The sequence below is a fragment of the Sorex araneus genome, chromosome 4, assembly GCF_027595985.1.
Source record: "Sorex araneus isolate mSorAra2 chromosome 4, mSorAra2.pri, whole genome shotgun sequence".
Classification (NCBI taxonomy): Eukaryota; Metazoa; Chordata; class Mammalia; order Eulipotyphla; family Soricidae; genus Sorex; species Sorex araneus.
Window position 1 is genome coordinate 85,341,778 of NC_073305.1, and position 72,089 is coordinate 85,413,866.

General features: G+C 42.3%; 1 protein-coding gene across 7 annotated transcripts; it reads left to right on the forward strand.

Moving 5' to 3' along the window:
- The first annotated feature begins 15,094 nt into the window (after positions 1-15,094).
- Positions 15,095-45,550, forward strand: TFAP2B (transcription factor AP-2 beta). Of its 7 annotated transcripts, none has more exons than XR_008629879.1 (9): positions 15,095-15,369; positions 18,152-18,178; positions 19,743-20,201; positions 25,302-25,362; positions 32,935-33,154; positions 35,466-35,584; positions 37,889-38,030; positions 40,898-42,281; positions 43,581-45,550. XR_008629879.1 is itself a non-coding variant. In XM_055137196.1 (9 exons), the coding sequence occupies exons 1-9, from the start codon at positions 15,289-15,291 to the stop codon at positions 43,601-43,603; spliced, it is 1,392 nt and encodes a 463-aa protein (XP_054993171.1). In that variant the 5' UTR covers positions 15,095-15,288; the 3' UTR covers positions 43,604-45,550. The 7 variants fall into 7 exon arrangements, 6 of the variants coding, with proteins under 6 accessions (XP_054993171.1, XP_054993170.1, XP_012787604.1 ...); XM_055137196.1 differs by having other exon boundaries at positions 40,898-41,157; XM_055137195.1 differs by having other exon boundaries at positions 40,898-45,550.
- The last annotated feature ends 26,539 nt before the right edge of the window (positions 45,551-72,089 follow it).

A 72,089-nucleotide genomic window follows, 5' to 3' on the forward strand; every position in this document is an offset into this window, starting at 1 on the left:
AGGAAAACTATCAACTCACCAAACTGACATATCCTGGAAATTGCTAGTTGCACTTGAGAGGGGATTTCACTATAGTTTTGTAATATCTAATACCAATTCCTTCATGTCTCTGTGTTTTTTCTTCTTTGCTTCTTTAAAGCATTAGTTGTAACTTCTAGAAATCCTCTCTGATTAAAAGCATGTTCCAACTAATACTAGTTTTTCTTCCCATGTAGTTCTCTTTTAGACTGGAGCAGATATTTCCATACATAAGTGAGTTTCAGTCTCATATGCATTGCTTCTCTAATTAAATACACATTCCCAAAGGCCAAAGGAATCTCGCTCTAATTTCTTCTCCTCCCTAGGTCATAGGGTGGTTTTGTACAATATGAGATGATGCCTTTATACAAAATCCTTAGAAAATTGCCTCGTACAAAGAAGCACCTATTATGTATTAGCCTCATTTATTATTATCGAGAAGTTAAATGCAAATAATTGCCACCAAAATTATGTATACTGATGCAGAGTTCACTCATGCATTTAATTTTAATTGTTGAACTCCATCCTCCTAAAGTTATACAGATAAGGAAGTTATATAAATTTGATAACTACATTAAATGAAAAGAATCAGTAAATGAGTAGGGTTTCCCACCAGTAACTATGAGTTGTAAAAGTTCACAAATTACTGTCATGATAAAATTATCTATTCAATGCAATATTGTATTTTAACGATATTATTATAATATCATTGTTATGGTTAGATTTTCTTCTCAGAAATAAAGAGTATTTTATCAGTCATCACAAAACCTAAGTGATGGGGCTGAAGAGATAGTACAGGTAGTAAGGCACTTACCTTGCACACAGTTGACCTGGGTTCGATTGCCCTCATTCTGTGTTTTCCCCAAGTACCACCAAGAGTGATTTCTGAGTGCAGACCCAGAAGTAATCCCTGAGAATTACCCTGTGTTGCTCAAAAAGAAAAAACATTTTTTTAAATTTTAAAACAAAAAAAATCCCTAAGAGATGTGTCCTTGGGCTGGAGCAATAGCCCAGCGGGTAGGGCATTTGCCTTGCATGAGGCCAACCCAGGTTCAATTCCTAGCATCCCATATGGTCCCCTGAGCACCACCAGGGGTAATTCCTTAGTGGAGAGCCAGGAGTAACCCTGTTCATCACCAGGTGTGACCCAGAATGGGAAAAAGAGAGAGAGAGAGATGTGTCCTTGGGTGGTATATTTGTTTATATTTATTTTTACTGTTCTGGGGATTAAACTCAGGACTTCACACATGCAAGGCATACACTTTACACTGAGCGACACCATGGGTCCTTATCAGTAATAGACTCAAGAAATTAGGGAAAGAGCTTTAAGTTATTTTTTTTTTTTGCTTTTTGGGTCACACCTGGCTCTGCACAGGGGTTACTCCTGGCTCTACACTCAGGAATTACCCCTGGCGGTGCTCAGGGGACCATATGGGATGCTGGGATTCGAACTCGGGTCGGCCGAGTGCAAGGCAAACGCCCTACCCGCTGTGCTATGGCTCCAGCCCTGGTTTAAGTTATTTTTTATAGTGAAAATTAGTAGTCAACTGCAAATACAGATTTGACTCTGGGAAAGAACTAACACTAAAAGGGTAGAAGAAATGAAATTTTATCCCAGCTCCATTAGTTATGATGCTAGGCAAGTCACTCAACCTTTCTGAGCCGAATTTCCTCCACTGTAAAGATATGGACCTTTGCATAATGGTTCTTAATGTTTCTGTTGGTTCTATCACTGTTTTTTATTTTTCATGTCCTCATTCAAAATAGTTTCAACTATTATTCAAGGTTATTCAGTCTTGTTTTGTTTCCTTAAATTTGTTTAAGCATAGTTAAATTTTAATTTATATTGATGAATATTTAATCTATCTGGGGTTGGGGAGGTAAGACTCTTGGAGTAAGACAGTGGAATAAGACTCTTGCCTTGCAGCCCCCTGACATGGAACAAGTCCCCCCCACACCACATATGACCCCAAACACTGCCAGAGTCACTCCTGAGTGCAGAGTCAGGAATAGCCACTCAGTACTCCTGGATATGGTCCAGCCCCACTCCCAACCCACCACCAAAATTAATATATCTAACTTAAACTCCAGTCCAGGACTGGAGACATAGCACAGTGGGTAGGGCGTTTACCTTGCATATGGCAGACACAGGTTCAATTTCTTTGTCCCTCTCGGAGAGCCCGGCAAGCTATCCAGAGTATCCTGCCCCCATGGCAGAGCCTGGCAAGCTCCCCATGGCGTATTCGATATGCCAAAAACAGTAATAACAAGTCTCACAATGGAGATGTTACTGGTGCCCGCTTGAGCAAATCAATGAGCAATGGGATGACAGTGACAACTTATACTCAAATTTCAAACAGACTTCTAAAACTATATAAACTTTTTTCTCTCACAGACTTTTCAGGGAAAAAGAGATCTTAATAGTACCAAGTTTTCTCTCATGTTCTTGTGTAACCTAGATGTGTCTGAGGATTACAAGATCTCTGAGAAAGGTGCAAGTTTCACTCCCTCAATTCTCCCAATCCCACCAAAAGAAAGAGAGAGAGAGAACATAAATTCTAGAAAAGTATAAATTAATGATGGCTATCCTTTGAGTCTGTCTATTTAGCCAAATCAAAAATTACTAATTGCATGTTAGTAATTGCGATTATTTCACATAGGAACAACTGAATTTATTCTAAAACGTAAGTTGGTGGGACGCTGTATTAACATAATAATCATTTTAAAAGTAATAAATACTTTTATTGAAGAAAATGTTAATGTTGACTAAAAGTTAATTTAATTTCCCAAGGGTGTTTTGAGAAAATGTTTGAGACATTCTCATTTTCAGATCGATGTGCTATTTCCCATTCCATCCCAATAATCCAATAGGTCAATCAGGCCTTAGACTTGGTTTCTTTTAGTGACCAAAGTAATTTTTTATGTTTCTGTTTTTTATTAGAACATCACTATGCACCAACATGACCTCATTTTCTAAAGTTTTCACTGATTAAAAAATTAAAGAAAGGAAACAAAGGGTCACTATCCCCAAAAACATCAGATTTAAAATAAACATGATCTTGTGATATCAGACAATTTTTTACCAGAAAAAATTCTGTGAGTGCTGGGATAGATTTTTTTTCTTTTTCATTTCCTTAGTAAGGGCTGAAGCAATAGCACAGAGGGTAGGGTGTTTGCCTTGCGTGTGGCCAACCCAGGTTTGATTCCTCCATCCCTCTCGGAGAGCCCAGCAAGCTACTGAGAGTATCCTGCCCGCATGGCAGAGCCTGGCAAGCTACCCGTGGTGTATTCACTATGCCCCAAACCATAACAACAAGTCTCACAATGGAGACATTACTGGTGCCCGCTCGAGCAAATCGATGAGCAACAGGATGACAGTGCAATAGTGCTATAGTAAGGGACAAGTTGCTCTCAGACCTAGTTCTCTCCCCAGGTTCTCTCTCCAGTTCTCTTTTCACAGAAGAACATAGAAGCACTGTTATCAACTCAAGGGAGCACTCAGTTGTAGAGTTCTACTCCAGGATTTGGAAAACAATGGAGATAAAAATGACTGGCCAAGGTTAGATAGCACACCGTTAGCAGGCAAACACGAGTCTCTTCATCTGTTCATAGTCCATTGCTCTTTGCTTTTCTTGGGACAAGAAAGCCCATAGCTAAGCAGATAATAAGCTATATTATCCTGAAGATGAAGCTTCCACTTGATGAGCTTTTATTTTTTTCCCTTATTTTGAGTCACACCCAGCGATCCTCAGGGGTTACTCCTACCTGTGCACTCAGGAATTACTCCTGGCGGTGCTGGGGGAACCATATGGAATGCCGGGGGATCGAAACCAAGAATGCTTCGTGCAAGGCAAATGCCCTACCCAATGTACTATTGCTCGCCCCTGCCCCCACTTGATAAGCTTTTCAATCAAAGCTAAGGACATTCACTCAAGGTTAGATTTGATAAGATAAAGTCAACAGCAGCAGACAGTTTCTCCTTTGAACAAATGAACAGGGACTGAACAGATAGTACAATGGGTAGGACACTTGCCTTGCATATGGCCAGTTCAGGTTCTATCCTCAGCATGACATGTGGTTCCCTGAGCACAGAACCAGGAGTAAGCCTTCATCACCAAAACAAAACAAAAAATAGAAACAAGCAAAGAAAGAAAAGAAACAAACAGAGCAGGATCTTGGACTCTGCTATGAAACACAGACTGCATGCCCGCCCCTTCACACACACATATGCATTTATTAACTAATCACTAGTCATGATTTATATTTAAAATAAAATAAAACTTCTAGGTAAAAATAAATTATTAGAACTAGTGCATCTAAACACTACATAGATTGTGTTAAGTTAGTAATGGTTCTAACTTAGAAAAGATAAATTTTATTTTAATTTCATAGTGACCGTCACAATTTATTCTCACCTTATAATGTTTTATTTCCTTTAGCAAGGTATTCTTTTGCTCTTGTTTATCTTTGTATTTGTATAATGCCTTAGAAAAGAGGCAGTTAACTATTTATAGAATGAAAGGACCCCACAAAAGCATCAAGATATCATCAGAAGCTGCAAATATAACAAAATTGAAGTTTTCATTTCAATTTCCTGTATGGTCTCAGATAATTCTTTATTCTGGAAATCCCATACTTTTAATCTAGTGATCAAAAAAATCTAAATGAAAGTGATGAGAGAGGGAAAGAGTTGAAAATTGAGGATTTAAAAGAAATACACCGTAAACTTAAGGGCTGGAGTGATAGCATAGAGTATAGGGCACTTCCTTGCATGAAGCTGACCTGGGTTCAACACTCAGCACCCCACATGGTGCCCTCATTCACCAGGAGTGACCCCTGAGCCCTGAGGACAGAACCTGGAGTAAGCCCTAAATACTGCCAGGTGTAGCACCAAAACAATAACAAACCCAGGTTAGTTGGATCTCAAATATTTTTCACTTTTTTTTCACTTCCTAATGGTAGAGTGCATGAAGATACTTTACATCAGAGTAAAAGAATACTTCATCATTTCTTAAGTAATAGAAACAGTTTTATAATAAATCTTGACACACTCCAGACATTAAAGAAAGATTTGGGAAATGTTTCTATTCATTGTATTCGTATTGTTACCTAAAATGTTTATTGTTTTACTTTTGTTTAATATATTTTTTGGTGAATTAAGAAGATACACTGTTATTGTGGAATAGAGAGAAAAATAATTCTTTTGGTGGGGGTGTGTCTGAGACAGTCCTCCTGGCAATTCTCAAAACAGCCTGAGTGGTGCCAGGAATTACCCTGGACTCCTGAGGGCCCTTCTTCAGGGATACCCCTGGCAGTATTCTGGGGACCATGTGGTGTCTGGGACTGAAACATGATTTTTTAAAAATTTTTTATTAGTGAATCACCATGAGGTACAGTTACAAACTTATGAGCTTTCGTGTTTGCATTTCAGTCATACAGTGATCATTTACCATCCCTCCACCAGTGCTCATTCTCCACCAATGTTCAGGTAGATGAAGGCATGTGCATGTATTCTATCTGTCCAACCCCAGAAAAACACTTTATGCAAAACACCTCAGCAATAAATGTTACTGTTCATTGTTTAGAGCAACAAACATAATAGTGCAAAGAGTTTTGAAACTTGTTAATAAGGAGTCTGCCTATGAATGCAATTATTGAATAAATCCTCAGGAAATAATTATTATCTTTTAGCTATCAACATATATTCCTTAAAAAGTGTAAATAAAAGTCCCAAAAGGCCCCTTATTCATACCCTAAAATATTAATTTATATTTTTATTCCCAGAAGCCACCCATAGAAATTCTATTTAACATGAAAGAAAAAGTGATAATGACATAAGCAACATTATCAGTTTGACAAACTAATGAGGCTATCAAGTATAATTATGGTGATGTTATTTCTGCTAATAGAAATAAGATAACACGTGCTGTACATGGAAACATGTGCTCAGTAACATGTACAATTCCCCAATCAGATCATACTCAGACAGATACAGAAATAATGGGATCTTGCACATATCTCTCTCAATGCCAGAACTTTGCAATTACTAATTGGTTAAATTCATGATGCAATGGCAAAACATCACAGTAGAACCACAATATCCTGACATTGTAAGGGACTTTCCTGTTCAGAATGATATAAGCAACCACCTATATGACTTAGCATTGTAAGGGACCCATCCTCAATAGGTAACAGGTCTTGTTTGTATCCTACAGGAACTAAAGAGCTCACCATAATCAAAGTTGTCTTGTCCGGTGTTTAAAATATTTAGAAAAAAGTTCTCTCACACTGAATTTAACTGGCCTCCTGGTAACAACTGTCTGTTGAATCTAATTCTATATCTTTTAACAAAAAGTTAGTATTTTCACTTAAATGTTTTGTGCCCATTTGGACCAACCATTTTGCTAGCTGCTAGCAAAATATCAGCAAACAAGAAAAATGCTATGCCTTTTTCCAACTTCTTTTTCCCTAGAAAGACCCAAAAAGGCTGGTCATCAGAGTTCACATCCCTAAGTTTTTTTTCTGTTTTAGGATAATTTTGTCAACGTGTCTCCAATGAAGTGGTTTATGGGATTTTTTTCATCTAGTTCCTTTGTATTGTAATATTTTTTGGTTTATTGGTGGTAATCTTAAAGCAATCCACCCCAATTGAGCACTGTATTTGAAATACAGTTTGACTAGCACGTAGAGGACCATAGAATTGCGGCTCCTCTGAACCTAAAAACATAGTCTTTATTAAGACAACCTGAGATTGCACACACTATCTGTGTTTATCACAGAAATTCTTGGGCATGATGTTGACAAGGGTATGATGTGGTTATTTTGTTTCAGACACCATAGGACCTTGAACAATGGGAACTGGAACCAGTGGGTCTCTTTTTGTTTATTTTTGTTTGGGGACCACACCCGGTGATACTCAGGGTTTCTTCCTACTTCTGTACTAGGGATATTCCTGGAGGAGTTCGGGGGACCAAATTAGTGCCAGTGATCAAACGGGGTCAACAGAGTGCAAAGCTAGTGCTCTGCCCACTGTACTAGCCCCAAGCATTGAGTCTTTTTTTAAATTAATTATTTTTAATTTTTTTATTTGTATAAGGTTGTTCACAATAATTTATTACATTCAATATTTAATAGTGGGCCCTATGAAAACAAGATGAGAACGCTATTCGGGTATCCCAAAGAGGAATCGAAAGAGCTATGTTTGAAGTATCACGTTTCACTCAAGTGAGAGAAGGAATCTGGAGTTCCGACCTCCATCAACAATCAAGAATTAGGGACACTGTCTCGTTTGCCAAGGCATCAAAAATCAGATGGGCTGGACACATAATGTGATTTAGATATGACTGCTGGACTAGAGCTGTTACCGACTGGATTCCATGGGACGTCAAAAGATTGAGTGGCTGCCCACCTACGAGATGGTCAGGATTCTTCATTAAAACCCTGAACGAACGGTTTGAGGCTCTTCCTGTTCCTGGAGTAAGCAGATACCATTGGGCTACACTAGCACAGGACAGGGATGAATAGAGACGTTACTGGCTCCCACTCTAGCAAATCAAAAATCAAAGGGATGACAAAGTGAGTGATACAAGTGATAATAACACAAGTTGTTGGTTTTTTCATGTCTCCTTCTTTCAGTCATCCTCCCCTTCACACTTATGCTTTTGTTCCTTCTATTTTTGCTAAGCTATTGCTTTGGGGATTTTTCCCAAAGTTTCTATTTTGTTCCACTTGTTGTTTAATTTTCTTCTTATAATGCAACATACTGACTAATCTCCCCAATGTTTGGTATCTAAAAACCAATGAACTCATATTCTAATTCTTCTTCTGAAACACCATACTTTAAGAATGTATTAGAATGAATAAATATGCAATAACAAAGGCCCAAGGGAGATTAATGAAGTAGGTCAGAGATAGCTCAATGGATTGAGTGCATGCATTGCCTGCAGGAGGCCCAGATTCGAACCTTCGAACCAACACCTATGTGATATGCCCTTCTCTACCTCTGGGACTAGTCACCAGGTGGGGCACCGCCCCCCAAAAAAAATAAAGAAAACTATTGAAGCAATAGTTTTAATCCAATTTTCATTAATCAACCACCTCCGAAGACAAATATTCAAAATGTGTAAATTTGTGATGGTAACAGTAACTAAACTATACTAAGTGTTTTCCTTATGCTGGAGGCCCAAAAAATAATTCTACGTGTATTATCTCATTTATTCATCTTTCCCAACACCATGCAACAGTTACTGCTATATGGACGTGTTTCATGCGATAAGTGTCTCATATGAAAATATGCTTGAAATGTTTCAGATGAAGAACACTGGGGTTCAGAAAGGTCCAGAACTGATCCTAAGTGTCCAGGGAGGAAGTGAAAGATCTGTATTCACACCCAATGTCTTTTATTCCAAAGCTCAAGTCCTTAGTTAAAAGTCACATTGTCTCCAAATACCATGGCATCAGCGAACCCAGACAGGAAATCCAAGGAGAAATACTTGAAATATCTCCGTGACCTCTAGGTACGTCATGTTCCCAGTACAGAATTTAGTAAATCTATAACAAAAGGAAAAGAGAACATCTGAAGTGACCTGCTCTTTCTGAATCTGGACTGTGTGCTAGAACTCTCCTCTGCCAACCTAGAGGGCATGACCATTGCACCTTGACAAATTACACTACCACTTTTTAGAAGGAAATAGGGGCTTGATTCCACATCTTTGACTTCTAGTTCCCATCTTTTATTCTCTTTCTGAAAAAAGAAGGGCTGGTGGGGGGGGGTAGTATCTTCCAGTCTTTGCTTTTCTCGAAATTGCTTCCCTTTTACATATTTTATCAAAGGTTACTTATCATAATTTCAAGATCAAAACCACAAACTCTTTTAGTACATTAGGGTGTGATTCTTTTAGATTTAGAAGCTTGAACTCTTTCAAAGTGCCTATTAGGTACTATTAAAATGATATCCTCTTCCCTTAAGCTGTATTCTTATCCTTTTTTTGTTTGCTATTTTCTTAGATGATATTCCTAAAAACTGTGTGCATGCGTGATTATCATTTAATCAAAAGATTAGGGTCAGTTCTCTTAAACTCTTCCCCCAGAGGGTCTCAGAGAGTTGAGATTTTGCTGAAACATGTTCAGAAAAGAATACTTTGATTAAAAAAATTTCTTTAATAGCTACTTGATGCTTTCAAAAATTTCATAAAGTTCATTTCTCTGAAAGAAATTTGGGTGTCTCCCAGTAAATTCTCCTCATTTTATAGATTTTTCTCGATAGTTTTGAGGAAAAAAAGTGAGATCTGGAAAGGTCAACAGACTTACCCAAGGTGACATAACTGGTAAGTGAAAGAGTCATCTTATTAAAGAACCAAAAAGTCATAAAATGAATGACTCTTGTCCATTTTTGTAAAAAAAAAACAATAAAGTGAATTTTAGGAAGTTGTTCCAATGCAATGTTAATTTCTTTCAAATGTCCCTTAGACTTAAGAGACACTTCAGTTCTGAGGTTATATATTGTATGTGTTTATTCATGCTTTAAAGGTTATATTTCTGCTCTACATCTTTCCATGTCTTTATTTGCAAATTTTTCCTCACAGATATGTATTGGTCTATTGGTTGCATTTTGACACCAAATTGTTTAGTGTTCTCATTTTTTGAGATTGCTCCTTCTTAAGGCAATAATATGGAACATGTCCACAATGATGGAAATACCTGTCTTCCCGCATTAGTCACACCAGGAAAGGCACCTCTCACATTGTGTATGGGGAAATATCCATTGGTTTAGGAAACGAGTGTTCTGTAGCTGTTTGCATCATTTACTTCACCACCACCCCCATCTCCCACTTATTTAATCTCTTTGTCTTCAGGAGATAGAAATGTGAAAACTGTTGCCTTGGCAACTTCATACCCTCACAATTAAATGGAAAAGCCAAAGGAGTTCAGAACAGCTAAAATACATAATAAAATTACTACGGCTTCTCAAAAGTTTGAAAGAAAGGAGTTTCCATGGTCATCATTTTCCCCCAAAATGATTTCAATAAATATCACTCTACCAATTCACAAACACACATTTGACTATTTATTATGGTTAAAGTAAGAAATCCTTCCCCCCTCCCCCATAGGTCAGAATGATAATAGTGTGGCTAAGGCACTTGTCTTGCAAGTGGCCAATCCCTGTTTGATCTCCAGCGAACATGGTCCCTAGCGCCCTCTGTAGCCCCTCGAGCTCACCAGGAATCATCCCTGAGTGCTGAGTCAGCAGCAAAACCTGAGCACAAGCAGGTTTGTCCCCCAAACAAACAAACAACATCCTATTCTTCCAATGTTTTCCCCAATCTCTACAATCATGAGATAATTTCACCCTCAAAAGAAAAAAAAAGTGAGTTTTTGGTGGCAGGAGGGGGCGGGGAAGGACACCGGGCATTGCTGAAGGAATCATATGACATACCAGGCTGCAAACACATGAAATGCTTTAACCTCTGTATTATCTCTCGAGCCCTCCTCATTACATTCTTAAAACATTTTTAATAACACGTATGCAAATATTAGTCTCTCCTGCTTTGTTTCTTCAAACTCAGTCACATAAACGATTGGTATTAGAGCCACCACATAAATCCCAGGGCAGGAGCTAAAACTATAGTTTCGCCTATTTGACAATAATTCTTAACAAATTCTTGTGAAAATACATAAACAAGATTCAAAGACAATTATGATCATGAGAAAGTTTCAGAGCATAATCGTGGTTGAAACATACTGTAACAATAGAAAGAGCAGCTGTCAAGTCTTACTAATCAAGTAGGTGAACAACAATGCTTCTGAGAGGAAGGGGCAGGGAAGCATGGGACAGGCCAGAGCTAGTCAACAGTGGCTTCTCTCTCTTCTTTGCCCAGGAAAACAAGAAAAACCTCTGGAAAAACATAATTCAAAAATACGATTTTCCTAATTTGAGAAAGAAGGAAGAAAGGAAAGCTGAAGACTGCTTCTTTTTAATTTAATTTTATTTTTATTTTGGGGTCAAACCCGGTGATGCTCCAGGTTTACTCCTGGCTCTGCACTCAGGAATCACTCCTGGGGACCATATGGGATGCTGGGATTCGAACCCAGGTCCTCCCGTGCAAGGCAAATGTCCTACCCGCTGTGCTATCGCTCCAGCCCCTGTTTGTATGTCTTAGGGGGATGATGTTACCACACCTCAACCACCATCAAAGTGCCAATATCCCTTCAACACCATCCACAGGATTCTTTCAGTCAACCCCCTCCCCTCCAAACACTAACATGCCCACATCGTGATAACCTCAATTCCATGGCAGTTTAAACCCTTCGTTTTTCTTGATTATTGTCTGTTTCCTTGCTTTCTTTTGTATTTATTTTGTATTTTTTCTTGCCTCTCTAGATTATTTTGCTAAGCATGACCCTGTAAATTTCATTCATGTTGTGGCAAAAGGAAAGATCTCATCTTTCTTATTGCTGACTAACAGTCTATTGTGTTTTTATATCACACCTCCTTAGTTCACGCAACTGTAATTTGTTACTTGGGTGGTTTCCAGCTCACAGGATTTATTTTGATGAATTTTACAATCCCATTTCATTGTGAAGTATGCCAAAGTGCAGACTATTTTATAATTTGCCCAACAAGCCAGAATGAGAAGAGACAATTTTGATAAAATTATTCTAACTCTAATACTTTGCTTTTCCCTCATACTATTATTTTTATGTTTGGGGAAGGTGAACAAGAAAAACTGAGGCAGGCCATATCACATGTAAAATCTATCCCCTTCCCCCAGGGTGTATAATTTGCACTAAGTTAGGTGCCAAGACGAGGAATAGGAAAGCCTGAGAAATTCAGAAAAATTATTATTTTAATTTTAAAGGAGAGAAGAAATGAGGTGGCTAGCAATTGACTTTGACCGAAGGTAATTAAAAGAAAAAACAGTATTTGTTATTAAAAAAAAAAAAAAAGTTTTAAGTCAACTTCGAAAATCGCCAGCAGAGGGCTCCAACTTGGGTACGTTCGTTTTGGACTAGCGGCTCCTCAGCCTAAGGAAAACACTTTCTCCAACAAGAGATTCAGAAAAGGAGATTACTCACCCGACTCTCGCTCTCCCTCCTCCCCCTGCTGTTGTCAACGGAAATAAATATAAGTGAACGGGTGGGAAATAAATATAACGAGCTGGGATGTCTGCAGCGCGCTGCCTTGGCGATTCTGTGCCCAGATGAAGAAATATGGGCGCAGGGCAAGAAGAAATACAAAACGAAACGATGATGAAAATGCATTTTCACTTGCTAAGCTTCCCTTCGCAGTCGGTTGGTTTTGCTTTCGCGTGCGTTGACTGAGACCTTGCGGGAAGCTTTTTCTGCATCACGAGATGAACATGCAAAGTCACAGAACGTGAAGAGCAAAAGGAAGCCTCACTAGAGACTGAACTTTTTACTTGTACATTTTCTGACTGTTAGAATGCTTTGACTTCTGGAACAGTTTGGAAAGTTAGTAGATGTAGAAAATAACTAAACTTTTAGAAAGCTCTCAAAGTTAACAGGTTCCCCAGAACCCAAAGAAATCGCTGGAAAAGAAATCGAGCAACTGTTCTGGATTTGCTTATACAAAAGCTCGACAGAGGGCGCTGTTGCCCGCTCAATGACTTAGGGACGGTTTCCCTAGGAAAATTCCCCTTACAATTTCTAGGATTTGTTGAATAACGCCCACATTGAAAAATTGACTCGGGTTTTAATTGTCGCTGTGTATTTCTATAGGTATCTCTTTACCTAGCTGTATGTGTGTTTTTAAATTTATGTTTTGTCAGTTTTCCTAAAGAATTTATACTAATGATCACCATTTAAAGATGTTTATGATTTTTTAAATTCCTAATACTCGCTTCAAATAAAAATTGAAAAATGAAGTCTATGTATAAAAGACTATAATGTAGCTACATTAACAAAGTAATACATATATATATATTTAAGTTTTCTACAGAAAAATATTCCTCTATCAGTTTTTTGTTCTGTCAAGCTTTAGAATTTCTTTGAGACTAATCAATGATATATTTTTAAAAGAGGCTTTAAAAGGTGTTCAAAGCGTTTGGAGAAAAAAAGCTTACAATTTTTCCAAATTGTTTTTTATTTGGATTGAAATGCCCCATATATTTTTAAAAAGATAATGAGGTTATTGATTTGAAAGGGGAAAGACAATTATTCCCACTAATAAATCTGTGTCAACAGAACCTCAATTTTTGAAATCTTTAATACTTATGTTGTAAAGTTTTGTGGGACTGATTTTAGTTCTGAAAGTGGTGGAATGGAGGATGAAACCTATTTCCAATTCCACCTCACATTAAAATTAGGGCTAATGTTTTCTGATATCCAAAGCCAAATCTGGAGACAGAAAGATCTTTGCTCATTCTCCTGACAGGAAAATCTAACATAGGTTTTTTTTGTGATTTAGGGGGTTAGTATTTGGGGGGAAAGTCGAGAAAAAGAAAGAAGGAAGGAAAGAAGGAAGAGGGAAGGACGGAGTGAAGAAAGGAGAGTGGGAGAAAGGGGAAGGTAAAACCCAAAATGAACCTAGAAATTAAAGAGATTTATTTCTGAAGTTCTTCTGAAGCAGCTTCTGTGTGATTCTTTGAGTTACCATTTTCAAATGAAATCAAAAGTCGGCATGATTATTCATTCTGCAAGATATGAAACTTGTCGGTTTGGTTTTGATCCAGTCGATATGTGCTGTGATTGTCCGGAGCCCTCTGTTCCAAGTGCTGGGTCCCTGACCGCGCTCTCGCCGGCGCTCTTGCAGCGGTGAGAGTTAAAGACAATCGCCCTTTGCAGATTCACTCTTATCAGGTTTAATAACTTCCACCCAAATTGCCCCGGTTCCTCCTCATTCCCTCTTGTCATTTATTTTCTGCCCCTGGGGCAAAGATCTTCCGCTGGACTTTTCCTTCTGGCTGTGGGGATCCTTCCACACCCTCCAAGGGACTAGAAAATGCGAAGGGGTGGGGAAAGGGGGAAGCATGAGGTGACTGACTGTGCGCTTGGTGGTGAAATTCAGAAACGCTCTGCCTTTAATGAGTGCCCATTTTCCAGGTTTGGTTAACTTCGCTCTGGTCTTGTACCGTTTTTCGTAAGAAAAGAAAGATGCACATAGTCTTGCTAAGGAAAAAAATCCCCTGGAAACACCCCACTAGTCTCACCACCACCAAATCCCCACAGTTCTAAAATACTTTTCCCCATTTCTGGAAAGAATTCTGCTTAAATCTTCCAGCGGGTTCAGGGGACTAATTGTTGATTAAAGCCACCTAAAAGTTATAAATAAAGATGCAAATGTAAAATGGTCAGTGCCTTTGTTTAAAAAAAAAATAGCTCAAAAAACTAACATTGGGTAAATGTGTGCATATGTTGTTCCCTGCATAAGAGAAAAAAGGTTAAAAAAAAAACTTCTTGAAATGGAGACTCTAGCCAAAATAATGGCACAGGGAAATCCGTTGAAAATACACACACACACAGTTCCTTTAAATGACAAGTACTACAAACTAAAGTGTGCAGATGAACATTTAAGTTTCCAAATGTGTTGAGCAAAATGACTAAAAAGTGTTAGAAAAGGTCTAGAAGTGATGGGCTGGATATTTTTTGTTCAAGAGTGACAGAGGTACGGTTAAAAGAGAGAGGGAGAAAAAAAAGTTGATAGTCAACAACGCTGAGAGATAATCCTCAAATGTCCTCAAATCCAGCTTTCAAAATACCTTGCTGCTGAACACGTAAGAATAGGAGCTTTTGTGTTAAAAGAAAAAAAAATCTCCGTATAATGGTCTCCCTTTTAAAATATACATAGAAAATAGGGGACTCTTGGCCCCCAGGTTTCTCATTATGGATTGTAAAGACTCTTGTCAGTGGCCACAATGATTCATCATTTTCAATACAGAGGCATTAAAATGTGTATATTTCTATTAATCCCACAGAACAAGTCTCTCTCTCGTTTAAATGCCTGTTTAGAGTCCGGTAGACTGTGCCGGACCCAAGGGTGCTTATATAAGTGAATGTGGGAGTCTGGGTGTAAATACGTATTTATGATTTTTTATAATATATATGTGTGTGGGTTGCATCTAACTCCTGTGTGTGTAATAATGTTTTCCTCTCTGCTGAGGCTCACTTCTCCAGCCTATTGTTTGAGACAACAGATATAAGTTGCGATGGGAGAGGAGCGTCGGATTTGGTGTGTATCCCCCATTTCCAATTATAGATGGATCATTACAGACAGCGGAGTCCTGAGAAGCCAGACATCTGCTCCTCACATGAATGCACTCACCTCCTAGAGATCAGGCTGCCATCATGCTCTGGAAGCTCGTGGAGAATGTCAAGTACGAAGATATCTATGAGGTGAGCCGACACCCCCAGATGCATCTTAGAGCTTTGCAGATAGAGAATTTGAGCTTCTTGACACCCCAACTGCGTTATATTTTTAAGCTGTTTACTCGTAGGTTTCCGGGCGGTTTTCTCAGCTTTCTCTAACTTTTCAGAAGAGCTGCTTTGAGAGACTTCGCTATTCTGAAACAGGACTGGAAGGTTGAAATCTGACTACTTTAACTTAGGAGATTTCTCTTTCTCTCTCACTCTCTCTTTCTCTCTCTTTTTTTTATCCTTTTATTTTTCGTTCTCTCTTCTTCAACACCCTGCCTCCCGCTCCAACCACCATCACCACCACCCTTAGGCTCGGATTGGGGGCTGTGGTGCTACCGAACGTGGGCAGAGAAAATAGGGAGTGGATAAAACAAATGCTCTCCTCGTTTCAGCGGAGAGAATTCGGGTTTGCAGCCTCGTTCACAGCGGGCTCGGGCTTTTCACTTCTTTATTTTCAGTACAGTTTCTGAGAGCGACAACAAACGGGTCCTAGCGGAGGAGGAAACCTAGAAGGAGCGAGATAGCCAGGTAGAGGTAGACGGATGGATGCTTGTGGACAGAACGCAGGTCCAGGAGCCAAAGCACGGCTTTTTTTTTTTTCTTTTAAATGTCCTTTTCTTTCTTTCTTTTTTTTTTTTTTTTAAACTTGTGTTTTGCTTCTTGGAAGTTCAGTGCATTAGAAAACAGGGGTCTCAGCCAGCCCTGTGTTAGATCGTTTTCTCCCCCCGAGGAAGCGGCCAGGCTCCGCTTCCCTGCGCAACTGCTCGCGGGGCTGCGGCGGTGGCCGGAGCCGGGCCCGGGGCGCGCGGGCCGGGCGGGCGGGCGGGCGGCGGGGCGGGGCGCGCGCCAGGGCCGTGGAGGAACGGGCTGGCCCAGGAACCCCCCAATTAGGTGCCGGGGCAAGTGAGGGCGAGGAGGAGCCGAGACTCGGAGAAACGTCGAGGGAGACCAGAATAATAAAAAAAAGCAAAAACAAAACTTGGAGAAGGGCGCAGCGGAGTTGGGGGAAGGCGCGCGCGGCAGGCTGAGCCCCGGGGGACCCCCTGGAGGAAAAGGTGCAGAGAGGCGGGAGATCGGGAGTCGGGGGGCCGAGGACGCGACCATCCTCCCCCAAGTCCGAGCGCGGCCGATCGCGGCCCCGCAGCTCCCGGGGACCCGGGCCGGGCTGGAGCCCGGACAGATTGTCCCTTCCCCGGGTTGCCGCTGCCGCCGGGGGCTTCCTGCCCGCTTTGTGGCCGCGCCGCCGCCTGGTGGGGCCGGTCTCGGTCCAGCCTCCCTTTCTTTCCCTAACAGGCGGGATAATGGGCAAGTCGCAGGCGCTGGGGGGGCCCCCCTCCAGAACGTCAGAGCCCGGAGCGGCCCGGACGCCGGCGGGAAGGGGGTCCGCGGGCGCGATCGCCCCGGCGCTTTCGGACAGGGGCTTGGGAGAGCCGGAAGGATCCAACGCGCCCTTGGGTTAGGAAAAAGAAACTGGCCAAGTGGGAAAGGGAGAAGAAAGAGGGGAGGGGAGAGGAAGGGGTGGAGTGGAAGAAAGAGAGAATAAAAGGGGAGGTAGGGAGGAAGAAGGAGATGGGAAAAGTGAGGAAAATGCGGTATTCCTATCGGCCTAAAATTTCTGCTCAAAATTACAGTATGATAATAATAAAACAGGAGAACCCGCAACTCGCTGCAAGGGGCCTATTTAAGTCGGGAAGAAGGTTGAACTTTAACAGAAATGGCAGTCAGGCCAGTTGAACGGGTTCCTGAAACATCCAAAAAGGTTTTCTGTTGCCCCTGGCTTTGCCTGTAAAGGATCAGTTCAGTGTATCTGAAGATTAATTGCATATATTTTTAATCGAGGTGAAAACTCGCAGACTCCGCGAGCACTGTAGAGGGAAGGGCTGCTCCAGGGGTAGCAGCCCCCTTCTCACCTCTTCCCTTTAATAAATAAGCGAAATCTCCAAAGATGCAATGAAAGTCCCGCAAACATCTTTGTAAACAAGCAGACCCACAAGTTTACTTTTCTCTCCCCACCGAATGATGAGGCAACGCCTTTTTATGTTTTTTAATCTACACACAAAGCACCTAAGGCGATCAATTCTTCCCATTAGGAAAGTCCCTCTCCAGGACTAAGGCCACCTACATTCCCTCCAAGCCCCCAGCAGGGCTGTCCCTCACTGCCCTGTCCAGGGGAGCGGGGGGCTGCTTTCCTCGTGTCCCCGGCTCAGCTAATTGAAGTTCTGCCTCTTTCCTGCTAAACTTTTTCCCCAGTCTGCCTTTGCCAGCCCCCTCGTCTGATTACATCTAGTAATTCTCCACTGAATGAACGTCATTTACAATAGTAGGGGAGCTCAGCTCGCTGCTGCTTCACGCTCCATTTGTCCTCCATTCTCCCTTTAAAGTACTCGTGTAATATTAATAGTCATGAATATCAATTATTATGAGGCGGTGTAGGCAAGCGGAGGGAGGAAGGGGCGCCCCAGCAGTCTGAGCCCAGCTTCGGGTGGAAGAGGACTGCATCTGGAGCCCCGAAGAACGGCGGAAGGAAAAAGGCCCCAAAGACAGCGGAGAGACCGACGAACAAACAGCTCTGTCTGTGTGACAGGCGTCGCCAATCTTGTTTGGGGGTGGGGGGGACTTTTTTTTTTTTTTGATGGCTTGTCCTGGAAACACCTCCAGCTCGGCTCCTGTGTCCAGCTCGTTTCTCTGCTGGACTCCTTGAATTTTTGAAATTTTTTAATCATTGTTTGATTTTGAGCAGTAACCAGGCTTTTTTTTCCAGATGTTAGTCCACACCTATTCATCCATGGTGAGTTTGGATTCACGTTGTACCAGAATTGCATGCTCCCTCCTCTCCTGTCTCTCTCTCTGTCTCTCCGTCTCTGTGTCTGTGTCTCACATTCTCTCTCTGGCTCTGTCTTCCTTTGAGCGCCTTTGGCTTGGTAATTTAGCACCATAATTGGACGAGGCTGCAGCTGCTTCTCTCTGCATTGTGTGTTCTTCGTCTGAGCTCCAAGAGTCAGCTGGGGGCTTGGGGTGGGGTGTGGGGGGGTGTTGAACAGAAAAACTTTTTGCCACTGCAGTTAGGAAATTTAGGAGACTTTTTTTTCTCCAAAAAAGAGCCATAGGGACTTTACCATGGCATTTCGAAGGACGAGAGGGAGAACTTAAACACTCCCCCCACCCCTTCTTCTCTTTTAACTTACTTTACCACTCCAGATAGGACCAACAATAAGTTGTCTGGGCTTTTCAGGTCCTTCATTTTTCACACCCTGGAGTACAATGGCGTTAGATATAGAAACGCAACCTTAGAGATCCCTTCTGCGAATCGCAACTCAACTTAATTTAACCTGGGCTCAGGATTTGATTTTTGAATGAGATTCATTTCAATCACATACTACTGAAATTATTTCATTCCTCTTGGGGAGGGAAGGATGATGGGATTTATAGCAACTCGGAGCTCCCACAATGTTCAGGTTGTGGAGGGTGCTCCTGGCCGGCGGGCTGGCTTGCCAGCCCAGGCAGAAGTTGGTTCTGCCCAAGAGCGAGAGCTCGCAGATTGTATGAAGATTTTATTTGTTGTGCTTTGGTCCTGCGGAGAAACTAGGATGGGGGGAAAGGGCTTAAGACTCAGAGGTGCAAATACTGTCTATATAAATCCTGTATTTTTCATAAAGGGGTTTAGAATCTGCCCCGCCTTGTGCACAGTTCTTTCCCCCCTGTCCCTTTTCCTGGCTTCGCACTCCCCACAGACGGCTCAGATTTTGGTTAAGTGGGTAACCTCCCCCCCTCCCTCACTTCCCCCCAAAGCCTCAGGTTTGGAATTGCTGAAATCCTGTGCCCTCTGAGTCAACTTGGGAGTCAAAGTTTCAGCTCTTGCTTGTTCTGTCCCGGGAAGAACGTATGGGGCTTCTCCATTTGTCGCTTGTGTTTTTTCTTCTCTCTCTCTCTCTCTCTCTCTCTCTCTCTCTCTCTCTCTCTCTCTCTCTCTCTCTCTCTCTCTCTCTTCTCTCCCCTCCTCTGTTTCTTCTTTCTGCTTTCTGCTATCCTCTCTCCTTTCCACTTTCTTCCTCTTTTCTCTCTCTCCCTCTGTCCCTCTCTCTTCCTCTCCCTCCTTCCCTCTCTCCTTTCTGTCTCTCTCCACCCCTTCTGTCTCTCTCTGTTTCTTCTGTTATCTTGTCTCCTTTTCACTTTCTTCCTCTTCTCTCTCTGTCCCTCTCTCCTCTCCCTCCTTCTCTCCCTCCTTCTCTCCCTCCTTCTCTCTCTCTCTCCCTCTCTCTCTCTCTCTCTCTCTCTCTCTCTCTCTCTCTCTCTCTCTCTCTCTCTCTCTCTCTCTCTCTGCCTCGCTCTCTCTCTCTTCTCTCTGCTCCCAGGACCGGCACGATGGCGTCCCGAGCCACAGCTCTCGGCTTTCCCAGCTGGGCTCGGTGTCCCAAGGACCTTACTCGAGCGCCCCGCCGCTGTCCCACACCCCGTCGTCAGACTTCCAGCCGCCCTACTTCCCGCCCCCCTACCAGCCGCTCCCCTACCACCAGAGCCAGGACCCCTACTCCCACGTCAACGACCCCTACTCTCTGAACCCCCTGCACCAGCCCCAGCAGCACCCCTGGGGCCAACGGCAGCGGCAAGAAGTGGGCTCGGAAGCCGGCTCCCTCCTGCCCCAGCCCCGCGCCGCGCTGCCGCAGCTGTCGGGCCTCGACCCCCGGCGGGACTACCACTCGGTGCGCCGGCCCGACGTGCTGCTGCACTCGGCGCACCACGGCCTGGACGCGGGCATGGCGGACGGCCTCTCCCTGCACGGCCTCGGCCACCCCGGCATGGAAGATGTGCAGGTAACCACAAGCAGCCGAACGAACGAAAACGACCCGAAATGACCGGGGTCCCAACCCCCGCCCCGGGGAGAGGATTCGGGCAGGGGCGGCTCTGTCTGCCCGCCAGGGTTCTGGCTCCCCGTGGGGCAGAATGCTGCTGGCCCCGACGTGGGCGACCGTTCCGGTGGATGGTGTGTGGCTCTGGCGTGGTGGTTGCGGAGGTTCCCTTAGGAAAACCTAGAAACGCTCGGAATCCTCCGGGAGGAAGTGCTCTGTCCGCGTTAGGCTACTGGAGGATCCTTAGGACCAACACGAAATGGTTTTTTTTTTTTTTTTTTTTTGTCTCGCCTTGGCTCTCCTCCCCTTCCTATTCTCTAGTGCTTTGTGTGAGCGAGCTGGGTACCCTCCCCAATGCTCCCTCCGCCCCCACCCCCACCCCACCCCCCTTCCCCAAGCACATCCAATCGAGGGCCTGGCCCACTGACAAGGCAGGTGAAGATTCAGCTGCCTAGAGCTCCGGGGGTACCAGAGGTTCCTGCTGGATTTGCAGATGTTGTTAAGTATCACAATGCACCCTGGAAGAAAAACGCTATTTGTTCAAGTCTAGCCTTACTTTGTATGTTCAACAAACTTCAGTGCTCTTTTCCAAGATAACTGAGTTCCAGAGTCCTCACCCAAAACATAGGATTTATTTTTCTTTATTTCTTTCTTTATTTATTTTGTGAGAGAGAACCAGAAAGGCTCAGTTCTGTTTGGGAGTCCCTGAGGATCCATACCAATTTGGAGATATGTGTCACTTTCATAGGTCCTTAAGTGACTATGGAGCAGTCTTTTCCATGTCCCTCTTTGGTTCTCTCCTAATATTAAACCATCCTCTCAGTAATGCCCGTATTCCAGCTAAAGAGCCATAACGTGCTGACTTCTTAAAACAAAAGGCTCAAAACGCTTCCCCTCACTTAGCCCGTGTTCCATCTGCAACCAACACAATGGAGCCTGATTTGGTTGAGAATACTTGGTTAAACTAAACAAAGAGACATCAAAGAAATGATTTCTAAAGGCTGTCTGGGTGATTTTTAGCAGGTCTCTTTTTGCTTCCTAATTTAAATAGCCTCCAGAAAAGATAAATATGGTCGAAAGGCATTTAATTGACACTTTGGTCTTATTGGCATAGTTGTGTATGTCATGCAGTAATTTGGACATACCTCTGAAGCTGAGGAGAATGAAATGGGAAAGGGAAGGTGCATGAGTCCTTCATTACCTTGCTGGGAAAAATTATTTTGAACAGTTAAATATGATGATGATATCGAACGTTATCTATGCACAGTGTATGATAGTTTATTATTTTAAAAGAAAACCGAGTCACTTATTGTTTCCCAAAATGATGGAAGCATCTGATTTACCCAGAGCGAAAAAGAATTATAGTTTTGTTGCTTTAACCAAGCTTGACTATCCCGGTCTAAAAATATTGCTCACGTTCTAAATATCAGATGGAAAAGGAAAATATTTAATAGTTTTTGTAAAATGCATTTAGGTGATATGTCTTGGTCGAGGGAAGTTTTTATATTAACCTTTCAGAGTATGGTTCAGAGTGCTAGATAATTAATGTATATCAACTCATCGCCATTGCTGCTAGCGATGATGACACTGGCCATATTTTCACCACCTTGGAGGCAGAGTGGTACAGGAGACCCATCACAGGAACTCTCCTGAAAGATGGAGCAGATTTCTCTGATTTTAGTTGTTTGGTTTTGTTTTAAGATATAGTTGTGAGCGGTGTTTTGAGTGTTTGGTCAAATCCGAAGGCGCGGGGAAAATAAGGTCAGGTCCATGTGCTTTGGGGAAGTCACTCTTGGTCAAAGCTTGGCATTGAGATGGACTTGTGGTGAGGAACACAGACGTGCACACAGCGAAGGCTAAGTGAGCCACAGGAAAGAAGTGAAGGCCCGTCCTGAATGTTCTCTGCTCCTCCCTACCTCTGCCCTGTTCCACCCCCCCAGGCACATCCCTGCCAGTCACCTGTTTAGGTGGGGAGGCTGAGGGACCATTTCAGGGGCTCCCTCAAAGCAAGGTGCAGCAGAGAAGGAGATAATCTCCCAGGTCGCATAAGGGAAACCCCAGGACAGGACAATCTCCATTACCACGGCAAGTGACAGGCCTCTCAGCCTGGGTTGTGTTGCACGTGATGAAGAGGGCAGGTGACAAAGACAGAATCAAATGGTTCTAGGACAAGATTTCCAAATCTGGAGGCTCTATCCAGAAGGATAGAATGCTCAGCCTAAAGTTACAGAAAGGGTAGTAGGGGGTTCACTGTTTCCGGGAAGTTAGGAAATAGTCACTGTACGAACTACTCTTTAAAAATTTCAGAGAGAATCTGGGACAGAAGCACTCCTTGTTGATTCCTCAGGGTTCAGAGTATGTGCCTGGCTTACCCTCCTCATCACCCCTATTCCAAGGGAGCTGCCATGGGCCTCCTAGGGTTACCCACCTGGTCAGAGGAAGGAATACTGTGAGATCCAGATTTACACCATCGACACCATACCAGTCACCCACATACACATACAGGCCACCGCCCTGACTGAAAGAGAAGAAGAGGGGAGCTAATTAACCAAATGCTTCTAATATTTTTTAAATGAAACTATAAAACCCTGTCAATTTCTATTTCAATTTACTCACAGGGGCTATTAAACTAGCAAATCACTGTTTGGGTTCTGGGTATGCTACATTTCACACAGTGTGTGTGTATATGTGTGTGTGCATATATGTATGTGTGTGTGTTTGTTATGTGAGCACGCATATGTGGGGTAGGTGGGTGTGTGGAGCCCTGTTTAAAAAATGTCAGGAAAAAAATTACCAAGTGAAAGAAAGAGGAACTGAGCCTACACCTAGCCTGGAGTTTGTTTAGCTGCCATAAACATCTCTTTTCTTCTTCCAGCCTTCAGTGCCTAGCCTCTCATCACCTCTACCACCCATGAGTAGAAACCTAGCATTTTTTTTAAGGCTATTAAGTCACCATCTCCAACACACACACATACACACACACACGCATGCACACACGCACGCACGCACGCACGCACACACAGCCACACACGCTAGTGTCTTAAAGCAGCCCCTGGTATCACTTTTAACTAAAGAAGTCTAGTAATTACGAGTCTGAGTTGTTTTTCTGCGCTTCCGCATGCAGTCCTAATTAAATCTTTACGATCCTCCCTGTGACGATTAAGCGCCAGCATGCTGCGTGAATATCCTGTACAAAAACCCAGCAGGCGGCCGTAATTAGATAGAAAATCAGACAAGAGCCTTCTCATTAACTACCACAACTACCCCACGTCGCTGATGAGGCGTATATACATATTTACGCACCGACGTGAGGGTAAGGTGTGGGGGCGCACGGGCCAGGCCGGTGAGAGCGCGGGTCGGCCCGCCCGCGGGCATCCTGTACGGACACACCCGCGAATAGTGGTGCCCTGCATGGACACACCCGCCAACAGTGGTACCCTGCATGGACACGTAGCGTCCCGCAGACACGTGTGCATGGAGAGGCGTGGAGCGTGTGTGACTGTGTGCGCGCGCGCGTGGGCGCGGGGGCTCCTCGGGAGTTTCCAACTCGTTCCTTACAGTGTTTTATCGGAGAGCGGTTTTTTTTCCCCCTCCTCCTCCTGTTTCTTGAACTGTGCGAGGCGTGTTGTAACATGGCAAGCGGTTCTGAAGGGGAATAACAATTTTCCTCACCTTTCTGAGAACAGAAGAGTGACTATTAAAAAACGAAAAGAAACAAATTACCGCGCCCCCCTCCCGTCCGTGGTGAGGTCATCTCGTTTCTAATGTGCTGCTTGTTTGGGGTAGACAGTCTCTTCCTTGTGATGCACACACGCCCTGTCTGGGGATGCGGCAGGAGTGGGTGGGGAGAGCTGGGGTAAACACAGCCGCGCTCCCAAGACCTTCGCTGGCTTTCTGCTGCTCCTGAGAGTGGGGGACAAATTGGTGCACCCTGAGGTTTCTAAGGATCATGGGCCGCAGCTGGGGACAAAAATTAAAAAGCGCGCCCTCGCTTTGGTGTTCTGGAGAGGCAAGGGAGGGAGGCCACTGCTTTTGGATGCCCTGGGATGCACCGCCAGCACTCTGGCGGTGCATCCTGACAGTAAGAAATTCATTCCAACAGTTATTTTCCTTAGAAGTGCTGCCAACCCCGTGAGTTGAAAGTTTCCTCCTCTGGGTTGAAGTCCGGAATATGAACGCTCCTTGCCATCACTTGGGTGCTGACTGGGAAGGGCCTGCAGTGTGTGTGTGTGTGTGTGTGTGTGTGTGTGTGTGAGAGAGAGAGAGAGAGAGAGAGAGAGAGAGAGAGAGAGAGAGAGAGACAGAGAGAGAGAGACACAGAGAGACACAGAGACAGAGACAGAGACACAGAGACACAGAGACACAGAGAGCGCAGGTGCCCTGTAGTCACTGCCTTCTAAAACAGGTGTAGCTCTTATTGGGAAGGAGTAGCTGCAGCAGGGTTATGAGTGGAAGTAAATGCTGCAGGTCGCTCTCAAGGGTTGTCGTGGTGCAGGAAGAAGTTCATAGCACACAGGGACTTGTATGGGCTACAGTGGGTGTGTGAGCCTGCCGGCTTGAAACGTGTTTCTATGTGTTACTGTTTGCATTCCATTCCAAATTGCTCAGACTTTAATTAAAATCCCATAATGTAAACTATTATGTATTTGTAAAATGACTCTGGGGTTAGGATACCCTGGGATAGAATAGAAAACAGAAATTGCTCTTACTAATATTGGTGAAAATCTTTCAAGTGTTGCCAAATTTTCTCAATTCATAAGAGCAAATAATATAGCCTTTTATATGTCTATGTAATATCTGTGTTTAATATAATAACTGAGCCAATACTGCATCCCAGATGTCTCTCGCAGTTTCCCTTTTCCCTCTTCTTCCATTGGAAGAATTTATAATTTGGGCGAATTTCATTCCTATGTCGATTTGGAGGTAATAATGATAATAATAAAACCTCCCATTGTGATTAATATAAATGGAAATAACAGAAACTCCAGTTCGGAATGACATGATTTATGTGTGCGATTCTTTAATATCCAGTCAATTTGAATAGTGATGTTTTTATATTCACAGTCAGTTGAAGATGCCAATAACAGCGGCATGAATCTATTGGACCAGTCTGTCATAAAAAAAGGTATGGATTATTCCCCTTCAAAGTAAGCAAAGTTTACCTGCAGATTCATGTCTTTATGATTGGTTTTCACTTGGGGAGGTATACATTATTTTAAGAGACACAACGTTTGCTCACAACCAAAGAACAAGGTTTTTTCACTGGGTGAAAGCACAGTGGGGTAGAGGAAGGAAATGGGGGAGTAGTGAGACAGGGAGGCAGACACACTATAGCTTTCTCATGGTACATTTGGTAGCAATTCTAAATACATCTTAAATAATTGAATTACAATCATCTATGGAACTGGCTGAGAAACACTGCTTTAAAAAATGCTATAATTATTTCTTTGATAACTGGAGTTGATGCAGCTAAACCCTATGTCATAGAGACCGTTTCTCTCCTTGTTTTTGATTTCAATTTTTTATGGTAATTTTGCTCCCAGTTCTCTGTGTTTTATGACTTGTTTCTTCTTATTTTTTAATTGTTCTGAATACATTGCTAAATATGCGCATCCTGAGAAGCTGAGACAGCCTATGCTCATTTCTAAATCTTCCTACATATGCATTCATGATTTAGTGTGACTGTAGAATCACCCCATACTGTTAAAGGGCATGTGATATTAACAAATGTTTGCAGTCTCTTGTACAGCTGTAAGCAAAATAATTAACTAATTAAACTAATTAAATGTAATTACAATAACTCATTTCGGGCGTATTGCAGCTGCTTAATTTCCCCCCCCCCCCTTCTCTGACAGTCACTGAAAGAATGCCTGACGATTAGAGTAGCTGCCGAAAGGCCTGAATGTCACTCACATGCCACAAATTTAGGAACTTGAATGTGTAAACAGCACAATCTTTAATTATCACAAGAACTGGTATTTGGAGATACAATTTTCAACTACTCTAACTCTTTCTTACCGATGCTGGAGAAAGTCTGTCCCTATGTTTGGCATGAACAGTCCCCAGTTTCAGCCCTATGTGATTTATCTGAGCTAGATGACACTGATATTTTTAAAAAAATGAAAAGAAAGATGCTTTGGAAAGTATAGATTCAAGCTTCTATAGCAGTGGGATCCTGAAGCAAGGATTCCTCACTTGAGTGAGGTGCTCTATCTTTCCTACCTTTACAGAGGATGAAAAAAGTAGCTTTAAGAAGTGGATGATGGGAGGGGAAAACTGTTCTTGAAATGATGCCATTTGGCTTTGGAATATAATACCTTAAAGAATAGGAAGGCATGTGGGAAAACTATTTTAAGTGTTGCTCTACATGTTTCCCTCTCTCTCTCTCTCACACACACACTCTCTCTTTCTCTCTCTCTCTTCCTTAGATAGTATCATTTTTGTTTTGATGCCACATATTTTGTTTTTTTAGGACACCCTGGCTCAGTGTTTAGGTTTGCAACATAGATGAATGCTTGCTCTCTTCATTTACTCTTGGGTCTTCTCTTTGGTTAATTGCTGGTTGATTGGTGGTGGTGCTTCGGGGAGTGAGGAGGCATTAGTCCATTGGTTTTTAGTTTGTTTCTGATTTTGTTTTAATTTGTCCTCCCTTTTCATGGAAAGCTAAGAGTCCCTTAGCTCAGTGTTCTGTATCCTAGAAACAGCTTTTGGGTTGGCAGTGGGTAATGCCCACCAGATGACCAATCAGAAATGTTATTAATAGCCAAGCCAATAAAAATATTTGGATCTTAGCTTGCCTAACAAAATGGGGCTGAAAATATTCTTAGATGTGGGATGCCTTGATTTCAGGGCTTGTATATGTTTGTCAGTGAAATGTGACTATTTATGCATGAGGGTATCTCTAGGAATAAGAAAACAAAGAATATTGTTGTTGGTTTTGTTTTTAAAATATAACTTTCAAAAAAATAAAATATAACTTTCATCACTTGCAAATGCTTTTGAAAAATAATGATGTGCATCTGAAAAATCTCAGTGACACCCCAGTAACTCATCAGTTTATTGATTTAGGGACCATGGTATAAAAATGAAGTATTAGGTAAGCTCCAGTAATATTTCAGATTTTTGCATTATTTAAAGAATTCCCCCAATACTATATTTTATTTCTAAAAGTCAAAGGAAAAATAGGAATAAATGTTGGTTTATTTTTCTAAGTCACTATTAATTACTTTAAATAAGGTTACAGGTTCATTAGCTCCTTCCCTGACCTCTATTCGCCCATTTTTCCCTCTTTCCCATTTTAATGAGGGATATCTCCAAGAGATTAATTTCTTAAAAGAAGAGGTGAGAAAGTTTTCTGAACTAAATATTATAAATTTCAAGAAGAACTGACAGAAACCTGGTTGCTTAATTTATTTCCTAAGGGTCTTTTAGAAAGTCTTGGGTTTGCTATTTTTTTACCTTGATAATAAAAGTGCAATAACTGGTCCTCATTTGGGTGCAGAGGTACCTCTGTGTTGTTACTAAGAATTTGGTATAAGGGACCTTTCTCTCTCTCTCTCTCTCTCTCTCTCTCTCTCTCTCACTCTCTCTGTCACTCTCTTACTCCTCTTTCTCTCTTTTTTCTCCCTCTTTTTCCTTTTCTCTCTCCATCTGCCTCACCCATCTTTCCCCCTCTCTATCCCTTTTTCTTTTTTCCCCCTCTCTCTCCTTCTCTCTTCATCTCTTCCACTATGGAAGGTCTAAATTTTAGCCACTCAAAATTTTCACCATGTTAGATATCACCTCATAGATTATAGGCTTGCTCTCTTGTTATGTTTGCTATGTGGGCTTAGCTGACATTTCTGAAGTAATTTAGTTAAGAGGAAATGAGTTGTTCCCAGTAGAGAGAGCAAACGAGTGGAGTGAAGGTAGCCAGCGTGATAAATGGCTCTTTCATTTGAAGATCTCCAGAGCTCGTTTACGGCTAATTTTCTGTATTGGCCCCCTTTGAGCTATTAATGCAATCGGCAGGGACCGTGGCCCCTCTCCTCTTAGCTGCCCCATTAGAGCTCCCATTAAGCTGCCTAGTCTCAACTCCGTGGCAGGAGTGGGGGGGAGTAATGAAAGGTGCTTTTTAAACTCTCCTAATCTAAACCGGCAGAGGGTGGTTAATACGATTTGAAGGGGGCTGGTCAATGAGCAATCAATAAAGTAATAATGAGAAGGATTCGGTACATTAACAGTCTAAAAATCCAACGAGACATTAAAAAATCATTCTTAACTCTCAGTTCCATTAAGATTAGGAATCTGGGCCAGGAGAGGGGGCGGGTGGTGCCCAGCCAATATAAATGATCACCGCCACCTTCCCACAGCCTCACTAAAAACAGGATCACATAGACTTTAAGGAAAAGTTTTGGTGCAATCAGAGGCAATCAGTTTGACACCTTAGATGGCAGAAAATACGCTGGGATTTCTTGGAAAGAAATGTGTGGCTGGAGTCCAAGGTTCAAATGTTGTGACTGTGGGGCATTTTCACTGGTCTTAGGGATATCCTGTTTGGTTAGATTCGGTTCAACCTCCCTTCTCTCACACGTTTCCCTCCCTTCGTTCCTTCTGGCCCCTTCCCCACACAAACAGTTTGGTGTGGATTTTCTTTTTTTGAGGCAGGCTGGTTGGGGAGGGTGAGGGGGTTGTAAGGAAACTGTCAGTTTTAATTACATTGGGTTCTGTTGGGATTTTTCTTTTTGACATAGAAGGGGGAAAGCACTGAGAGGTATGTCTTCTCTCAAATGAAGAGGTTCATATTTCCCCCAAACTGACTTGGATTCCAATAGGTGTTTGTTCAACTAGAAACTCCAGGATTCAATCCAAGGGGACTGATTAGAGTTCATAGAATTTCAATGCTGGGGAGGTTAAGACTTCCCACTCCTCTGGAAACAGAGAAGACAAATGACTTTCTTAAGATCCCAAATACCAAGTAAGTAACAGGACACAACGCATTGGCCAGCCAGTTAGACTTTGCCTCTAACGGATACCAAAACAAGATGTTGGTGGTTTTATTATTATGTTGTACTCTGGCTTTCTTCGTGGAATCCTTTTAAGTTACTTTAAATGATTTCAGTGCTTACATGTGTACCTGTGCTATATATGTATATACACAAAGTAAAATTTAGCCCTCAGTTAGATAAGAAATAAAGCTAGTGATAAGTACTTCAAGAAATGCTCAATGTCTTGATGACTTCTGGGTATCAGATACATATATAAATCTTTTCAGAGGGTCATTCTCTTGAATCTATTAGATGGATTTATTTCTTCTTTCCATCAGCAGATTGGATAAGCAGAAGCTTTGTCCCCAGTCAAACACAAAGATCTTCATGCTATGTTTTCATGCACACTCTAATTTTAAATACTGTAGAAGATGAAGAGCTAGCCAAATTAGCACCTTATCTCTATATAGTAGACCAACCAACAGTATTTTCTCTAATCATCTTTTTCTCCCCCTTTAAACAAAAGTCCAGTCATAGAAAGAAATATTGATTGCTTTTTAAAGCTTCTGTCTTCTCCCCAACCTAGTGCAGGGGAAAAGGAAGGGAAGTGAGTTGTGTGGGAGTTATGTCATACTATTCAACTGAAAATGGAGGGGAAAACAGTTTTAATGTATGCAAAGAAAATTGTAAACATGTAAAGAAATGAAAGCTTCACGCTGAGTTTTGCTATGCTCCATTTCCTTACCATTTCCTGCTGTCGCTTTAAACCTATCTTAGTCATCTCTGAGTTCCGTGAGCAGGAACAGTGTGCTCATAATTACTAACAAATCAACCGGGCCCTGTTGCTCTCTGGGTTTATTGATAAGCTGGAGGAAAGCAGAAGGGAAAAGACAAAGAGAATAAAATACGGGGCTAATCAGCGGAGCTAAGCAGGTGTGAGAATGGGGAGAAAGGTAAATGATAACAGTGCTAAGAACCGAAAGGAAACTTGGAACGGAATGGGGAAATGGGGAGCGTCTAGGAGACCAATGCTAATGCTAGAGTAGGAGAGAGGTTAAGAACCTGAGGGAAACAGAGGTTTTTTTTTTTTTTTTTAAAAAATGGAAATACGGTTCAGGCTTAAATTAGAAAATGAAAATATAACCTGAAGCGGCTGCTCAAATGGTTGACTGCTGCTGGTAAGGGAGTAGAATAACAAAAAACTTTACCCTCCTACCCCAGCAGCTTGCTGACAGAAGCAGAGTGGATTGGTGATATTTAGGTGATAATGTATATGCAGAAAGGTACTACTCTCGGGAGGGAGCAATATACATGCCCCAAAGGAAATAACTCGTCAGGTAAATCAGGCAATTAACAATAGTGAAATTAGAGGCCAGGTTATAAAGTGTCCCTAAAGGCCAGGCTTTTCAAGCGATTTGACTTCTAGGACTGTGAGAGCAGGTGAAATTCCAATCCTTAAGAGACATTGTTATTCAGTAGTAGAAACTGAATTTATTATTTTCATCTTAGTTCTTTCCTGTTAAAATGTTCTTTCTAAATAGCATTCAGATATGAAAATGTTGCTGAGTGTCAAGGATGAGATGCCTATAAAATTTATTTCCATAGTTCATGCTGTATATAGTTAAAGGAGGCCATCTATATTTTAGAGAAAAGTTTTTCCAAGACTATCCAATGTGAAGTTGCCATACTCATGAATTATTTGTATGTAGTGCTTGAATTTGACCCTGGAATATGGAAAGCATGATTCCTATGAAGAATAGGGTAGAATAAACGAGATGTGAATGTTGTGCAAGAGAATTCAGTGGCGGGGTTTCCTACTGCAATCACTATTAAGTGACTCTACTCCATATTTTACTCAACTTGAATACCTACACTGCACTTTTCAATGGCTCAGTGTTGAGTGGGAAGCAGCTTCACTGATGAGAAAATGATGAGGGTAGTAAGAAAGAAGAAAGCTTCTCTGGAGTTTTCCAACACCCTGAAGTGCAAAAGTGCAGAAGATTCATTCTGTTACCTGACCTGATTCATCCACCCTAGGATAAATTCTTAGACATGGGATGACAGAGAAATCCTAAAATGTCTAGTAAGCTGTAGCAAATGAGCATGCTTCACTTGTCCAGTTCAGTGCTGTAGAAAACCATTTCCACCAGACACATTCATAAAGAGCCAAATACAAAACTCTTAGCAAATAAAAGATTTGAAGTCAGCATGGCTTTTAGGAGTCTCTGAACAATGGGGAAAGAAATGAATGCTAGAATATGTAGTAAAGAGATTAAGTTTATAAAAAATACTTTGTTGTATTTTTTCATGCAACAGATTACTTTATTGTGATCTGTTTCATGCAAGTGAGGTTTTCTGACTTGTTTACTGTTTAAGCTTTTAGGTTCTAGATGGTAGAAATTCCTCCACCAGGATTAGAGAGTGAGACTGTCTTTATTACAAAGAAGAAATGACAGCTTTGTCTTTCATGCTAAATGCATGTTTCATCCCTGGACTGGTGGTGACTGATAAAGATGTTTTGAGGGTTAGGGGATAAAGAGGCTAAATACAGGGAAGTCAGAAGTGTCTTGCTTGGTGGCTTTTATCATCTGCAGATAGAAAATGGACTTCAGCCAGGTAGAAGTCCAGCAGAAACTGCCAACCAATTGGGAGGTTGACCGTTCATTCAACTGTTCCTTCTTCCCAGCTTCTGGTTGGAGTGAGCCCCACCTCTACTTGAGGTGCAGATGACACAGAAATACAATTAAACAGAAATACAGGCTGGAGAGCCTGAATGTGCCTGGGTAGCAGTGGCAACCAGCTGTCAGCTCTTATTAACTTCTGCATAAAACATACCTTGAGTGCGGTTTGTTATCAATTACTTGCCGAAATGAAACAACTGGGGCAAGGCAAGACCGCTGCTCATATGAATTAGAGTGATTGGTTGATTGATCAGGGCACCTGTTGTAAATCATAACTGCTCCAAACAATCACCAGCGGTACTTTACATTAATTTGTAAACAAAATTCATGTCATTGTGCAATTGCGTTCACTGGAGAGGAGCATTTGGGTTTAATTCTAAATGAATCTTTCGTAGAATGAAGGGAAGACGGGGCTCCACCTCAGGGAAATAAACAGCTCTTTGGGGTCCACATCTCCAGCTTACTAAGGTCTTGGCTGTTCTCAGGCCGGGTCTCATGGGGGTCCTCCTCTAATTCTCTTGGGTCACGTTCACATATTTGGATCCAATAGAAGAGGGGTTCACATAAAGACCTTTCGTGGTGCATGTTAGAATTCTTTTATATCATTGATGACGGTGTCACCTTCTGGGCTTAGCGCTAAATATTAGTATTATTATCCTCTGATGGCAGAAAAGGAAACTAAGATTCAGAGAGGTTACAAGAAATGTCTGAGGTCCCACAGCCAGGACTTGGCTTTGCCAGGTCTCACAGCCATATTCCAAACCAGGGCTGCGCGTTTTCTAGATTAGTGGAGTGAGCAGAGCGGTGGCAAGTGACATTCAGACGTCTGTACACCTGGGGTAAGTTTCCAGAAGAGTGATGGCTTTCCATTTGTTTGTGCACAGTGCTCTGAATGCGTCGCAGCCTCACTGGAACAAACATTTCCTCCTGCAGCTTTCCGCTTGGTGCCCGTCTGCGGCCGCCCCCAGCGCACGCACCGACGGTCTGTCCGCACGGAGCGTTAGGATGGAAAGCCGGTCACCTTTATGCCCTGTGTTTTTTTCTCCCTAGTTCCGGTTCCTCCCAAATCTGTGACTTCTCTGATGATGAATAAAGATGGTTTCCTGGGCGGCATGTCCGTCAACACTGGCGAGGTCTTTTGCTCAGTTCCGGGCCGGCTGTCTCTGCTCAGTTCAACCTCCAAGTACAAGGTTACTGTGGGGGAAGTTCAGAGACGGCTTTCGCCCCCCGAATGCCTCAATGCATCACTCCTGGGCGGCGTCCTCAGAAGGTAAATTCCAAGCCCTCACCCCGGCCATTCTTTGGGGGCGAGCGGGGCCTTGAGGAACCCTACAAGCAGCAGCACGCGGTTGCCTAGCAACCTGGGGGGGCCGGCGCGTGGCCTGCGCTGTGCGCGGGGGGGGGGGTGAGGGGGGCAGGGAGGCGGGAGCCCTGGCGGCCACGTCCCCCCGCCACGTGCCCCCGCAGCGCCCGCACGCTCGCGTGGACTCCCCGGCCTCTGGGACCTCTCGCACCCCTCTTTTTGCGGGCTCACTAGGGGCTCAGGGCGCCCTCCAGAACGCGGAACGACTCCAGGGCGTTGTAACCCGAAGGCGGGGTGCACTGGGTTATAGCGTGCACCGAAGAAAAAAAAGGCATTTCAGGAAGCAACTCCCCCTGTCCTGCAGTGCATCCTGATGGCGCTGTTTTATTAGGTGTTTGGTTTGTTTGGGCTTTGATTTGTCTGGGTTTCTTGGACACTGTCGGTGCTTAGCAGGGGGCTCTGCACCCAGTGGTGCTGGGAGGGGGAGGGAACTGGGAGTGGGAGTCAGGGCTGGCGTGTGCCCTAGCCCATCCAGCGATCTCCCTGGCCTTTATTAAAATATGGGTGGATGGGGGTTTGGTGGTGGGGAGGCGGGGCCCACCCGGGAGTGCTCAGGTCTTACTCCAGGTTCTGTGCTCAGGGAACATTTCTGGCGATGCCGGTCATTGAACCCTGGTTTGCTGCATGCAAAAAGCGTCCTACCCACTGTGTTGCCTCTACGACCCTTTAACTGTCTTTTAAAACGCAGTTGGCTGCTGAATTAAGCTCTGTTCTTGGAAGTCCGTTCCCCCCCCCACCAGCCCCCCTCCGCAATGCACCAGGTTTGCGCATTTTTGAAAAATTGGGTTCTAGACTTAAGACCTTTTTTTTTCAATACCAGCACCATCAATGATGACAATGACGCAATTTCTTTCTTTCTTTCTTTTTTTTTTTTTTTTTTTTGCTTTTTGGGTCACACCCGGCAATGCACAAGGGTCACTCCTGGCTCTGCACTCAGGAATTACCCCTGGCGGTGCTCAAGGGATCATATGGGATGCTGGGAATTGAACTCAAGTTGGCCAAGGCAAACGCCCTACCCTACCGGCTGTGCTATTGCTCTAGCCCCTATGATGCAATTTCTAAAGTAATAATGATACCTCCTCCGTGTGATTTATGATGCTCCCCACTTAGTAAAGGAAGACGATTCATATAATCTTGGGGAAACTGAGGAGAAGGTGGCTTTTATCTGAAAAATTGAAATCTCTCCTGAAGCCCTGGCTGGCCTGGAAGTCTGTGGGTGTCTCTGGTCTGAAGCTGACTTTGTAGGGGATAAACTCTTCAATGTAGCCCATTTTGAGGTTTGGATGGTCCCTTCTTTCCTTAAAGTGACTGAGAAGCACAGTTGCTAGAGAGTAACTGGGGTTTTCTTACTTTTTTTTTTCTCAGACCCTGGCATGTACTCAGAGAGGAGAGCCTCAGGAAATAGGAAAGGACTTGAACATCCCCCCCCCCCTGTTTTGAATCCCCTTGCCCTGTTCTACTTAGGTTCAGTTTTCAAATGAGTCCTTTGAACCCCAGAGTGTGAAAGTTTCTTTCAACCATACCCCTGGGCATTGAGCATGTATGTGTGTATAAAACTTGCACCAAGATTAAATGAGATAATCAATATAAAGTGCTTATCATATGACTAAACTTAAAGTGTTAGTTTTACAACTGTTATGATTATCATCATCATTAGTTTCAGGTTTCTGCCTTCCTTCCCCTTTTAACCCAACTACATTTTATAGTGACACTTGACCTCTTCCTCCCAAAGCCCACCTGTTTCAGCTGCCGCCTCCTCCCTCCTCCTCCCCAAACATCCAGCCTTTGCCTTTCAGCAAAGGTTGTGCTTGTCCAGGGGTCTTTTCCCCTCACTGTCTCCATGCACAACAAGGGAAAAACAGCTTGTGAGTGTGCTACATTCTCTAGACTCACAACCTGTACCCTAATCATTCCCATCTGGCACACTTTTCACTCCACCCACACAACCCTCCATTCCCCCACAACTAAAAAAAAAAGAAAGAAAAATGACTCAATTTTGTTAGTGCTCTGTATTGCAGAAATTGAGCCAACCTCAGCAAACTATAGGCAAATAACAAACAAACAAACAAAAAAATTCAGGGATGAGGAGGGTGGAGGAGGGACGTATAACCCCAAGTTAAAACCTCTTCAAGCTCCACTGGGCTTTAGATTGCTAAGTCTAAACTTTGTTTCAGGAACACTGTGAGGTTAATCAGAATGTTAATTCTTGCAATTTCAGAGCCAAATCGAAAAATGGGGGGAGATCTTTGAGAGAAAGGCTAGAAAAAATCGGTTTGAATTTACCCGCGGGCAGACGCAAAGCAGCAAATGTCACGTTACTCACCTCCCTGGTGGAAGGTAAGCAAGATGTGTGGCCGTTTCACGAAGTGGCTGAGCTTAACTGTCGGCTGAAGGCTGACATTTTACACGTTTCATGATTAACTGGAAATCGTTGCAATTGTTGTGCCCTTATGAGTTGGATGTCAAGCGGCTGCCTGAGAGAAGTTCAGAGGTCCTTTTACTTAGAGAAAGCTGGCAACTGTGGAGAGGCCAAGAGACTTGTGCAAGGATCTCCTTCAGATCCATGCCCCAAGTCTTTGCAGGGGTCACCTCCAATGTTACCTATCGGACACAGTGGCTGACACACCTTCTTGAAAGAAATCTTGCAAGTGTGACTGTGAGCAGAACTCCATGCAAGACTTTGCTTTCCTAGATTTTTACCTCGGACTCTTTAGTGGTAGAGAACACATTATCAATATACAAAACTGAATTCATGGTCCTTAATGGTTATTTATAACTCCTATTACACTAAGTCCCCGCCACCACCCCCCCTTGCTGCTCCTCTGGGACCACTGTTCTTGAAATGAAGTTTAATAAGGCCAGTGATGTGTGGGAAAAAATTGGAGGAAGGGTGTGGAGCATGGAGGGGAATCATGGTGATCTTTCTTATAGATTTGTCATTTGTGAACTAGAGGGTCAAAACTGCGAAAAGCACATGCTGCTGTGCTTATATGTTTGGATTTAGGCATGCTATTTCTAGTACATATTAATTAGAATCATCAATACAGTCTAGAACAAGATGATCTGCATATCAGCAGTTGAATTTGTGGGCTAGGGAGGGGATCTGAAATAGAGCCAGATGGTCCTTTTCCTGTTTTTACTTTGGGCCTTTGGGCCACTCCACACCCAGAAGTGTTCAGGAGCCACTCTTGGTGGTCCTTGGGATCAAATCAGAGTGGGCTATGTTCAAGACATGGGCCTTAACCCTTGTACTTTCTCTCCAGCTGAATGGTCCTAATGAAGGAAGGTGTAGAAGTCCCCCCCCCCAGTGTCTAGCATGTAAATCTGATTTCTCTTCCATATTTATGGATGTAATATTATGACACTCCTGTAGGGAGTTGGTTTTAGTTGGGAATTTTGTAATATTTAAATGGCAAACATAAAGTCAGCATATTTATAGACATTGCGTTGTGTCATCTCTAAAGAAAAGTTGCCTTGTCTAAACTTACCTCCTAGTGGCAGCAATCACCAAATATCGAGACCACACATACTAATGGTTCCCTCTCAGCCTGGGCATTTTACTTTTTGCCCTTTGGGGGATTGCTAATATCACAATTATCATTTTGAAAAACAATGTAATTAAAACAGTTTAATACTGAAATTTTGTGAGAGGAGTGAAGAAAATGAAAAGCCACTGAAATTTTGATATTTGGTTGGCAGATTTCAATTGTATGAATCTTGGGTAAGCACCAGGCCTGAAGTCTTTTGTAGTTGGTATAAAATGATGATTAAAAATAATTCTTGTTTCTTAACATAATAAAACTTTAGCATAAGTCAGCTTGTCTCTTTTTCATGTTTGGGATCTTCCTTCAAACCTCTAAGTTTGTGCTTTAAAGGGTCATAAGGCTATTTTTTGAAAGGAGTTTCCATGTAAATTGAGGAACCCTTGAGATGGCCAGATTTTATATAATTGTTGTGTCAGCTTTGAGCTGTAGAATATTCTTAAGTAAAAGAATAACTCTAAAGGAAAGGAAGTTACAACTGAAATAGGAAAACTGACAAGGAGAACAAAGATTTAATTGCTGGATAGAAATGCTCATTCCATATAAAAGTCTTCATATTTTCTAATATACATGAGTTGATATCCTCCCAATTTGTATAATTTACTAGTAATTTACTAATAAATACTATAATTTACTAATAATTGTTTTCCTAATGCAGTGATAGAAAAATACAGAAGATCATGCAAAAGATAGAAACACTTTTTTAAAATTATTTTGAGCAGTGGGATGGACAGATGCTTTAAAAAGTGGGAAGAATCTGATTTGAATATCCAGAGCACTGGCTAAGTGCATTTGTAAAGTAAATCCTGGATTTACCTCACCATTTCCTTAAGACTATCAGAGGGTGTAGGAGACTTGAAGTTATTCCAAAAATCTAGCTCCAACTTTTCTGGAAGGATGGTCAGCCAAGAGACAGGAAGGAGTTGCAGAATGAAGTTTGAGCCATCAATTTTAATTACAGTTGAGATTCATTTTAAATATGGGGCATCTGTCTCACCTGTCCTTGATCTTGCCCCCAACAGCTGGTCCCTTCTGTAAATAACAGCAGAGATAACGAGGGTTGGGGTGCTGGTTCTTACCTCCTTTGCTGTGTTTTTAGGAGAAGCTGTTCACTTAGCTCGAGATTTTGGGTACATTTGTGAAACAGAGTTTCCTGCCAAAGCTGTTTCTGAGTATTTGAACCGGCAGCACACGGACCCCAGTGACCTGCACTCCCGAAAGAATATGCTGCTGGCCACCAAGTGAGTTTCTCTTTTTCTTGACTCTTGCTTTGCCAGGCCACCACTTGGCAGGTGGCACTGTGGGTTGTCTGCAGGTAAGACTTGCAGACAACTAATAGTATCTAGCTGACTGCAAGGAAGCCCTCCTAGCTTTAGTCCTCCATTGCTCTTCCTTCCCACCTTCTTTACCCCTCACCATCCAAACAGGTCATGGGTTTGTCTCAGCCTCTTCTGTTTTCAAGTTTCTTGGTGAGGAGAGGAGGGCTCGAAGGTTAGCTTTATTCATTTGCATCCAAAATTTTGACAGTTTGCTACTCCAAACTTGGGGATGTCAACCCTGGAAGTGTGGAGCAGGTCATTTCTGGGTGCTTTCATGATCTAGCTGCATTTTATTTTTCTGCCTGGACTTTGAGCTCTGAGGCATACCTAGACAGCCTCTCTCACTCACTCATGGTGTCTAACTGTTAGCCACGTGTACCCATCCCTACCCACAGTTCTAATTACTCCCTCAGCAACATTGCTGTTTGGCATCTTGCAGAGACTTAAAATTTACTACAACCTCCAGAGGGGAATATAGTAAATCTCTGGCTAAATTTAGGTCTAGAGCTCATTTGAACTTTTACAGTGGGTTTTCTATTTATTTGATTTACTCCTGTCTTTGGCTTGGGTGTCATATTGTTGGTGTTTTATGACCGGCTCAAGCCTGCAGTGGGCGGCGCTGCGTGCTCCCGCACGTTTCTCTCGCAGGCGCGGACCATACAGCGGCGCTCATTTATTTAGTGCTCCAGGACGCGGTTTGTTCCGTTGACAGCGTAATTTAAAGAAATATATGGAAGGCTGAAAAATCATTTGCTCAAATTTGTCCAGATGTTTTTGAGACGTGATTGGAATTTGATTGCCCCTTTCCGCAGGGTCAAAAAATATTAATGTCCCAGAACCTTAATTGCTTACAGACCCTGGTTTGGGCTTTGAAGATTTAAAATGTTTGACTCTCAGCATTTGTTCTCCCCAGCTCAGAATTTCCATTTTGGCACTTTGGTAACAAATACAGTCTTAAGTAAAGACTTTAAGCATCTCTTCTAATGATCAAAACCTGGCATCCACCCCCTTTTTTAAGGGTTTCTCTTCTGTTGTACCAACTAGCAATATAATAGATCTTTGTCAGTAAATCTCCCTTCTATGCTATGCTCTGCTGTCAGGTGACAGGGACCTTAATGTGCTATAAAAGAATTAAGGTATGGGGGGAGGATAAAGTCAAAGTGTATAAATTAGATAACAATATTCCACAAATGACGCTGTCATGTCTTCCAGATGAATTCTTGCAACTTCCTCCTTAAAGCTTTTGACTTCTCTTAGGCCAGCACTTTTGAAATCTGGGTATCAGAATCAGCTAGGGGATAGAGGAGAGTTTTAAAACTATTTTTATTCGTGGGCGTAGCCCCAAGCCCCCTGAAAGGAATCACTGCGGGAGAGGGAGCTTGGATGTGTGCATCTGCATCCCCCAGGTGATGCTGAGACCCTCTGGCTTATTCAGGTCAGAACTGTAACCTATTTATTCCTGGTTGTCAGTATGTGTGTGTGCATTTCAAATGGAGAAACCAGGGGAGAGGCTAGAGAGAGGGTGCCTTGTGAAGGTTCTCTACTCACTTGCCTTAAGAACCAAAGAGCATTTTGGACTTAAATTTTGAGGGAAGCCGGTATTTTCCAACTAATGTAGCCCTTACTCCTGGGGGTAACCCTTTGGGAGAAGGTGCCTCAGGACCTCTCTCATTGACTCCTGGTTACCTGCATTACATACCTGTTGGGCTGGTCAGTAGACAGACCAGTGGGACAGGGGAGTGAGAACTGGAACTCGAGCCCCATGTTTCCTTTTTTCACCATTGCTGAGTGCAGGCAGGTTGACAGACGTCTGTGTAAGGCTGTGGCCTCTGGGATGTCAAGCCTCAACTGCCAGCCAAGTCAAGCCAATGGGGTCTCCAGGGCTACCCTTCCTATCCACCTCCTATATTAAAAATTTCTCAAATAAGCTCAATCCATAGTTAGGCATGCTGGATTTCTAAAGCTGGGAGATTTCTCTAAATTGTAGGTGCCTTGAGGAAATAAAAGCCTTCAACAAATAAAAATCTACCCTCCCCAGTGTCTTACCCATCTACCTTTAGGTTTTATTTAAACAATGTGGGAATCCCTTTATATTGACAGCAATCCTCGAGTACAAAGATTTTTCAGTAGCCTACACTTAAAAGAAAGAAAGGGGGAACCTCCCACCCCAAATACTGCAGGTAAACAGATTTTTGCTTTGAATGGAATCAGCATTCTCTCCCGGAATAAACAGTTGCTTGCCCTGGGCGATGCAGGCTCCAGCAATCTGTTTGTGAGAGGGGCAGGCTTGAGGCCCAGGGGCCTAAATCTTTCAGGGCTTTTTGAGCCTGATCTGGGAGAGGTTAGATAGGCAGGGGAGAGCAGGGGGAAAAGGGGCTTTTAGAAGAACTGCCAGGTAGGGGGTAAAAAAATGACCGAATATTCAGTAGGCGCCAAAGTCTAGCAGATTACCCACATTGCGTCTTTATGGTTCTGGAATGCAGGGCAATCGATTGGAAGGGGTTTGGCGGGGAGGTGGGGTAGGGTGACAAGCCTGTAGGATGGAAGGGGTACACGCAGCACCCCCACGCTCCTTCTTTTCCTGCCAGTCTTCAGCTGTTCTAGAAGGTAACCGAGCGCTGGAGAAGGAAACAGAGCGGAATCGCCCACATTAGCCTCGCTCGAGGGTGACCGGGGCGCCACTGGGCTAGTGTGCGGTCTCCTTTCCAATGCCAATGCCAACGACACCCAGGGTGATTGTATTGTTGTTGTCGTTCCCCCTCCGCACCCCCCCCCCCCCCGCCCCGCAGGCAACTGTGTAAAGAATTTACGGATCTGCTGGCCCAGGACCGGACACCGATCGGAAACAGCCGGCCCAGCCCCATCCTGGAGCCCGGGATCCAGAGCTGCCTGACGCACTTCAGCCTCATCACGCACGGCTTCGGCGCCCCGGCCATCTGCGCCGCGCTCACGGCCCTGCAGAACTATCTCACCGAGGCGCTCAAAGGCATGGACAAGATGTTCTTGAACAACACCACCACTAACAGGCACACGTCTGGGGAAGGCCCAGGTAGTAAAACTGGCGACAAGGAGGAGAAACACAGGAAATGAAACATTTTTTTAAAAAAAGGAAAGATGTTTTAAATACAAATGGAAAACAGAAAAAAAATTTTAATTTTAGCTTTAAAATATTGGATTGGCTTTGGAAGAATTATATTAGGTACTAGAATACACATACAATCAGAAAATTTTAAAAAAAGGCTAAATAACTTAAAAAAAACAAAAAAGAGAAACAAAACAAAACTGAGGCGTACAACGGAGCAGCAATACCGGTTCTCAGTGTCTATTTCAAGATACACTTGGAGACAACCATCCGGATTTTCCACTTCCGTTCTTTCGAGCTTAGTAACACTGATAATAAAAAAGAAACCATGATTCCCCCCCCCCCTTGGAAAATAAACATAAGACTAAACATGAGAAAACGCTAACTTATTGGAAGAAAATCGGAGAAACGTTGGTGTCAGTGCTTTTGAGAGCTGGTTGACTGAGACGCACGAACTTTTTAATTTTTAATATTTTTTTAGGAAACTCGCACTCCCGCCCTTCCACTTCACCCCTCTCCCAAGCACCCTTTTCTACGTGGCCCTCCTTTCCTCCAGCTGTCACGGGAGTCATCCGGGATGGAAATGAGTGTGGTTAGACCTTTTGCGTTGTGTTTCAGCCCCCGCGCCCCACCCCCCTCCCGCCCCTGCCCTGCTTTCTGAACTCGCCAGCGCCCGACTCCCGGGCCGGTTGCGTAATTAGGGAGGGTGAGGGCGGGCGGGGCCGCGAGTCCGACCGAGGTGCAGGCCGGGGCTGCTGCCTTTGGTGCGGGCCCGCCTAGCAGAGACTGAGACTGAGGCAAATCCGGACCAATAAGTTGATCATACTCATCATCAGTTCCTTTCAGAAATGTTACTAGTTACTTGCGAGCATCTGCATACAGAAAACCTTGCGTTTGTTATAATATGTGTGTCATCTACTAATTTTAAGAACTATAGTAAAAAGAAAAAAAACAATATAAATACGTTGATTAGTATGTAATTCCTTCGGAGGGGTATGTAGCATTTCATTCTCTTCTGTTTTCCAAAGCTTTGCCCGCATGGTTTATGAGCTTCTTCAAAGAGGACTTGGGCTTCCTACACAATCTATAAGGTACAGAGAAAAAAAAAATCCGATCCCTTTTAAATCAAAGCCTGTGTGTCAGACTTCTGCAGGTGCACTTCTTTAAAGAAGCTCAAAGGGAATAATTTAGAAAGTGGCCAATAAGAGACAGAAGCAACTCTGAAACTAGTTGCTAACAGATACCTCAGTGTGGAATTCAGGGGGAGGAAAGGTCTCAAAAAAAGAATTTCAGGGGAGAAAGGAAAGCCTACTGGAGCCCAATATTTTAACTATTGTCCTGTCTCTAAACTGGATTGCCTTTCCTTGGGCTTTTAGATAATTGCTTTAACGGTGAAAGACGAGGCTTTTCGAGTGGACGAGGGTAGGAGGATGGTACCTGCTTCCATGTTTCTGCAATGATCGCTTTCTCACAAGATGCTCTATGAATGAGGTGCTCCCCCTCCCCCCCACTTGCAGTTGTTTTGGCAAATTATGGTAAAATCCTGTAAAGTGAAAGGAGGTGCATTTTGGCTTTGAAATTTACCGTCAGCATGCACTGGGACTATTCCCAGTGGATAAAGTTTCATGCATTTAACATCTCTGACTTCTGAGAGCGCAGCCCCTTTGGTGGGCTCCATCTGAGCATTATCATGAAATAAGATCGGGAACCCACTGTCCCCGCCCTCTCAAACACAGTGGGGAAACCCCCTCCCCCGGGGTAGAGGTGGGTAAGCTAGGTCTCCAAATTTAGTGTCGGCACGCACGCACCTCTTGGCAGTAGACATTAGCACTTTTGCAACGTCTCTTGAAGACAAGGACTCAGATTCCCCCCCCCCCCCACCCGCCGGCAGTGTTTACAGTGAGGGTCCGCGGAGAATCAGTTCTGCAGCCCCCACTGGTGTTGGCCTTCCGGGAGGAGAGGGGTGTTGGTGGAGGAGGGGCCTTAAGAATCAGCCAAGGGCTTTGGGGGGACGTGTTTATGCGGAGAAGGGAGTTTAGGGATCAATTGCAGATGACCAGAGTGGCCCACAGACAGGCGAACTAAGATGACAACCTCTGCCCATCTCCTACCGCCAGCTTTTTTAGAGGGGTGTGTGTGTGTGTGTATGTGTATATGTGTGTGTGTGTGTGTGTGTGTGTGTGTTTAGGGTGGGGAACTGTGTGTGCAGGGCTCAAGCCCAGAGAAGCTGAGAAGAGCTAGAAGTTACGGTGAGTGTAGTCACTCCACCTCTCCCCAGCCCAGGAGCCTGCGCCTTCGTCCGAGGGCCTGGCCCGATCGCATTAGGTGTATTCTGCTTGCACAAGGCCGGGAGAAATCACACTGAAAACCATCGTCTCCTTTCCTTGCAGGGCAACGCGCCCCACGCGTGTGACGTGCGAGAGACGCGATGGACGCGCCTCGCTCTTACTGTGCAGGTCCTGAGAGCGTGTGGGCCACTCGCGCCCAGTCGTGTTGAGGACATAGAATCAGCCGCTGGAAGGGCCGCGGGCCGGGGGGGCCCTTCCGGCTCTCGGTCTCACCCTACAGGGCTCAGGCTACCGAGAAAGCCCCGGTTCTCCAGTAGGTAATGGGGCGGCGCCCCCGGGCTGCAGGCGGGACGAGATCTCAGGCCCTTTTAAACCAGCGGCCACCCCACCCGCCCATTCCCAGAGAGCGAAAGACCTTAAGGAAAAAAAAAAATTGCCCAGGGAATCGGAAGCTTCCCCGTTTTTTCCAGAACAAGAACTCCCTCCGCCCACTTCACGCCCCTGGAGGCCGGGGGTGGGACAGGAATGGTCTGATTTGGCTCTGCGGGCTGCCCGGGTTGCCCCCGCGCCCGCATCCGTGCGTCCCTCCCCGGCCCCAGCTCCCTGGGGCTCCCGAAGCGCCTCCTCCCCCCGCAACCCCACCACTCTCGTGGGGGTGAGCCACTGTCCCCTCTTCCTTCCTCGTTTCTCCTTTCATGTACAATTCCCACCCCCCTAACCCCCCACCCCCGCTTTCGTTAGCCGGGCCCGCTACGTTTGTCTGATAATTGAGTTATTAAAAGATTTGGTTTCCTTGGGCCCATAAATCAATAAACAGTAGGATTAACGCAAGAGTTTGCCTTTTAAGTCAAGGGAAACGTTTAGAGCAAACCCTTTTGAGCTTTGTTTTCACACCAAACAGGTGAGTTGCAGTTCTCCTTCCACCCCTGCACTCTTTGGACATTTTATCCACGCCTCATGCCCTCTCCTAAACGCTCGGTCCCAAACCAAAATAGCGAAAAGACAGAACGGAGTCAGGATGTGGCAGGCTGTCTTCACACTTTCCACTTTGTAAGTTCCTTTGGAGGTTCCAAAAGTCTCAGACCATTCCGACCTCGGCTTATTGTATACTGTGGATCTCCAGGGAGCAAGGGGAAAAGGAAGGCTGTCCTGTGCAAGGATACCATTATGGAAATGATTTTGAATTTTGCCACCAAACTGAGATGGTGACCTTCTCTCTCCCACCCTCCACCCTAATTATCTTGCATTTCTTTCCTTCGCTCTGGCTCCATTTCCTTAGCTTCCTCCATCCCCATTTAAAGAACCAGAGAAACTTTCAAAGACCTGGCTATTTTATTTTCTTTGGCCAAGGAAACTACTTTCTCTCAAGCAGTTATTTCACATCCTATGAAAAGTTTGGTCAAATGGAAAACCCGAAACCCCGAACTTATCTACACACTCTTCTTCCCGTCCAAAACTTAACTTACAAGGGCAACTCACTTCTACTTAGAGCTTTTATAGAGGATTTGTCATCACATCTGATATACTGTGTATAATACATTATGTCAAAGGATAATAATAACCTTAAACCATCGGATGTTGCCTCAAGAACCCAAACAGTGTTCTCCCTCCTGTGCTGATGTATGTTTAATTATCTATCGGGGTTAAAAAAATCAAAATTCGTTTTGTTTCCTTTCAAAAAGCAGAATGAATACTGTTCTTTAAATACCCAAAGCAACACTTTTTTTTTTTGAGTTGGTCTCTAATTCACTAATATTGTTTTGCCACACAATTGAGAAATATTGTCTCTTCAGGAGAAGAGCTCTGGAGGGTGTCCATGTTAAGTTTGTATATATTTATTTATGCTTAATTTAATGGGAATGTGTAAATATGGCGAGCAAGTAGTTTGGGATTATTTATCTGTGAATCTATACCTCTGTGAATGGGTGGTTAAAAAAAAAAACGCTTGACCCTAGGTAGAATTCTATCTGAATTTTTCTGTTCTTTATAGACAAACTGTTATGGTAATGGGTAGAAATTGGTTTATTGTCCAGTGTTGATCTGATTTACATAAATAAAAAGATTGTTGTGTTTTTGTTGTGTTTTCATCTTTAGTTTCTTGAATGTGGATACTGTTTAATTTTACAGACAGTAAAAATAATTATAGCCAAGACTTTTTTTTTGTTCCCCGCCACCCCCATCATCAAAACACAGGCAGTGTCTTCATTACAGCATAAATACAAAATAATCTTTGCTTCTCGGAAATACAGACACTTGTTTTCACTAGGTGTTTTAATTTAACTTTTAAAATTTCAAACCGACTTCTATTTCTAACCAGATTTGCAATAAAAATGTTAATTGCATCTTTTGGCTTATTTTACCTTAAAAAAAAAAACCCAAGACGTGAGATATACTTCCCAGGTAACTAAAAGAATTCTGTGTCAGAGTAACTAAAGGGCTCTGGATTCCAAGTCAAAGATTACAATTCCCTTTCCTGAGTTGGGATAGGGGTTTGGCGGGGCATTCCTTGAAGGAGATGGATCAGGAGGGATGCCTGCAGGGCCAAGTAAGGTTCCAGCATGCCGAACCTTGGAATGTGGGAATTAAAGGGCTCATTTCAGGATGGAACCCAACTCTGACCTCACTCCTAGAGCCAGGCCCTCCATAAACAAATGTGGAAAAGCTTCCTTGACCCAGTGGAGGAAAGAGGCGGCTCTTACCTTAGGCTCAAAGGCTTGTCTAGAGAAGCAGAGCTATTCTTATTTGGGTTAATGGGCTGCAGCCCAGCCCTAATGGGTTGCGGTGATCACACATCTTCTCAATCTGTATTTCATCCCAAAGCTTGGTGTCTTCCCCGAGGCAAGTAAAGTCATCCAAGATGTTACACAGTTTGAAAAAGTCACTTTCTTTTGGACCTCAAGGTCTTTATAGGTCTAATTTGCCCTCCGAAGGTCCTTTCCAACAACTACATTACCTATAAAAAGCAGAAACAGCAATAGTTGTATACAATTAAGGAAAATTGGCCAGGTTAAGTCTTAGTGACTCCAAATTGTGGGTGCTTAGCATATAGTTGGTGCTCAGTTAATAATGCACGTTCTTATCAATTTTCTGTTTTTCAGGTGAATCATTCCCAGTTGGACTCCCTATAGGGAAAGACTAGAGGGACAATGGAATCTGCTTTATGTGAGAGTTCCCACTTCTTGGCTTCCTTAAGAAAAAGGTGGGGGGGAAGATTAGAACTATAGAAAAAAACTGAATGTAAAAGTCCCCACCTAAGAAAGAGAAGTAGAAGGAATGAAAACCAATGTGTGTTTGAGATATGCCACCCATTTACCTAGAGGTATATGTGTCTTTATCTGGCTCAGTGGTATTACAGTGTTTTCTGTTCATTTGCTTTTGGGAGAGTGAGTGACTGGTGACCACTGGAACTGTAGGTAGGTAGTAATTTTCATAACCTATGAAAGATTTTCCTACAAAGGGTTCGCTACAGCTATGGAGAATCATCTAATAATTCCTTAGGTAAATTCCAGACCTTTCTCTCTTTTCCCCATCATTGACAAGGAGGGGATGTGAGAAAATCGCTTTACTAGGTAAAGAAAAAAAAAAAAAAGGTTCAGAGGGACCTTATTGGGAAAGAATTGGAGAAAAGACCTGGAAGAAAAAACTGGAAAGGTGTAGACAGTGTTGCCTAACCAAATCGCCCGGGGCTGCTCGTCACAGCTCTTCAGTCTCATTGTTACTGTCTCACCAGGGCTGTGAAGTAAGGGTCTCAGCCCGACCACGGGTTCAGTGAGGGGGTAATCCTACAGGAAGTCCTCACAGGAGGCGTCCAGCCCGGTGCTGGGGGGCGGGATGGGGGTTGGAGTGTGTGTGCGCATGTGAGGAGGGTGGTTACAGTGAACCAAACCACTCGCACTCCCTCTCGTGTTAACGGTTTAAGGACCCTGAACAAAAATTAAAAATAACGCTAGGCAGAAGAACAAGTCCTTTCCCGAAGCCACTCCCGACTCTCCGACATCAAGTGCCTTCCACGCCGGGACTCGGAGGGCGATTGTCTATTCTATAGAGGCTCAGAAATTAAACGTGCAGCCTACAAGTCCATTAATTTTAGCTTCCCATTAATCTATTTATAAGTGAGCCAGAGCTGGCTCTATAAATACAGTCCTATAAAATTGAACTCCTTCCCCATAAATCTTCCAAGTTGTTTATTTACGTGGCTTCCCTCGCCTTCCAAGGAGCCGCCTTTAAACCGGGAGAGCGGAGCCCGAGCGCGGCCGGGACGGGGGAGCCCCGCTCCCATCGCCCGCTCCCGGGGAAAAGGAGGACGCGCGCGGAGGAGCGGGAAAGGGGTGCAGAAAGCGGCGAGGGAAACTCATTCTTCCTTCCTGACTTGGTTTCCTTCTTTGCGCTCCCCGACTCAGGCCCGCCCTATTTCCCATCAGAAGCTTCACGGTGATTTATATGGTCATAAACAGCATTCTGGAGCCGAGAGCCTCTCTCATAGCTTGGGGTAAACTCCTTTTTCACTTCTCTGGCAGCCACTCTTTGGAACTCGGGCCTCATAAATAATCCCTTCGCTTCCTTAGGATGGGGTCAGGCAAACGGCTCCCGGGCTCCACATTCTTGACTTGGTCCCTCCCCCAGCGCACAGGTTGGTGCAATCCCGCCGCCTTTCGCCCACGTTGCCAGGACTCCGGCGCGCACAGCTGCGCGGAGAGCGAACGCGCGCGCCCCGACACTCCCGGCCCAGCGCCGCATGTGTGTGTGTGTCTGTGTGTCTGTGTCTGTGTGTGCGCGCGCACGTCCCGCCCGCGCCCCGCCCCGCCCGCACCCAGCGCACGCTCCGGCCGCCGCAACACCGCTCCGGGCACGCTCGCGGCGGGGGCCGGGCCCGGGCCGCAGCGCGCACGCACGCACGCGCACGCACGCACTCTCGCACGCACGCACGCGCCGCGCGCCCCGGGCGGGATTCGGGCGGCCTGCGCCCCGGCGCGGCCTCTCGGCGAGGATTTCCGCTGCGTGCTTGTGGGGCGGGCGCGACCTGGGCGCCAAGTTTGCACCTCGCCCAACCTCGGCAACTCTTTCCCCCGCTTCCCCAAGCTGTTTGTTCGTAGATTAAGGCAGCAGGTTTGTCACATAAATTCAATACACGTACCACGCTGGTCACAGGCTAGCAAGGTCAGGGAGCGAGATACATACACATACATTACATTATGCATGTATATTATATATACATACATATGTATATATCTATGTTTATAAGTGAGCCAGAGCTGGCTCTATAAATACAATTTTATAAAATTGAACTTCCCATAAATCTTCCAAGTTGTTTATTTACGTGACTATCCTTGCCTTCTAATGAGCCGCATTTAGAATATGTATTCTATATATGGGCTGGAGCAATAGCACAGCGGGTAGGTTGTTTGCCTTGCAAGCGGCGGACGGGTTTGATTCTCCGCCCCTTGCGGAGAGCCAGGCAAGCTACCCAGAGTATCTCACCCACATGGCAGAGCCTGGCAAGCTACCCATGGCGTATTGGATATGCAGAAAACAGTAACAAGTCTCACAATGGAGACATTACTGGTGCCCACTGGAGCAAATTGTTGACCAACAGGATGACAGTAACAGTGATATTTTATATATATATGTATATATATAATATTGCCCCACTCGCGTTTGAATTCTATTGGCTCCTCTCCCTTACCCCCCTACCCCCCGACCCCCTTCACACACATACACTCACGTTTTCTCTCCAAAGGGACTGTAGACTCCTGGAACTGATGTAGGCGGGGTGTCCAGACCTAAAGGAGGTTCACACCTTCCTTTGGGAGAGCCCTCCCCGTAAACATGCTCTTTCAAGTTTGTTTGTTTTTAAAGCAGCATAATACTCAGTGGACTTAGCAGAGCATGACATGCCCAGGCCTCACGGAGGGCAGTTCGGGCAGTCATCTGTGACTCGACCACCAGTTAACGTCCTGATCGTCCCTGTTCCCGGAGATATTATTAGCAAACGTTTCAAGGATGTGGCTGTCAGGTGTCATTAGCCAATGCATTTAACAGGGCGGAGGCCAGTGGCAGGGGTGTATAGGTGGAGAGTAACTTCTTTGGGAGGTCAGAGTCTCAACTCTATAATAGCCAGAGGCTCAGAGCTGCACTGACATTTATCAAACATCTGGAGAAAAGAGGCTGGCACACGAATTGTAGGGTATAGAGACTTCTCTGGCATGGGTAATGAGTATACAAGCTTCACTGGGTGAAGACTCCAATGCAAATATAGTCTACCATATACAGAAACTGGAGGCAAAGAGGGAGCTAACCCAGTGGGTTCTAGCCATCACTGTAAGAATCCTTTGGTCCCCAGCACTAAAACCTGACATCCAAATGCACCGTTAGAACCCTGGCAGCTGGGAAGTACCTGGTTAGGAGGAAGTGGACAAAAGCACAATAGTAATAAAGTTTCCAAGGAAAATATTTTTTATTTTTTCCAAACAGTGGTGAGTTTTACTGCTAAAGTCATTCATTTGAGGGACTGGAGAGATAGTACAGCAGGCAGGGCACTTGCCTTACACACAGTGGATGAGGACTGGATCCCTGGCATCCCTATGTGGACCCCTGAGCACCACCAGGACTAATTCCTGAATGCAGAGCCAGGTATAACTCCCTGAGAATCACTGAGTGTGGTCCAAAAAACAATACATAAATTCATTTGTTTGAGGTTTGCAAAGCGGTGGTGGGGAGTTATATAAGATCACTGGTAAAACCCCAATTAATACATGTAGCACTATTGTCCCGTTGTTCATCGATTTGCTTGAGTGGGCACCAGTAATGTCACCATTGTGAGACTTGTTACTGTTTTTGGCATAGTGAATATGCCATGGGGAGCTTGCCAGGCTGCCGTGTGGGCGGAATACTCTCGGTAGCTTGCCGGCTCTCCTAGAGGGACGGAGGAATTGAACCCAGATCAGCCGCATGCAAGGGAAACACCCTACCCACTGTGCTATTGCTCCAGTCCCAATTAATACATAGAAAACAAATATAAAACCAAGTCATGCATGCACGCAAACACATGTATGTGTGAGGACATCTTTGAGACCATGCTATTAATCTTTTTTTTTCTTTTTGGGTCACACCCGGTGATGCACAGGGGTTACTCCTGGCTTTGCACTCAGGAATTACTCCTGGCGGTGCTCAGGGGACCATATGGGATGCTGGGATTCGAATCCGGGTTGGCCACATGCAAGGCAAATGCCGTACCCGCTATGCTATCGCTCCAGCCCCTATGCTATTAATCTTGAACCAGGAAAATAGGTGAGAAGCCTTTGTGGGGCTATGTGGGACTACCCATTTAGGATATTTTTACACACATGGGCAAGCAGTACCATGATGTGAAAATTACCCAATATCTGAACTAAACCCAAACAACTCCCCAAGAAAGCAGCTTTTTTTTTTTGGCTTTTTGGGTCACGCCTGGCTATGCACAGGGGTTACTCCTCGCTCTGCACTCAGGAATTACTCCTGGTGGTGTTCCGGGGACCATATGGGATGCTGGGAATTGAACCAGGGCCGGCCGCGTGCAAGGCAAACGCCCTACCCGCTGTGCTATCACTCCAGCCCCCATAAAGCAACTTTAACAAACGTGATTCCCCCCCCACATTGTCCTGAGTCCCCATATATGTTAAGGAATAAAGAAAAAACATTTAATCTTATTTCTTAGGTTTGAAGGCACTTGCTTTCAGAGACAGACTTCGACTTCTTTTCTCCCGAGATTCCCTATATTGGAAACTCCAAGGATTTGAGGCAGTAGCACAGTTTTTAATCTTTTTATGGGTTGTTTCACATACTTTCTCTCTTGCTCTTTATAGAGTGGGGTGGGGGATCACTCAGGCATGTGCCCCACTGAGTAATTCATTCACTCTTATGTTCAATGTAAATATTCTTTTCTTCTTCAAAGATAAGGGCCATTCAAAACAATGGAACCAAATAATCCAAAGAAGGATCAAGCTGATCTCAGTGCCTCTGACCTCTTACCCTTCTTTAAATTCTCAGTACTGAACATCTGTGTGGATAGCCACAGTCTGAAAGTAATAGAGACAAATAGAGCATTTTAGTTTTTCTTTGGTGAGAGGGGTTTGGGCACAAGGAAGCAAAAACTTTACGGCACAGCTTTGCAGGTTGAAACCAGAAGAATAATGACCTCTAGAACTTGCTGCTTTGTTGGTCTGAGGGAATTGAACATAGTAATCATCCTGTAATCAGTAATCACACTGAAGTTCTCACTGAAGCTATAATGGTGCTATAAGCCATATTTCTCCTTTATTAAGTCTGTGGACATCACACCCCCTCCACAATTCTATTAGTTTTTGTTTCTTAACCAGAAAAGTCATCTCCCTGTCTCTAGCCTTACCTGTGAGTACTAATAAATTTGGCTCTAAAATGCATTCTCAGTCTCCTACCCCTTTGGAGAAGATTTTTCTTGTAATTCTACTTAAGAACAAACTAAAGTCAACTTTGACAACTCGACAAAACATACATCTACCACGTGTTAATCAATTTATTGAAAACTGTTTCAAGTACCAGTGTTAAAAAGTTGTGAAAACAGTTTTGAGGGAATTTGCAAGAGTTCAGGGGCTAGCCGGATTGATAGTAGAGTGAATAGGGTATTTGCCTTGTATGGGGCCGACCCGAGTTAAATCCCCTGAATCCCATGTGGTCCCCCGAGCACCGCCAGGAGTGACTCCTGAGTGCAGAGCGAGGAGTAACCCCTGAGCATCAACAGGTGTGACCCAAAAAGAAAAAAAATGCAGTCATTAGTAGAGTAAGGTAGGCTAGGATAATCCATTAGAGAACTGACCTCCCAAAAGGCCAAGACTGGAGTCATAAGTTTTCTCAATATATGTTCTATTGGCAGTCTTGGATTTTTTTTTTCTTTTTGGGTCACACCCGGCAATGCACAGGGATTATTCCTGGCTCTGCACTCAGGAATTACCCCTGGCGGTGCTCGGGGGACCATATGGGATGCTGGAAATCGAACCCGGGTGGGCCATGTGCAAGGCAAACTCCCTACCCGCTGTGCTATTGCTCCAGCCCTAACAGTCTTGGATTTTTTGATAATTCCCTCAAACTCCCCTCACCTCTCCTTCCCCCCTTCCTTTCTTCACCTCTTCTTCATGGGGTTACCATACCCAATCAGGGCTTAATTCTGCCTCTGCACTCAGGGAACCTTCCTGGTGGGTGGGGGAAACCATATGGGGTACAGGGACTGGATGGAGTGTGATTGGGCTGCATGCAAGGCCTTACCTGCTGCACTATCTCTCCAGCCCCAACAGTATGTTTCTTTTTACTTTCTTAAAATTTGGGGGCCATACAAGGATACTCAGGGACTATTTATGGCTCTTCTCAGAAGTGAACCCTGGCAGTATTTGGGGGTCCATATGTGGTGCCAAGGATTCAAACCAGGATCAGGGGAATGCAAGACAAAAGCCTTGTTAATCCTTATGCTATCTCTCTGGTCTCCAAGTTGAATTTTTAAAAATATAAATAACATGTCTTATCTTAAATGAGCAAATCTATTATATATGCACATTACTCAATTAAAAATTCTTGGGTGAAATTAAAGCTGAAAAGTTTTTAGATCTTCAGAGACTTATACATGCATGATATCTATCTATCTATCTATCTATCTATCTAATCTATCTATATTGGTATATAAACTAAAATCTTGGTTGTAGTAAAAGTTAACCTGAAAAGTCACGTTTTCGGCAGGAAAAGCCTACCCTGTTTTACTGCTCTCAAATTTGTAGAGGGGAGTGTATCTTACATGAAACCTTAAAGGGAAGGAAGAAGTTTCCTGTCAGCTGGATGTTGGTGACTTCTCTACATGTCATCAGTCTAATGTGCACACAGAAACACAAGTTTACACTGAACCTACATTTAATCATGTATGAGCACAGGCACACACTGAGGACTGTTTTCATTCATTTCTCCTTGATGTTAAACATGTGTTGGAAATTTGGGAACTCTAACTTCTCCAGATCATATTTGTGACTTTGTTCTTACACATGCCGTTTAGAAACCTACAAGGTGATAACTAGGTTATTCTTCCTCTTTCACTCTCCCTCCCTTTTTGTGCTGTTAATAACTCTGTCCTTCTTCCTTTCCTCTCCCCTACTGGTTCCCCCCTCGCCAGCATTCTGTCAAGCAATAGGCTGTAAAATAGTTATCCAAACCAGCAGCCAGGCAAGTGCCGTTTGAAAGTAATTTCTGCCCCAAGCATTTAGCCTAGGGCAAAGCAAGCGTGCTCTCTAACTGATCAACCTGGATATTTCATTATTCATTAATTTACTGTTTAACCAAATCCCACTCATTATCAGAGGCAACGCTTGGCAGAGCCCAGCGAACAGTAGCAGTTGGTGTCAGGCGTGGAGAATTGGCCCATTTGATCCTGGGCTGTTTTATTATTCAACACCACTGACTGAGAAAAAGGTCCATGAATAATAAAGAGCCAAAGCGTGTTTGAACTGAGAAGCATGACACAGCCTTACAAAACAGCAGTTAGAAAATTAAAGGCAAGGTGGCCCAGACTTTGCATTTTTTATCTTGGCTGTGGGCACAGACATTTATATCCCTACATTGTTTTCAATGATTTTTTTTTTAAAGTCCTTAAGACAGAGGCATTTGTTTCAGTTAGTCTTGCTCTTTCAAAACAGACCATTGAAGAACTCAGGTGCAAACTTACACAGCAAGAAACAAACATGCCTCCAGATGGGAACTTGAAAATGTGCGTTCTAACCTTATAATCAGTTAGGTCCTTTGTGGCCATTCTTAGCTATGGGGAATGTTTCAGTGATTTTAATTCTACTATGGACCTGCCATCATTTATGCTTTGGGTTGGTTTAATAATATAATTCATGATGCTGATCAAATGAAATTTCCATTTCTTATTATTCTAACTGGTTCCTTGACAAGTCTTTGGGTTCACAGTAACTGGCTACCAAGGAATCCTGTACAGAATATCTAACATATGAGAGTTGGGCCTCTGAATTATGGGGATAATGGAGACAAAGAAGTTTACATTCCCCCCAAAACACTTTTTAAAAAAAATTACATAGCAACAGTGGCCATGAATTCTTTTGGACTGTGTTTGATCAGTTTGGTCTGTAGTACAAAATTAAATACACTTGCTGGATTCATTGGCGATGTGTTTAAAAGTGTGACCATGGGCCAGAGATATAATACAAGCCAATATATATTGGCCACCTTGCATGTGGCCAATCTGTATTCAATCTTTGGCAACACATATCATCCAAGCACCACCAGGAGTGATTCCTGAGCACATAGCTAGGAGTAAACCCCTAATGCAGCCAGGTGTGACATAAAAATCTAACACCAGTCCCCCAAAAGTATGGCCATCTTTAAAAATAACTGTATTTCTCCTTTTGAATGTCTTTCACTCATTGGCTTATAGTCCTTGAATAAGTATGAGGACTAAAATAATAATGGTATCAGTATTCTTTGTATGATACCTTTTACTCCTCTTCATTTTATTCATTCAAGACTTTTTCATAAATGGGAGCCAAGGACAAGGTCAAGGGACCAAGTGGTAAGACAAGGAGGCCACAAGCAGGAAAGAAGGTCAGAGGGAGTCGAAGTTAGAAAAAGGATGAGAAACGTTAATGATTTAGATAAATGATAGTCATGTAGAATAAAGATTCTAGGCATCATTATAGACTGCCTGTGATTCTTGGAAGTAAATATGCACATATATGTATAATTACATAAATAAAATATTCTATGATCCTTAAAACTTGTTCAGAATAGAACTTCCAGGTGCTAAGATAATTAGAGTGGCACATAAAAGGCCCTATTTAAGTCCATTGACTTTTAATTGATTTGTTTTTTTGCCATACCCAGTGGTGCACAGGGCTTACTCTTGGCTCTGTGCTCAGGGATCATTTCTGGAGGTGTTTCGGGGACCATATGTGGTTCTGGGGATCAAACCCATGTTGGTTTTCTCAAGTCAAGTGCCTTACCAGCTGTACTATCTTTCCACCCCTTTAACTGATTCTTAATGCTACACTCTGTAAATAAAGGTTAAAAGTACTAGGAGAAGGTTTGGCTTTTTAGTACTTCAGAATATTTTCTTGCCTGCCCTGGAGGCATTTGTAAATGCTTCTGATAGGCTGAGTTTAAATGAGAAAAGTGTGCTAATAGGGAAAAGTTTCTTCTGAGGGGGTTTGGGCCATAACCAAGAGTGTTCAGGGGCTATATTCCTGGCTCTGTGCTCATGAATGACCCCCACCAGTGCTTGAGGGAATTTATGTGATGTCAGTGATTAGAACCAGAGTTGGCACGATGCAGGACAAGAACCTTAACCCCTATTATAACTCTATGACCCTGGGAAAGCTGCTTTTAACGTTGTTATCCTAACCACTTCATTTTACAGTGCTTGCATACTACTTCAGCCTCATGCAGGCAAATCCTGATAGAATTGAAATTTGATATTTAGTTTTAAAGTACTCTTTTTTTTTCTTTTTCTTTTTGGGTCACACCTGGCGATATGCAGGGTTACTCCTGGCTCCACACTCAGGAATTACCCCTGGTGGTGCTCAGGGGACCATATGGGATGCTGGGATTCGAACTCAGGTTGGCTGCGTGCAAGGCAAACGCCCTACCCGCTGTGCTATTGCTCCAGCCCTTCAAAGAACTCTTTATAGCCACAGAGATAGGACAGGGGTAGACTGCACTTAACTGACCCAGGTTTGATCCCTGGCACATAAGGACCCCTCAGCCCCTCAGCCCCAGCAAGAGGAGTGATCCTTGAGTTCAGAGCCAGGAGTAAGCCCGGAACACAGCTGGGTGTGGCCCATTACTTCCCCCTCCCCCATTCAAGTGCTCTTTCCTCTGTAGAACATCTTTTGACTTTGTTTTCTATTCTAGGTATTAATGTTGATTTTTTTTTCCCTACACACTTTTCAGCTTCTTTAAAGAAGGGGTCTTGAGATATTCTGATCCCTAGAATTGAGGTATAGTATTTTAAAAACAGGCTGCTTACAACAAATAGCCTTTGACCACCTCAATTTTTGGCATTAGTTACAAAAAAAAAGATGAAAATTATTCTTTCAAGTTTAAATGGGATTAGAAGGGTAGGATAATGGCATAAAGAGCTCCATTGTTTTTCTTTGTAATACGGTAGAGCAGATGGTTCTCTTCTAAATACAAGTGCATATATCTATACCTGTGCACATAGTTGACACATATGATTACTAGGTGCCTTGACTTTTCAGATCATGCCAGCCTGATTATACACACTCTTGAGCATGGCCACATGTACAAAACTAAAACAAACAAACAAACAAACAAACAAAAACTAGACAAGTCAAGGCAGTTTTATCTACCAAAAAATCAGATGGCTTCCTATTTCCTTGTAGCCTAGTATTAGATTAAAATATTGCATCTTGCTCTCCAGGGAAGTGGGCTTTAGGACTCTTGAAGATTCTGACACCTCTGTAAATCCTTGGTATTTAGAACTTCAAAGTTCTGGAAGAGCAATTTAAGGGAAGAGTTTGTCTTTATAGTCTCTGGAGAGGAGTCACTGATGAATATTTGGAAAGGGAAGAAATAGCAGAATTTCCTTTGGCTTGATGAATCATAAGGACCAGCTGCTCAATTACAGGTATCACCTCATCTGAGAAAAATTTTATTCCTAATTTCTAGTTTTGTTTCAGTATTTTTAATTTCTGGTGAGTTTGACATTTGAGCTGGTCATGATCATCAGGTTTGGCGACACATTTAATTCACTCAGATTAAGTTATAAAAATTATTGACATTTATTTATTTTATTTTATTTTATTTTATTTTTTATTTTTAAAGAAATATTTTATTGAACCACCGTGAAAAAAAGAAGAAAAAATACAAAGCTTTCAGGTTTAAGTCACAGTCAAATACTGATTAAACCCCCATCCCTTCACCAGTGCACCCGTTCCACCACCAAGAACCCCAATACACCACCCTCCCACCCCACCCCCCATCTAAGTAGCTAATGATATTCCCATTATTCTCTATATATATTGAGTACATTCCATATTTCCATACAGAACTCACTATTATTGATTGGAAATTTTCCCCAACAATCAGGCCTGCCGAATAGGCATCATCTAATAATTTTTCTTCATTGCTAAGAGTGAAGACTTTGAGTCCGCGCGGCTGCGATAGCGGCCACGCGGTTTTGGGTTTCTAATATTTTAGCTCAGTTCACAGTCAAAATGGATGGCTGCAAGAATCCGCTCTGGTGCCAAAATGGGTTAGGAGACCTCAGGATCACAGTCAATAGGCGCGGAGGGTCTGCTTCTCGTGCCGCGGCTCCGGTTCATCTCCTTACTGACATTTAGACCATCCTCTGACTTGATCTGAGACATTAGTATTGCTTCCAGAGATTCCCTTTTGCACGTCCCAAGGTGATTCTAATGTATAGCTGAAGTAGCAAAGTCAGGACTCTATGTTCTCAGACAAGTTCATAACATGACACACCACTCATGTGCTGCCTATTGTCCACTTAAAATGATAAGATTTAATATCTTTTTATGGGGGGCACACCTGGTGGTCATCAGGACCTATCAGTCAGTAAGGGGAATGGAGCCCTGGGCTCCTGCATGCAAAACATACATGCTTGCCATGTCTGTGCCAGCTCCAACGACCCCGGTTTTAATAGCTCAACCTACATAAATGTGGCATAAAGGAATTGTTCATCTGTTCAATTTAAAAGATTAGTTTCTTTTGAGCAGTTACTAAAATATGAACTTAGAATACCTTAGTAACAAGACAGACCTGGTGCTTTACCTTGTGAAACTTACATTCCTTCTTCTTTGGAGACAGATGTGTTGTCTTTGTATTTCTGAATGTCTTGGTTAGCTGAAAGCTGACCAAGAGACATCTTACTAAAACAGGTATAACTGGGGCCGGAGCAATAGTCCAGATGGGTGGGCGTTTTCCTTGCATGTAGCCGACCTGAGTTCTATTCCTGGCATCCCATAGAGTCTCCTGAGCACCACCAGGAGTAATTCCTAAGTGCAGAGCCAGGAGTAACCTCTGAGCATCACCAGGTGTGATCCAAAAAGACAAAAAACTAAACCAGGTATAAGTGTTGAATGTTTTCTCTGTGCTAACGTTCGTGCTAAGTGCTTGCTATATTAGTACAGATGAGAAGGGCAGTTGGCTTGTTGGTTTGGCCATACTGTTTTATTTGCCTCTTGGATTGCTTATTTCTGTTTCTGAAAGCCTGTATATTTGTGAGATTTTCTTCTTGAAACTCCGCTTGTTTCTGCATCCTGCAGTTCTGATCAAATGCTGAAAATTTCTTACACGACAGGTCCAACTCCATGTCTGCATGGGCAATTTACCTTGCAACCAGTATGTCTTGATTACTATTAGCGGTTAGGTTGCTATTTTCTTCCTTAAACAAAGAATCGAATGTACTGCTTGTGCTTTATACTGCTTAATGCCACTATTGGGACAGAGGGTGGGGCCAGGTCTTGCTCAGCAAGCTAGAGGAATAACTTGTGAATAAAGAATCAAAGAGACAGCAGTTTCTAAATGTAATCTCTAAAAGGCAAGGTTGTCTCAGTACCCTGCATGGGATGGAATAAAAATGTGTTTTGTCCAAAATTAAAAAGCCTGACCTGAGGGTCTTTAAAAGAGAAAAAGATTTCCTATGACGACGACATCTGGAATCTCTCTTTGCTTCTGCTACGACTGCTGCTTTTAGCACCACTTTCTATATTTCCAGGTCAATGTGGCAACTGTCAAAATTTAGGTTTGAAAATATTTTATTCTGTCCTCTTGCACTAAATAACTGGGGTGATGGGTGGAGAGCTTATGATTTCTCATGTGGATATATTTTTAAAAGGGCTTAGAGGCCTTACTATTTCTTCCAGAAATTTTAATAAGCATATAGAAATAGCCAGCTGGCTAATCCTGGGAATATCCCCCCTCCCTCCTCATTTTATAGAAAGATCCTGTGGTCAGGAAATATAAAGCTTTCAACACATTGACCACAGCTCGGATTATAGCCTCATATGGTAGAGCTTTTTCCCACTGTCTTTTCTGAGTGTTAGTAATATCCAGCCATCCTCTCACGGCTGTTGAAGTCACCTTCACCCTTCACTCACCGGGGAGAACTTTGAGATTGACTGCACTAATGAGGGAGTCTGGAATTGAGACATTACATGTAAATCCATCAGTGTGATTAAACGTAGCATGCACACTATGTGTGCTTGGTACTTTCAAAGAGTCTGGCTATTAAATGGCTTCATATTTTTATGCCTTTTGGCACTCTCATAAAAGGACTTAAGGAAACAGAAATTTTCCTCCAGTGCTACAGATGGACCGAGGCAAATCTGTATTAAGAAGCTCTGAAATAATTTGAAAATGTTTTAGATTCATTGATAAACCAGTAGTTCTGCAGAATACTTTTAAATGTTGGGAACATATTTCTAAGGTTATATATGTATGTAAAATCATATAGTATAAAACTTCTTAAGTTGCAAAGTAGAGCCTCATTAACTTAGACTCGCTTAAATCATAATTTCTAATCTAACAAAGGTCTGATTAAGCAGAAGTTTTCCTTTAGCATATCAATGGAGAAAAGACTTACTGAACAAATTACTAGTGTAAATAAAGATTACAGGAATGTATGTAAACTGTTTAAGGGAGACACTGTTTTTTTAATATCCTCTAGCACTTGAAGAGCATGCATTTACATATAAATAATGGGGACTATAATTAGAAAGCAATAGCAATCTTATTTATTAATCAAATTAGGCATTATAAGAACTTCTAAAAGAATCTTAAGTTATCACAGTTCACTTCCACATACTTGAAAGCAATAAATCTGCATCCTTTTTAATTTATTTTTTGGCACCAGAGATCAAACACAGGAACCCATATACCTGTGAAATATGTGCTTTTTTTTTTTTTTTTTTTTGCTTATTGGGTCACACCCGGTGATACACAGGAGTCACTCCTGGCTCTGCACTCAGAAATTCCTCCTGGCAGTGCTCGGGCGACCATATGGGATGCTGGGAACCCAACCCGGGTCAGCTGCATGCAAGGCAACAGCCCTACCCACTGTGCTATCGCTCCAGCCTGGAAACATGTGCTCTTTCACTGAACTACACTCCCAACCTAGCTATATCCTTTTAAAATACATAATTCAAACATCTCAAAAATGCTTGCATATCTTTGCCCAACTGATGTAAATTATTAAGCTATTAAAATATATATCATGCTCTAATGCATTGATATGCTGAACAAATTGCCTTTCTGTTTTGAACCTCAGGTACTAAAATAAAATAATATTTGCAGTGTTTTGTGGTCTCATGGATACATACATTTAAAATGTAAGTATGGCAGTGTGAAATGATAGACAGAGCATAGAACTTATTGTTCTACCATCTTCCCGGGAAGTGAGCTTGGGACTGAATGTGAGCCTTGTTTGCTTTACTGGTAAAATCAAGAGAGATATTTTTATTTATTAATTAATTTATTTTAATTGGATCATGGTGAGATAAAGCATTACAAAGCTGTTCACAATTGGATTTTAGTCATACAACGTTCCAATACCCATTCCTCCACCAGTATAATTTCCCAGCACCAATGCCCCCAGTTTCCCTCCCACCCCTTCTCACCCCAGCCTGCCTCTGTGGCAGGCACCTTTCTTCTTTCATTAAAAGAGGTATTTTTAACTCTCATCCTCTAACCACAGAATTAAAGATACCCAGGGTTAGGAGAGTGAGCACAAAGAGTTCAATGGACTGTGATGGAGCGACAGTGGATGTGGTGTGTAACATTGTACTGCTAAAATATAATATTCCAGGCTGAAGAGATGGTACAGTTGGTAGGGCACTTGTCTTGCATGCGGCTGACCCAGGTTTGATCCCCAGCACTGTATATGGTCTCCTGAGCACTTTGAGAAATAATCCCTGGGTGCAGAGCCAGGAGTAAGTCCCAAACACCATCAAGTGTTGCCTCAGACCAACGAAAAAAAACCCAAACCGTAAGAATTTGTACTCTTAGAAATCAATATATTTCAATAAAAAACGTTTTTTAAAAAGAGGCACCTTTATGCTCACTTTCACTTCAATATTGTTGTAAGGATCAAATTAAACTCGGTCATTTATGTTAAAGTACTTCATAAAGTTAAATGCAAGTTATCTATATAAATGGATACTTACCTTTGTTTTAGAAGAAAACGTTAGAGAAAACCATATTAAAATATAAGTATAAATTTTATTTTACCTGAAAAAATATATTATGTAAGATTGGGGTAAAATTAGAACAAAGAACATTAAAGCAATTTATACATGCTATTCATTCTACTTACCATATAAAGTGCAGCATTAGGCATTTAAATCATAAGGTATTTTTATAAATTATAGAAAGTTTAAAATTTTCAAAATGTTTAAATTTTGTTGAATGATTAGTGGAAAAATTAATACTTTTTTGGGGGTTTATTTTTGGGCCACACCCAGTGTTGTTCAGATTACTCCTAGTTCTGCACTCAGAAATCACTCCTGGCAGACTCAGGAAACAGTATGGGATATTGGGGATTAAACCCAGATCGGCTGAAAGCAAGGCAAGTGCCTCATCCATTGTACTATGTCTCTGGTCCTGTTTATTTTTTAAAGGATACTTAATAAATAAGACCAGGATATATACTTTGTCTACGTGTCTAGATAGAATTATATAGAATGTGCTTTATTATTTCCTTCTTGACCTAAATAAACCTTAATTTTTGTTGTAGAGCTCTCAAGATTAGATAGATGATGCCTTATGTACTTTCAGTATCTTGAATCTTTTTTTTAATTCCAATAGTCTTTCTGTTTAATTGGTTTTTGTTTAGTTAGATAATTATTTAACTAGCCCTTTAGCAAACTCAAAGGAGGAACATCTTTGGTTGAAAGTATACTGAAATAATAGTTTATATTTATTATGATTTTAGAAATTATAATGTGTTTCAGTATATTTTGTTTTATTCAATTCCTTGCAATGTTGGAAATTCTCTAGGTATTATAACCATATATAATTGCTTGAGTGAGGAGAGATGGGAAAAGTTAATAAGTTTATCTAGTGGCAATCATTGAAGAGAGTGTCAGTTGATTTATTTGAAATTTTAATTGTCAGTGGACACCTTGCCATGCCAGATTTCTCTAATTTATAATATGAAAATGAATATTATCTAATATATGATATCAATGATTGGTGAATAATGAAAAAAATTTGGTGTGTGTATGTGTAGGAGGAGTTTCTAATCATATAGTAGGAGGTGCTGTATGCCTGATGTTGATATAGAGGAAAGAGGAGGCACTGTTATTTTTTGCAATGTATCAATATGTTGATCAAATTTTTGTGATTTGGATTGTAGAAGACAAAGAATAGTTTGAAAGATTGTCCAAAGAAGAAAGGAATGAAAGTAATTAGAGATAGAGAGGAAAGCATGAAGCTGGAGCAGTAGTATAGTGGGTAGGGCAGTGCCTTGCTCATGGCTAATCAAGGTTTGATTGCTGAAACCCATATGGTCCCCTGATCCCTCTCAGAAGTGATTCCTGAGTGCAGAATCAGGAGTAAATCCTGGTCACAGAATGAAGAAATAAAGGAGAAAATGAAGTAAGGTGTGGGCATGAATGAAATTTTCGTATACCACTTTGTTTTCTCACTGAAAGCCTAATATACAGGACTCTAAAACATGTTTCAAATAGAGTCAGGAAGATGTGTAATAAGACTTTGAGACAAGAGAAACTTCCTTTTCCCTTTAATATCTCATAAAATTGATTTTATGCCAGAAATATTCTTGATATCAGGCCAAATTTTTCAGTTCTGTAATATTGGTGAAAGGTTTACCACAGATATGGAGCTTAAACAGTCTGCATAAAATTGTTTTTAGTCAAGTGATAAAGGATAGCTTTAGTTTAGTTTACTTTTATTTAGATATGGTGAAAGTATAATAAAATAATTATTGGGCATTATGCAATGAGACTAACTTGCTATTTAACTGAAAATGAGAGACAAAAACCACAGAAGCATTTTTTTAAAATTGAATCACCATGAGATACAATTATAAAGCTTTCATGTTTGAGTTTCAGTCATATAATGATCAAACACCCATCCTTCCACCAGTGCACATTCTCCACCATCAATGTCCCCAGAATTACCTCCCCCTTTCCAACCCCCCCCCCGTCTCCATGGCAGACAGTTTACCCCATACTCTGTCTCTACTTTTGGGCATTATGATTTGTAATATAGATACTGAGAGGTTATCACATTTGGTCCTTTATCTACTTTCAGCACACATCTTCCATCCCCAGCAATTCCTCCAACCATCATTGTTTTAGTGATCTCTTCTCTATTCCAGCTGCCTTCTCCCCCCAGCTCATGAGACAGGCTTCCAACTATGGAGCAATATTCCTGGCCCTTGTGTCTACTGTCCTTGGGTGTCAGTCTTATATTATCTTATTTAATATTCCACAAATGAGTGCAGTCATTCTATGTCTATCCCTCTCTTTCTGACCCATTTCATTTAGCATGATACTCTCTCCATGTTCATCCACTTATAAGCAAGCTTCATGACTTCATCTTCCTTAACAACTGCGTAGTATTCCATTGTGTAGATGTACCAAAGTTTCTTTTTTTTTTCTTTTGGGTTACATCTGGTGATTCTCAGGGGTAACCTCTGCACTCAGGAATTACTCCTGGCAGTTCTCAGGGGACCATGTAGGATGCTGGGAATGTCACCAGGGTTGGTCAAGTGCAAGGCAAACGCCCTATCTGCTGTGCTGTCATTCCAGCCCCTGCAAATTTCTTTAACAGTCGTCTGTCCCCAGGGTTGTTTCAGATTCTGGCTATTGTGAACAGTGCTGCAGTGAACACAGAGGTGCAGAAGTAATTTCTACTGTGCTTTTTTTGCACCCTCGGGATATATTCCCAGAAGAGACCACAGAAACTATTAGTCTATCAGTAGAAGCACTTGGCTACTTAACTTAACCACTGCTATGTGCATCTAGATGTCCTTGACCCTAAGAAGAAGAAACTATTACTTGTATTATCGCTATAAACTTTGAGATCTACAAAAATACAAAGGTGAATTTGGTCATAGAGAAACATCATATAAAAAGAAATATGGTGATATTATATAAAGTCAGTGGTCTATGCTCTTAAAAGATTATCAATGTCATGAAGGCTAGTAGCCAAAGCACTATTCAGGTTAAAATAGACTAAAAGATACATCAATATGATGTGATTTATGATATTACTTTAGAAGCAAAACCTAAAAAAATATTGTTATAAGAAATTTTTTGTATTTTTATTTGGACTATGCCCTATGATACTCCTGACTCTGTGCTCAAAGATCACTTCTGGCAATGCTCAGGAAAACACATATGGTGTTGGGCATTGAACAAGGGTCAGGCATGCACAAGGCGAGTAAGAGCTTAACCTCAGTACCATCCCTACAACCCAAGATTTGAAATATCTGTAACTGCTGTATGATAAAGGGGCATGCAACTTATTTTCCAGTAGCTTCAGTGGGAAGAAGAAAGAGGAGAAAAAGAAGTTGATGTGAAAAATTATGACTCTTGGTAAATATGGAAGCTCTGTGCTATTCTTGCAATAATTATGTAAACTTTATAATAATTATGATAAAAAGTAAACTGTATCACTGTATCACTGTCATCTTATTGCTCATTGATTTGCTCGAGCGGGCACCAGTAATATCTCCATTGTGAGACTTGTTGTTACTGTTTTTGGCATATCAAATATGCCACGGGGAGCTTGCCAGGCTCTGCCGTGTGGGCGAGATACTCTTGGTAGCTTGCCGGGCTCTCCAAGAGGGGTCGAGGAATTGAACCCGGGTCGGCCTTGTGCAAGGCAAACGCCCTACCCACTGTGCTATCGCTCCAGCAGCCCCCCCCCCAAAAAAAAACCTAAAATGGTAGATAAAACTTTTCTTAGAGAGAATTTCTTCCTGCTTAGGAAAGTAAATTGAACTATACACATACATTTAGGCCATGTTTCTCTAACTAATAACTTAGACTCTCCCAGATGATGCCATATGTCTTTACATATAAAAATGCTAGTCATTTTTGAAGGTTCAGTTTCATTAGATAACATAACTTACACACTTGTAATATATAAGATGGTATTATGTCCTTAGCAAAAGGCATATTAAGAATAACTTTATTTCTTTGATATATCTTATAAATTATTTATAAGGATAAAATTAAAAACAATTAAATGCTCATAATAGAATAAAACAGGCATGCTTCCTAAGTCATGAAATTAGGCATAGCTATAGATAAAACAAATTCCAAGTAATATTTGGAAATGGTAATTTGTAGAAAATTTATCTGTAAATTTCTTCTAAGTTGATTTAATGGAAGCATTTCCAGACATGGCATGGAAATATCCATCATGGTTCTGATTGTCGACTTGTTTTTTTCTATTATTACCTGTGCCTTGTTGATACATGTCTCTTACCAATGTATGTCATCTTAAGAGTGGTCAGTTACCTGTGTCAGAGCTCATACAAAATTATGGGAAGTCTTAGTCTTCTGTCAATTACAACAAATTTTAACATTTAAAGTAAAAACTCATGTGCTAAGTGCTAGTTTTCATGGTTTAACTATTTGTTTTCTTTATCCTATTATATACATTTATGTTAATGATAAAATATGATTAGCTTCCTATTTGGCACTTGTTTCTTGTTCCATTGTAGGCAAGAAATAAATTTCTCTTTTACAGTTTTAATGGAGAGGTTTTGAAGGTTTTCTTGACATTTAGAAGAGGGAAATAGAACACGTTTCAGGCTGAGCACTAGTTAAAAAAAGTCACCCTCACTATTCAGAAGTCATTTACTTTATTGTTACTTCCTGTGTTTTGCTATCAACAACCCCCCATGACATCAGCAGCCCTTGGTTAAAAGTTGTTCACTGGCTGCCTTGACAGACCTTTGCTGTTTAACTGTTTCATGCCCAGTTAAATATGTCATAGATAGATGCCAGCCTGTGATTTCAGTGGAATTTCCCATGACACAGGCACTAGATTAAAAACTACAAGCTTTAAAGCTGCAATACCTTTTTTAAAAACTAGTAAGTATAGAAGTGAGCTAGAGGAAACACGTGGTAAATGCATAGAGTTGGAGGGGGCTCTCGAAATTCTATGCAAATTTTCAACACAGCTGTATAGTACAGTGGCAGTGGGAATTTGGGGGTCGTGGAGGGGGGATGTAGGTTTAATTTCTGTCTCAGTGCTATGTAAACATTCTGATCCCCGCCTTGTTCCCAGGGAGTGGAAGTTTGCACCATTATCCAAGCCTCCACCCAAGAGCGGTTTCTGTCCTTTCGGAATTAGCTGTGCTCGAGCACCAGCCAGAACACAGCCATCAGCAGGAGCCGTCTCAAATGTGGGGGCAACAGCATGGTAAGAGCTTTTTCTCCCTTTCGCAGCAGCAGTTCCTTGGGGTCTCTATAAACATAGCCTCCTATCAGGTTGATTTACAGATTGCCATAGTGTTTACAGATTGTCCTGAAAATGAGATGTCATGTGAAGGGATCCCGGGATGCAGCTCTTGAAATGAATTCATATGAAAAATTAAAGTCATGTGGGATCTTAGTACAAGGCAAAACCTATGCAGAATTGTAGATGAAAGTTCATACTGTAAATGATGTTATAATGGATGGGGAACGTTTATATCAATCATTAGGGCTGGAGGATGAATTTATATGGAGGTAATTGATGAGTCACATTTAAAGAAAGCTAATGTAAGATAACATTTGAGTATAGAATAATATTCCTGATGTTTGGGCCTGAAGATGTCCTCTGAGTCACAGTGGCTACCAGTCAGGAAATTACTTTTAACAGTGTGTATAAGAAAATGCTGAGTACCTTTGCTTTTAGACATCCCTGAACATCTTAAGTCATTACAGGTGCTAAAGCCATGGAACGATTTTAAAGCATTACTTATAGATTCCAGAAGAGAAGGCCTGTGTGGTCTGTTTTACTGCAAGCACAGTAAAAATTAGTGGGTCCTATTTATTCATTAGTAATCTGGTGGCCACGATGAATCCTAATTCCTCATGTGCTTGAAGTGCTGCTGCTATTATTTGTTGAGAAAATTCCCCACCCCTTTTTTTCTATTAAATCTTCCTTCCAGGAGTTGTGTTTATTTGGCACTAAGTTAAAAGGAGAGGATGTTGTTAAAAGAAGGGACCACTTTACAGTGACCATTAACTAAACATCTTGGTACCTACTACTACTAAAATCCAATTGATTTAGTCACTGAAGTATGTAATCGAAGGGTAATTTGGTAACTTTTAGAATTCACAGATATATATTTTATTTGTAAAATATATGCAATGGTGAAAATGTTAAAATTTTAAACTGTTTCCTTGGGTTTTATTAATATAGTCATTTATCATATTTTAAATTTATTATTTTCTGGGATATGATCTTGGGTTAAAAATATTTTATCATAAAAAAAATGGGCCCATTCCCTTTCTGACATCCTTCCCCAGGACAATATGCCTCTGGTAAAAGATTTCTTTTATTCTCCAGAAGAGAAACAGGGGAGGGAAAGAAGCTGTGTGGTTTAGAGTCTCAGTTTTTATGTTCTGAATCTGAAATGCCAGGGTGTTTAAAGTCATCAGCCTGGGGCTGGAGCGATAGCACAGTGGCTAGGGCATTTGCCTTGCATGCGGCTGACCTGGGTTCAATTCCCAGCATCCCGTAAGGTCCCCCGAGCACCGCCAGGGGTAATTCCTGAGCGCATGAGCCAGGAGTAACCCCTGTGCATCGCCAGGTGTAACCCAAAAAAAGCAAAAAAAAAATGTCATCAGCCTGTTGCCATGCCCAAATGGCAGTCATGGATGCTGGCTCGGCCACTTTCCCCTACCATCTTATAAGAGTAAAAAAAAGACAGAGAAGGATGCTCCCTTGGCCAGCGGTAACACTGAAGGCATGTTGAGTCAATATAATTAGAAAATCTTCCCAATAATTACTATTTGTATACAAAGAAAAAATAATACCACTACATTTACATTAAAATGATACTGTAGTTAAGTTTATCTGAAATAACTATATTCAGAAATGCTGAAATGACATGGATGTGTAATAATTAGGAAGTTGGGAGACATACCCCTCTCTAGGTTAAATATCTAAACTATGAAAATAACAAATTTAATAGAAATTTTTTTTTCAGTGTGAGAACCCTAAATTGGTTAGTGGCCAAGACACTTACTCACCAATGTTGGCTCTGTAACTAAGTAGTCACATGACCTTTTCTAGCTCCTTTAACCTTCCTGGGCCTTGGTTTTTTCACCTGTAAAATGAGACCACTTTGACCTTTAAGTTTTGTGACTTTACAATGGCATTATAAAGTAATCACTGTCTGGCCTTCTGTATTTTATTTTGTATTCCCTTGTTGGAGTATGTACCCAGGTGACAGCTGGGGGCTCTATTCAGTCAACTTATTAGTGAAAATATTACCGAGTTTGTTCAGAAGATCTACAGATATGCTAATTGGCAGGTGCTCCATTCTTCTCAGGGAGTGATTCCAAGTGAAATATTTGGAATTGGGTTTGAAATACTTCTTCCTTATTCCTGCCTGAGGGATTTATGTAAAAGAATAAAAAAAAATTTACCCTAAGTCAGAAGATTCTCTGGTCTGAGCCACCTCTTCTAGGACTTTATGAGCAGAGGGAAGGTTATGGCAGTTTTTCATTTTCTATGAGAATGTCAGAGCTTGGAACAATAATGGAGTCTGGAATTGCTCTTCATAAAAGTGTATGAAATTATCAGCAGAATGGAAGGGAAATGTGGCAGGTGAGATCAGAGATATAAAAATAATTTTCGTATTACAAAGTAGTTTTCTTTCTCTAAATGGCATGGAGGGCTAATCCATCCTGATATCCATGCTGGGTATTTATCTGGTAATACATTTCTTTGCAAATAACTTTATGCAATTTATTATTTTGATAAGTTCTTCTCTACCTGGAGCCTTCCCAAATGATGTAACTCCCTAAGCAGAGTTCCTTCTGCCAGTGATGCAGGTGACTCTGCACGCTGTTTAGAACTTCAGATGATGGGTGAGGTACTCTGTGAAAAGTACCTAATTCAGAAGCCTAATAAAAATAGTGACTTTAAAAATCCTGACTAAGTTTGCAAGAGAAGTGGGGATAAGGCAACTCAAGTGTCTCAGGACAAGCCAACCACAATGCCTGCAAGGAACTGGCATTAGTGTAACCCTAAGAATGTGAATTGAATAATACTTTTGTAGACTTTAAAGCCGCAGAAGATGCCTGGGGTCAATATTAAGTGCAGGGGGAAAAAAAGATACTGTGGTTAAAATTCTGTTATAGAAACTTTAAGACTGCCAGATTTCCAAGTCTTTCTCTATGTAGAAGAAAGGTTCTGTTAAGTACATGCATGATACATTATACATACAGACATTTTAGGGCTTCTGGGTGGTGTGGAGGGAGTAATTATGGACTGCTGTTCAGAAAGAAGGAACCAGGAAAGACAGAATTGCATTTTAATGTCACAAATATTTCAAAGACAAGCTAACACATTTTTAGAAAGAGAAAAAGCTGAATAGGAAGATCCAGGGCTGTCTCCAAAGAGATTTGCTCAGAGCGAAGAGCCCTGCAGATCATTCTCTGGAGAGTGGTCTTAAAGTTGGAAGGAATCTTTGAAGACCTGAAGCTTAAATTTAATTCTCTGCTCAATGTCTGCCTGGAAATGTCATCTTATTCTGTTTGCTTTCTCTCATTTAAGGACAGACACCAGACTGCACTATTTATTTCTTCTCAGAGAGATTCTTCAATTTATATAATTAATGATTTAATTTTACACTCTTTGTATTAGAATATTAATATAAAAACATGGATCATTTTAGTCCATTTCTATGTAATTCTAATGCACTCAATGTAATTGTCAGTATTGGAACCTATAAGAATTCTTGTGTTTTTGTTTTTTTTGGGGGGGCACACCTGGTGATGCTCAGGTTTACTCCTCTCTGCACTCAAGAATTACTTCTGGTGGTGCTTGGGGGATCATATGGGATGCCAGGGATCAAATCCAGGTCAGTTGCATGTGAGGCAAATTCCCTACCCACTGTACTAATGCTCGAATCTTCAAGAATTATTCTTTTTCTTATTGAATCATTGGGAGATACAATTACAAAGTTTTCATGTTTGAGTTTCATGTCATCCAATGATCAAACACCCATCTCTCCATCAGTGCACATTTTCTACCACCAATGTCCTAGTATGCCCCCAACCATGACATCCCACCCCCTGCATCTATGGCAGACAATTTCCCTGTTATTCTCTCTCTATTTTTGGGCATTATAGTTTGCAATACAAATACTGAGAGGGACATCATGTTTGGTCCTTCATCTACTTTCAGCATCTTCCATCCAGAGTGATCCCTTCGACCATCCCAGCCATTGACTTAGTGACCCCTTCACCATCCCAGCTGTCTTCTACCCCAGCTCACGAGGAAGGCTTCCAACCATGGAGCAATATTCCTGGCCCTTGTCTCTACTGTACTTGGGTGTTATTCTTGTATTATGTTATCAAGAATTATTATTACTAGCTAGATGCTACACATCTAGGATGCTCCTGGCATCCTAGAATAGAAAAAACTTTGTTTTACTATGGGTTTAAACTGTGATATGGTTTGGCAATAGGTGTCCAGACTCAAGGAAAAACTGTAAATGGGTAGCATGTGTGTTAAAGAATTGCATCTCTTGTGTTAGAGAGAAAAGTGGTGCTGGTAGGGCACTTGCTTTGCATGCATCTGACCTGGGTTTGATCTTTGTCTCTGCATATGGTCCCCTATGTGCTGCCAGAAGTGATTCTTGAGTGCAGAGCCAGGAGAAAGCTCTGAGGACCACTGGATGTGGCCCCAGAACCAAAAGATAAATAAAAAGGTTAAGTTTTAGCCTTTTTGCCTGAGAAACAGGTCTATAATATTTATAGGAATTTTATTAATAGGAAAATATCCCGAAGTTAAATATATACATGGGAGAAATAATTTAGTACAACTCCCTGCCCCACTATTCAAAACATTAGTTAAGTGTAACCCCCCATTTGTTAAGTGTAACCCCCTTTCCAGCTCCTAATAAAAACTGCAATCATTTTAATGGAAATACATTTTAGGAGTTACATTTTTTAGGAAGTACTGCTAACATACTTATGTGTTCAAGCAATGTTTGCCTTTTAGCTGGCACTGCCACTATCTATATTGAGCTTTGAACATTGGCATTCTCATCTTGGTTGGAGAAATGTTATTATATCCCAGATTTTTGTTTCTCACTGATACCATTTCCCCTGAATGCCCCAAGACCACAGCAATATGTCTTGAAGTGTGTTAACTAATTCAACTCCCATTGGTTATAACATACATAACCATAGAACAACCTTTCCACGTGTTCTTTGGAGATTAAGAAGGGTAACAGAAACCTCTAGCTGCTAAAACATATACTTTTGTCCTTTTTCTATGTTTAAATTTCAAGATTATTATTGTTCCACTCTGTTGTCTAAATCATTTGATAAAAGACTATTAGTCTACACACATTTGATATTA

Excerpts from the sequence above, each read along its gene's own strand:
- TFAP2B (XM_055137195.1), top strand. The coding sequence starts at position 15,289 with ATGCACTCACCTCCTAGAGATCAGGCTGCCATCATGCTCTGGAAGCTC. Across the intron at positions 18,179-19,742 it reads TCCACACCTATTCATCCATG|GACCGGCACGATGGCGTCCC; the intron begins GTGAGTTTGGAT and ends CTCTGCTCCCAG. Across the intron at positions 33,155-35,465 it reads CTGGGCGGCGTCCTCAGAAG|AGCCAAATCGAAAAATGGGG; the intron begins GTAAATTCCAAG and ends TTGCAATTTCAG.